This window comes from Momordica charantia (genome assembly GCF_013281855.1).
Source record: "Momordica charantia cultivar OHB3-1 chromosome 9 unlocalized genomic scaffold, Mcharantia_2.0 BLBB01000009.1, whole genome shotgun sequence".
Taxonomy (NCBI): domain Eukaryota; kingdom Viridiplantae; phylum Streptophyta; class Magnoliopsida; order Cucurbitales; family Cucurbitaceae; genus Momordica; species Momordica charantia.
The window spans coordinates 19,586,279-19,658,367 of record NW_028275167.1 but is presented as its reverse complement, the minus strand read 5'-3'; the positions used below and the strand labels follow the sequence as shown (position 1 = coordinate 19,658,367).

At 38.7% G+C, this 72,089-nt stretch overlaps 1 protein-coding gene and 5 non-coding genes across 6 annotated transcripts; 2 read left to right on the top strand and 4 right to left on the bottom strand.

Annotated features, from left to right (window-relative positions):
- Positions 1 to 8,930: 8,930 nt before the first annotated feature.
- LOC148209155 (small nucleolar RNA R71) lies at positions 8,931 to 9,037 on the top strand. The gene has a single exon (XR_015787548.1). It is a non-coding gene; the product is annotated as a small nucleolar RNA R71 (small nucleolar RNA).
- A 13,823-nt stretch (positions 9,038 to 22,860) lies between these two features.
- TRNAD-GUC (transfer RNA aspartic acid (anticodon GUC)) lies at positions 22,861 to 22,932 on the bottom strand. Its single transcript has one exon. It is a non-coding gene; the product is annotated as a tRNA-Asp (tRNA).
- Positions 22,933 to 23,009: 77 nt separating this feature from the next.
- Positions 23,010 to 23,092, bottom strand: LOC148209154 (small nucleolar RNA snoR114). The gene has a single exon (XR_015787506.1). It is a non-coding gene; the product is annotated as a small nucleolar RNA snoR114 (small nucleolar RNA).
- Positions 23,093 to 50,123: 27,031 nt separating this feature from the next.
- LOC148209153 (small nucleolar RNA snoR114) lies at positions 50,124 to 50,210 on the bottom strand. The gene has a single exon (XR_015787507.1). It is a non-coding gene; the product is annotated as a small nucleolar RNA snoR114 (small nucleolar RNA).
- An 11-nt stretch (positions 50,211 to 50,221) lies between these two features.
- On the bottom strand, positions 50,222 to 50,292 carry TRNAG-GCC (transfer RNA glycine (anticodon GCC)). Its single transcript has one exon. It is a non-coding gene; the product is annotated as a tRNA-Gly (tRNA).
- Positions 50,293 to 59,484: 9,192 nt separating this feature from the next.
- LOC148209152 (uncharacterized) lies at positions 59,485 to 60,849 on the top strand. Its single transcript, XM_088117430.1, has 3 exons — positions 59,485 to 59,606; positions 59,655 to 60,236; positions 60,366 to 60,849. The coding sequence occupies exons 1-3, from the start codon at positions 59,485 to 59,487 to the stop codon at positions 60,847 to 60,849; spliced, it is 1,188 nt and encodes a 395-aa protein (XP_087973556.1).
- The last annotated feature ends 11,240 nt before the right edge of the window (positions 60,850 to 72,089 follow it).

Below are 72,089 nucleotides of genomic sequence, written 5' to 3'. Positions count from 1 at the left end.
GAGGGCCTGTACGTCCTCAGAGAGATCCACGAAGAAGTGTGCGGCAATCACTCAGGCGCCCGGTCGCTGTCAGCCGAAGTGATCCGACAAGGATACTATTGGCCGACCCTCAGCCAGGACGCCAAGAAGTTCGTTAGAACTTGCGACAATTGCCAACGCTACGGAACCATAATCCACCAACCTCCCGAGCTGCTCACCCCCATCTCGGCCCCGTGGCCATTCGCGCAGTGGGGGGTGGATATCATTGGCCTTTTCCCTTTGGGCAAGGGCCAGACCAAGTTCGCGGTGGTTGCTGTGGATTACTTCACCAAGTGGGCTGAGGCCGAAGCGCTCTCCCACATAACAGAATCCAGGGTCACGTCCTTCGTATGGACAAGCATCATATGTCGCTTTGGTATACCACAGGCCATAGTGACAAACAATGGCCTTTCCATTTAGAATGGTAGGCTTTGACATCTTTTCCTTGAGACAATTTATGATTGAACATCTTGAGACAATGGCCTTTCTAACACAAGTCTTTTCCCCACTCTTATTTTCTTTGACAAAGACTCTTTTTTACTCTTTTGCAACTTTTGTCTTCTCTTATTTTTTCTTTTTTTTTTTCTTTTTCTTTCTCGGTTTTTAAGCTAAGTGCTTTTCAACACTTTCTTTCTTTCCAACTGACTCTTTTTCAAAAGAAAATAGCATGATTTTTCAAATATAAATAACACTTTATCTTTCTGAAACAACGACTGATACAACGACTGTCCCCCCCAAACTTAAGAGAGACAGTGTCCTCACTGGGAAAAGACTTTTGCATCGGATGAAAAAGGCTTAACAGTAAAAAGGACAAGGACTTCCTATATAGGGGCAAAGAAAAAGCTTAAAGTTTGTAAAGATCAAAAAGACATAAAAGAAAATGAGTTTATCATATAAACAAAGGAAATAGCTCCAAGCTTAGTCAGGCATAGAACAGAAAACTCAACAATCTCTTATAATCATCATCGACATGAAATCACATGCACAGCACAGATGCTTCAAAATAGGCATGTGAAAAGCTAAACTAAGGTTAAGTGAAGGCATACTTTAAGTGATCAGAAGATAAACGACACTAATTTATTCATGCTTCAACTGAGCTCGAAACATAATCAATACAAAAAAAACATGCGTAGTAATGCTAGAATATGCAAACTACGTCATTAACCAAAAGAAAAAAAAAACACAAAAAATAGCAAAGAAGGAACCTCCCCTTCATGAAGTCGGAGGTTGTGGACTAGGATCAGTGTCAGTGCTGGGAGATGGATGACCAAGGATAGCAGCTAGCGCTGGAGGCCATGAAGGTAAAACCGCAAAATCCAATGAAGTCCGTAAGTTGTAGATATGTTGCACCACTTCTCGAACCTGATCTCGCAGCTGTTGGTTCTCCTCTCGAAGACGACGGATCTCCGATGTAGGAGACATCCCAGTACCTTCCCTTCTTTGTAACGCATGGGCGATAATACGCCGAATATTCTTCTCTTCCACAATTGGGGCATCTCTCTTAATTTGATCCTCAGGGAGCTGTACACCTTGTCGCAAGCATAAAGAAGTGACCAAACGTGGGTGATACAGCTTACCACGTGTTCGGTGGGCACACTCATGGATACTAGTATTGATCAATTCTCCATAATTCACATCTATGCCCTTTAGCATGGCATAAACCAGCAGTGCCCTATCCTGAGTGACATGCTCATCATGCTCCGTTGGCAGAATTCTGTTTTTGACTATGTATAACCATCCTGCAGCAGTTAGGGAAACATCCTCGGGTTTTAGTCGTACCTTGCCATGAGTAGTCAAATCCCAAGTGGCAGAGGGCTTCCCAACACATTCTAAAGCCTCATCAAGCTGTGCTAGAGTCGGAGTCACTAACATCTTATTGCCCACAGCATCTCTGATATTCTTAATGTTAAAGGTGTAGTTGATCTGAGTGGCATCAAACCGTATTTCCTTCCCGCGCACTATGGCTATATGTGACTGGGGATGGACAGCAGCATAGAACTCTCTGACTAACTCCAAAGCCTCACATTGTATGGGCTGAATGAGTGGTCTCCACTCTTTGTCTCTAGCGGTCTCCCTCCAATCATCAGGCACATCTCCTAGAGTGAGATCGAATCCCAATTCTGTCATAATCTTACGGGATCTCATTAATGAAGTTCGAGTGGCTAAATTTGCCGCGTTCCATTTCGTCTCGACCTCCTCTCCCTCAGACAAGTCTAATTCAATTGTATCAACTGGCCCAGGTGCCATTACCTTCTTCTTAGCTTCAGCTGCTTTAGCTTTCGCAGCTCTCGTTTTAGGTTCATTCACGGGCACTGTCGGCTTCTTAGCCTGAACTGCACGACGTTTTGAACTCTTTCTCTCCCGCCTCTTGTATTGGAACATTTCCCTTATCGTCTGCGTGTCCTCAAGATCTTCTTCGCTGGTAGGTTCTTGAGTACTATTCTCCCCAACCTTGGATCTACCTGTATCACACCCAAGCGGGTTAACTGTATTAGAAGGAATAGTATGAGCATCCCTTACCCCTGGTAGAGTGGCCATCGGTGTGACATACTCATCCGTTGCCAACGGAGTAGATCCAGTTGCCCCAGTAGGCAACTCTTTGTGACTACAAAACGCTCCTTCTGTAGGTGTATCCAATGGGGAAGGTTCCTGAGTATCTGTTCTCACCACTTCGTTCTCGGTATCCTCTGTTTCCGGCATATTTGAACAATGTCCTCGTGGAACCAGTAGAAAATCATCATTACCATCTTCCGGTGTAATAATCAATGGAAATGAATAAAACTGCTCCTCGTCCCTGTTCTCCATAGATGAATCCTTAGGCGTCAGACGCCTACTACTCCCATCTTCCTCAATTTCTGGGTCTATCATCACCTCCTTGCCCTTCCTCTTTTGCCCTATCGAAACCCCGGGCTCTAGCCTATGGCTATGGCTCTTCTCTTTCTCTCCTCCATGCTCATCTCCTGCATCCATTGGCATATTGGTTGGGGTTGGCATCCTAGGAGGCTCTAAGGGTTTTAGTTGTCCCATGTTGAAGGTACTCGATATGTTAGGGTTCAATTGGGGTGCTTGAGGTCCTCTTTCTAGGAATGGAAGTTGAGGTGGTGGGGAAACTCTAGGTGAAATCATCCCATAATTATGTGGAGGTACCCAATGACCCATTCCATAATAAGGTGGAAGGCTAGGAAATAGAGTAGATGGGTTTGGCATTCCATAAGGATGAACACTAGCTGGAATTTGCATTTGAGACAAGGGAAAATGATAGGAAGGAACCGGGTTAAACATAAACGGTTGGTACATACCCGGATTGATCATTGGAGGAAGTTGTTGAGGATTTTCAGCCCTAAACTAACTGTTTTGAGGTATATTAAAGGTGGGTAGTTGCTGAAAATTAACATAACCATGTGGTGTTGGAAGTTCTCCAATGGTGGAAAAGGAATGCTTGTGGCATTTGGAGCTTGAGTAGAAGAGGTAGGAAGTGAAGTATGTTGAGAAGAAGAAGCCATAGATTTAAGCAAATGCTGGAAATTCCTTCTTCTTTTTGGTAGCTGAAAATCGAAAACAAGGGTGATGAAGGGAGTGGGTTTTGCCGAAAAAACAAGGGGAAGAAGAGAGTTGTGTGGGTTTTGGTGGAGTTGTAAGCTGAGGCAATGAGTCTATTTAAAGCTTTCCCCAAACTAAATCCTAAATGGAAAGGGATTGACATTTAAGTTCAACTAAGTTTCCTAAACCTAAAAGGAAAAGAAAACAAATTTGAATACAAAATAGGATTAGGGAAACAAAATTTGAGTTTGAAGAGAAGTTCTTAAAGCTAAATCATAGAGGATTAATGTTTGACCCAAAATAAAGCCCATGCTATCGAAAATTAAAACCCAAACCGTGAAGGAAAACGAAATTCGAACTGCTGGAAAACAGGGCAGGCGCCAGGCGCCTGCGTGATTTATTTTCGCAAAGGGCAGGCGCCAGGCGCCTGCGTAATTCTTTTTTTTTTTTTTTCAACGTTTTCAAAAACATTCTCTTAATAAGAAAAACTTTATAATGAAACAAAGAGAAAATACAAGATACAAAGACTTCCTTCCTTTACTTTTGTTCTTTCAAAAACGGATAAGAAGGAAAAAACATTTTTCGCAAAAATTTATTTACCTGAAAGTTGAATAGATGTTTTTCCTCTATCCACTGGTTCTCCAAAATACGGCTTAAGTCTCTGCCCATTTACTTTAAAAACATTTCCCTTAGAGTCAACTAGATCCACTGCCCCATATGGGTATACTTTAAAAATTTGAAAGGGACCAGACCATCTAGACTTAAGTTTTCCAGGGAAAAGTTTCAACCTAGAGTTGAATAACAGAACCAGATCACCTTCTTGAAGATTGTTCGGCCGAAGACGCCTATCATGCCACAGTTTAGTTTTTTCCTTAAACAACTTAGCATTCTCATAAGAAAAGTGCCTGTGTTCTTCTAATTCCAACAATTGTAACTTCCTCGCTTCACCTGCAGCCAACAAATCAAAATTTAATTTCTTAGTAGCCCAAAATGCTTTATATTCTAGCTCAAGAGGCAAATGACATGCTTTTCCAAAAACTAGCCTATAGGGGGACATGCCGAGGGGAGTCTTAAATGCTGTCCTATATGCCCAAAGTGAATCATCAAGCTTAAAAGACCAATCCCTACGGTTAAGATTTACAGTTTTTTCTAAAATGTTTTTTATCTCCCTATTAGATATTTCGGCTAACCCATTCGACTGAGGATGATATGCTGTTGCAACCCTATGACGCACATTGTATTTAGTCAGCAACTTTTGCATAGACCTATTCACAAAATGAGCCCCCCCATCGCTCATCAGACAACGCGGGGTTCCATAACGCGTAAAAATGTGCTTTTGCAGAAAACGAATGACAACTTTGGAATCATTGGTAGCAGTTGCAATGGCTTCTATCCATTTCGAAACATAATCTACTGCTAACAATATATAAAGCTTACCATTAGAAGATGGAAATGGACCCATAAAATCTATACCCCACACATCAAATATTTCAATCTCCAGGATCGGGGTTTGAGGCATTTCGTGGCGTTTGGATATATTACCTGTCCGTTGGCATTTGTCACAAACCTGGGCAAACTTATGTGCATCTTTGAACAGAGTGGGCCAAAAGAACCCACTTTGCAAAACTTTGGCTGCGGTTTTGTGTCCTGCAAAATGTCCTCCATATGGAGACATATGACAAGCGTCTAATATCGCCTCGTGCTCTTCTTCTGCGACACACCTGCGTAAGATATTGTCAGGTCCTAGCTTATATAGAAAAGGCTCATCCCAACGATAACATCGAACTTCATTTAGAAATTTCTTTACCTGTTGCTTGTTGAACTCATAAGGAACTATTCGACTTACCAAATAATTTGCTATATCGGCATACCACGGAACTGAATCAACTCGCAAGAGTTGCTCGTCAATAAACTGTTCACGTATAACAGTTCCATCATCACAGAGCGGGGATTCCAATCTAGACAGGTGATCAGCAACTTGGTTTTCAGTACCCTTCCTGTCCCTAACTTCAATATCAAACTCTTGAAGTAACAAAATTCACCGTATCAAACGTGGTTTAGCATCTTTTTTAGCAAATAAATATTTTAAAGCAGAATGGTCAGTAAAAACAATGACTTTTGTGCCTATCAAGTAAGACCTAAACTTATCAAAGGCGAACACAACTGCTAACAGTTCCTTTTCAGTAGTAGTGTAATTGAGTTGTGCACCGGTCAGAGTCTTACTAGCATAATACACAGGATGCAAGATCTTGTTTTTACGTTGTCCTAACATAGCTCCTATTGCATAATCACTAGCATCACACATGAGCTCAAAAGGTAAATCCCAATTAGGTTCGATAATTATAGGAGCTGAACTTAGAGCAACTTTCAACATTTCAAATGATTTTAAACAGTCATCATCAAAAACAAATGGTCTATCATGTTCTAACAATTGACACAAGGGTTTAGAAATTTTTGCAAAGTCTTTTATAAAGCGGCGGTAAAATCCCCCATGCCCTAAAAAACTTTTAATCCTTTTGACATTTGTAGGAGGAGGTAGCTTTGAAATGATGTCTATCTTAGCGTGGTCTACCTCTATTCCTTGCTTGGAAATTTTGTGACCCAAAACAATACCCTCTTGTACCATGAAATGACACTTCTCCCAATTTAGGACTAGGTTTGTTTGTTCACATCTCTCCAATACTCTCTCCAAATTAACTAAACAAGCGTCGAAAGAATTTCCAAAAACAGAAAAGTCATCCATAAAAACTTCTAGAATATTTTCTACCATGTCAGAGAAGATGGCCATCATACACCTCTGAAAAGTCGTGGGTGCATTGCATAGTCCAAAGGGCATTCGCCTAAAAGCGAACGTACCATACGGACACGTAAATGTTGTCTTCTCTTGGTCTTCTGGAGCAATAGTAATTTGATTATAACCCGAATATCCATCTAAAAAACAATAGAAATCCTTACCTGCCAGACGGTCGAGCATCTGGTCAATAAACGGGAGAGGAAAATGGTCTTTCTTTGTTACCTTGTTGAGTTTGCGATAATCAATGCAAACTCTCCACCCGCTCACAGTTCGGGTTGAGATGAGCTCATTCTCCTCGTTGGCCACCACGGTTATACCCCCTTTCTTTGGTACACACTGTACTGGGCTTACCCAGCTGCTGTCGGATATTGGATATATAACACCGGCGTCAAGCCATTTAAGAATTTCTTTCCTTACAACCTCTTTCATCTTCGGGTTCAACCGCCTTTGACTCTCAATAGAGTTCTTAGCATCTTCTTCCAATAGAATTTTGTGCATGCAAAAGGCCGGGCTTATCCCTCGGATATCTGCTATCGTCCATCCAATGGCCTTTTTGTGCTTCTCCAAAATCTGCAATAAAGAATATTCATTAGTAGGTGATAAATTGGAAGCTATAATAACTGGTAAAGTGTCGTTATCCCCTAGATACGCATATTTCAAATGCGACGGCAATGGCTTCTGCTCCAACGTGGGTGGTTCCACTATGGACGGAAGTAACGACTTGCATTCTTCTTTTTGTATTTTTTCAATAGGATTAGCCATATCTTCTGGTCCTTCTGCTATCTTATCAAGCTCTTCTTCAATCTCTGTAACTAATAAGTCATAAAACTCATCAAACATAACAGGATTCAAGCTATTTATAGCAGAGCACTCTTCAAAGTCTCCTGGTAATTTCATGGCGTCTAGAACGTTAAATTTAACTTCTTCATTATTTACCCTCATTGTAATTTCTCCCTTCCTCACATTAAAAACTGTATCCCCAGTGGCTAGAAATGGTCTTCCCAAAATAATGGGAACGTCTAAGTCTGCCTCGCAATCTAGAATGATAAAGTCCGCAGGGAAAATGAATTTGTCCACCTGGACTAAAACATCTTCTATCTTTCCCTCAGGTCTTATGATAGATCTATCTGCTAGTTGGAGGGTAACCGTAGTAGGTCTAGCTTCTCCTATGCCTAAAGATTTGAAAACTGATAATGGCATAAGATTAATGCTAGCGCCTAGATCACATAATGCCCTACCTAAGTTTTTTCGTCCTATGGAACATGGAATGGTAAAACTGCCAGGATCATTACATTTCATGGGTAGCGGGCTGCCTACAGCTTCACTACTACATTTTGTCATGGCTACCAGTTCATGCTCTCCTATTTTTTTCTTCCTAGAAACTATATCTTTCAAAAACTTAGCATAATTTGGCATCTGTTCTAGAGCATCTACTAATGGTATATTTATATGCAGTTGTTTTAAAATATCTAAAAATTTTCTAAACTGGGAATCGTTATTTTTCTTAACTAATCTTTGTGGAAACGGGGGAGTAGGGGTAAAAGAAGGCTGTACCTGTGGAGGAACACTCGGGGTGTCCTCATTACCTTTTCTAATATTTTCTTTTTCTGGTGTTGTTGGATTTTCTGGTATCTTTACAATTGGTTCAGTGGACGGAATCTGTACATCTGTTGTTGGCATTGTTGGTCCATCATATGCCAGTCCACTCCTGAGGGTGACAGCTTTGCACTGTTCTTTCCCTTCTCGTTTTGGTAATTCAGTATGGCCTGGAAAAGAACCTTGTGGTCTATTCTTCAATTCATTGGTGAGCTGTCCCAATTGGGTCTCGAAATTCCTCATTGATGCCGCTTGGGATTGTATCACTGCGTCGGTTCGGGCCATGTACTCCTTCATTATATTCTCAAGATTTGAGTTGTTATTTTGAACTGGTGGAGTCTGTGTTCTCTGATTGTACTGCTGTTGCGGTGGTGGGATGTATTGCTGTGTAGGTGGAACATAGGGCTGCTTGTTCTGCTGGCTCTGCCCTTGATTAAAACCGCTCGAACCTCCTTGTCCTCCCCATGAAAAATTAGGGTGGTGCCTCCAACCTGGGTTGTAGGTGTTCGAATATGGGTTAAAGTTCCTATTGTTCCCATGTCCTACATAAAAAACAGAAGCAGGGTTATGTGGACAATTATCATAAATATGGTTTTCACTGCAAAATGAACAAATGAGATCGTTGACTTGGCAAACAGGGGCAGGAGTGCAATAATCCGACTGCACAGGTTGTATCGGCGTGGCTAATGGATTTTTTATTCCCAATGCCATCTCTTTCAGCCTCTGGTTCATTGTAACCATCTCTTTTTGCATCGAGGTCGCAATGTCCAGAGCCAAAACTCCAGCTGGATCTTGCTTCTTTGGTGCTGCCCTAGATCTTTGCGAACACCATAGTTCGTTGTGTGAAGCTAAGTCATTTAGGATGTCAACTATCTCGTTGAATGTCTTCTTTGTAAAGGCTCCGTTGGCAGCATTGTTTAGCATCATCTTAGTAGGATGATCTAAACCTCTAAAGAAATGTTCTATCTGGATGCATGCCGGCAAGCCATGGTTCGGACATTTCCTGATTAGTTCTTTAAATCTCTCCCACGCCTCGTGAACAGGTTCACGATCATACTGTCTAAAGGAGATGATCTCCTCTCTGATATCAGCGTGGCGAGTAGGTGGGAAGAATTTTGTTAAGAACTTCTCCACTAACGACCCCCATGTGGTGATGGATCCCGGTGGAAATGCATTGAGCCATGCTCTAGCTTGGTCCTTCAAAGAAAATGGAAAAAGTGTTAGTCTCAGAGCATCGTCTGTTATACCAGGTAATCGAAATGCATTTGCAATTTGAATGAATGATTTCAGATGATCATGTGGATCCTCATGTTCCTGCCCTCCAAAATGTCCAATTGTCTGCAACATTTGGAACATCATTGGTTTAAGCTCAAAGTTTGCGTGGGCTGGAATAGGGTTGACTATCCCTGAATCAAAGTTCTGAAAAGCCGTGGCGGCATATTCTCGCATTGCCACGTCTCTGTTGTCCGCCATCTGGATATGGTTGAATTCATCATTTCTCGCATGATCCCTCATATTACCGTTAACAGCAGGTGGATCAACCGGATCACGAGGTGGAATATCTGCCATTGATGTGCTTGTACTCTCTACCTCACTTTCAGGACTGATTTCACCTTCTCTCTCTTTTTGCTTTTCTAGTTGTTTTCGAAGTCTTTGCTCCTTTCGAGTTTTTCGAAGGGTCCGCTCAATCTCAGGGTCAAGGGGTAGAAGAAAAGATCTTGTGCTCATGCACTTTAACTTACCCTTGTGAGATAAACGACCAAAAATATAGAACAAAAACGGTGGATGGAAATTACACCCAACAACAATTCACAAAAATAAAAACTAAAAGAATTTGAAAATAAATTTTAAAACTAAAGTCCCCGGCAACGGCGCCAAAAACTTGACTGGGTGTTTATGCTAAGCGTGGTAACAATTATATAGATGCAAGCGCACACCTGTCAGAGTAATATAAAATGGATGGAGTATCCAAGTATCGATCCTCAAGGACTTCTAAATAATTTACAAACTCTGAAGTTTTAAAGAATAGTGAATGTTGAAATGAGTGATTCTTGTAAAATGGGAAGTGGTCACAAATAATGGTTTTGGATTTGGGATTTGGACTTATAATAATAAAACCTAGCCCGATTTACTTCAAGTTAGCCAACAAAGAATCAAGGACATGCTAAGGATAATATGCATTTTACTTTAGAAACTAACGACTACGCTTCTCACTTTACTTATGTCTAAGCAAGTTCAAAGTCCTAAGACATTCCCTAATATGTCTATTATGAGATATATCTTAGTTTTAGGATGGAAATAGTTGCAACCTTGGGTTAAGGTCCTATGTCTAGGCTACTTAAGCGGAACCCTTATGTCTAAGGCGCTCCTCTCCTCGGTTTAACCACTCAACAATGCAAATAAGCAACCTTTTCAGTATTGACTTGTTAAGACTTACAGTGGCCTTCTCTAAATCCTAACTTTTTGGGAAAACATGTTGAGCAATGAATGGAAAGCAAAAACACTACCTCTTAGCAACCCTTTTTAGACATAAAAGGCTAACTATCCATAACCGGGCTAGAGACGGGAATTTAGAAAGACATATTGAAGAAAATACAGCAAGTAAAACGGTTGAATGTGGAATGCATGTGTGAAAAACAAAAGTTAACTAACGGAGAGTTTTTATCGGGATTGAGAGCTTCGCCCTTCTCTTTCAAGCAAGGGGGAGTGTCACGTGCTCTTTCCTCCAAAAACACAACTCTCTTAACTAAAAATAAAGTAAAGGCAAAGAGAGAATAAGCAAAGTGCTAGATTTTTATATATTTGAATAAGTAGAAAATGACTAAGTACAAATGGAAACAAAACAAAGCTCAATAAAAGAATGTAAAGTACTCGGGATTTAAAAACCAAGAGCAACTAATGAAAGCAACTCAAAAGTACTTAGAAAGCAACAAAGAAACACTAAAAATGATCAAGAGAAGGAAGCAAGGCTTGATGAATTTGGTGGAGAAGTTGCTGGAATTTATAGCTGTGCAGAATTGGTTAAGTAGGTCCTAAAACGATGGTGAATCACCCATTTCCAACTCTTTTGACTGACCAAATCGTGCTCAAACTGATAGTGGAACACTTCTTCTACACGTATGCATCGGTTGGAACCACCAAAACGCATTGGAAGACGCGTTTCATTAAGGGCAAAGTGGGAAGAAAACCAGTTTTTCTGCAGGCTTCCCAGGCGCCTGGCGCCTCCCATGTAGGTTTTTCCGTCTTTTTGCTTCTTTTGATTAATTTGCACTCCCAAATGGTCCTAAAATGTCATAAATACAATATAAGCCAACCACAAACCATAATATATAAATTTTGCATGAATTGGAACTCAAACGACCGAGAAAAATCCGAAACAAAGCTGAAACATTGTAAAAACAGCATCTAAAACCTTCTTTTTACGCATGTAAACATGCGTAATCAGGCCCCGTGGCCATTCGCGCAGTGGGGGGTGGATATCATTGGCCCTTTCCCTTTGGGCAAGGGCCAGACCAAGTTCGCGGTGGTTGCTGTGGATTACTTCACCAAGTGGGCTAAGGCCGAAGCGCTCTCCCACATAACGGAATCCAGGGTCACATCCTTCGTATGGACAAGCATCATATGTCGCTTTGGTATACCACAGGCCATAGTGACAGACAATGGGAAGCAGTTTGACAACGCCAAGTTCAAAGACTTTTGCAGCAAACTTGGCATAAGTCACCTCAGCTCGTCCCCCGCACATCCGCAAGCGAATGGGCAGGTGGAGGCGGTCAACAAGATCATCAAGCGAGGCATCAAACTTAGATTGGACTCCAAGAAAGGCAGGTGGGCCGAGGAGTTACCAGAAGTCCTATGGTCGTACCGACCACCCAACGGGGGTCGACGGGTGAGACCCCATTCTCCCTGGCCTTCGGCTCCGAAGCTGTGGTCCCGGTTGAGATCGGCATGCCATCTGATAGAGTAGAGCGTTACGAGCCTTTGACGAATGAGGAAGAGCTGCTCCTCAACCTCGACTTGTTGGAAGAAAAAAGAGCACTGGCCCAGCTACGCCTGGCGGAATATCAGGGCAGGATGGCCAGACATTACAATGCCCGCGTTCGACCTCGGGACTTTCAGGTCGGCCATCTGGTCTTAAGGAGGGTCCAAACGCATGTGGGGGCCCTCGATCCGGCCTGGGAAGGCCCATTTGAGATCAAGGGCATAGTCTGACCTGGGACGTACGTATTGGCCGATCTGGAAGGAGATGTCCTCGCGCACCCGTGGAACGCGAAACACCTGAAGCGTTATTATCCTTGAAATGCCAAAAGGGTTTTCAATGAATTTGTAACGGCTGTTCCAAAAGCATTATGATCGGAATAAATGTGATGATTTAATTTCGTGCTTCCGAGTTCGACCAGAAATTAAATGGGGGCCACGGACTCCCACGCGATCGCGTTCCAGCAGTTGGTTCAAATTCAATCCTTCGAAGCCTAAGGGTACGAGGTGCGATGCCAAAACCACTAACGAACTTAAAATTCAAACCTTTAAGGCAAAGGGGCGATGTGGAAAGTTCAAGGTGATCAAGCCTCCGAACTTGGGGGTACGAGGAATGATATGAAAAACAGCTACGGACTTAGGATTTTGGCCTTTTTACCTTTTTATGTTAAGGGTGGAATGTTACAATCCAGAGTTGGTGCAATGTGATTAAACATTAAGAGATTCAAACTCAAGCTTTCAAATTATTTTAATTAAAGGTGCGACCTCAAAAGTAAAGAGGTGCGAGGTGACATTAGCTGCAGTTCAAAGGAAAAGCGAAGGAAAAGGTCACTAGCAACAAAGTAGAAGCGAATGGGAGTCTCTTTATTGAATGAAGAGCAGAGCCAAGGCTTATAGACCTTGCAGCTCTGCCCTGACCTTACAAACAAAAAGAAAAAGGGAGGGAGAACAGCGAAAAGCCTCATGAAGGGTGGTCGCCTAAGAGCCTGCTGGGGGAGCGCCCTCCTGAGTGGAGTCGACCTGGTCCTCTTCGGGAACGGAGTAGTCAGAATCCAGATCCCTGACATACCGATCCACCAACGCTTGGGGGCCAGGGGTGCCGCTAGGCCCAGACGCCCACTTCTCGGCATACCTCCTTTTCAGACCACTTAAATCGATCTGAAGGTCGGGCATGTCGGAAGCAATGCCCTTCATGAGGAACTTGAAGCCCGCGTCAGAAAAGTCTTTGGCAAATCCATCGAAGTCAGGATGTTGCCTGAACGATTCCTCCAGCAGGACTCCATTGCTGAGGCGCTCCTTCGCCGTCTCCAGCTCGGCAGTCGCATGCTCCAACTCCTTATCCTTCGCTTCGAGCGCCTGGAGCATGTCGTCCTTCTCCTTCAGGAGCTGGAACTTCTCCCTCTCCAAGCCCCTGGTGATGGCGTGGGCAGCTCGGAGTTGAGCCTTGCGCCTGTCCTCCTCCTTCTTCAGTAGCTCGGCCTGAGACTCCACTTCGGCCTTCAAAGTCTCCACCTCGGAGTGAGCCTTCAGCAGCTCATCCTTCATGGTGGAGGAAGCAGCCTCCAAGGCAGCGGAGAACTCCTCTTTCTCCCTCGCTGCCAAAGCTTCTCTCCCATCCAGCTCGGCCTTTATAACCAGAGCCGATTGAATGGAAGCAACAAACGCCTGAGAAATGGTACAAGGAAACAGTAAGGTCGAACTATCTGTTGGGCGAAATCAAGCAAAAAAAATGGGGCACTAGTCTTACCTCGGCAGCGTAGTCAATGGTCCTCTGCAGAACGGACCCAGGAGCGCTCACAAATTTGGACGCCCTCTTTATGCAGCGGTCCAAACTCGCAGCTGAGATGCGGGTCACCTGCTCCCTCACCCCGAGACTTGACGGCTCAATTCTGAACCGCGCCGTCACATCGGACGTCCCGCCCATCCTGGCCGCAGGATCGTCCACCCGATCAGCCCAACTTGCAGGCAAGACCCTGCAAGCTCCGACCTCCGAGGGAGAGATCGCCTTCTTTTTCTTCCTTCTTCGCTTTAGAGGGGCTTCCTCCCTCGCCTCCTCGCCCAAAGGCGGGGCGTCCGCCGCCTCGGTCTGGGCGTCCACCGCCTCGGCCTGATCCCTGGGGCGCTTCTCCCTCGAGGGACCCCCGGAAGACTCCAGCTCGATCACCGGGGCTGGATCTTCCGAGGCAGGCCCTGCCACGGCAGGGGTGGGCGGTTTCGAACTCTGGGCAGCCTCAAGAGCATGGGCTCGGCCCTTGGACTTGCGCTTCACGCCGCTTGCAAACCCGCAAACCATGGCTACAAGATAAAACAAGGGTCAACACAAGGTTAGAGGAAAAAGGGGGGAGGCAAGTTCGGCATACCGAGTTCAGAGTTCGGCCTAGAGGATTCGATGGGACGAACTGCAGGGTTGTAATCTAGCAGCCCGGACTCGAGCAGCAGTTCGTCAGTCACCAGGGTTCCGACCTTCCTACCCCTCGGAAAGCGCTCCTTGTAGTATTTCAGAGTATCGAAGGAGGCCTGCGTAAGCTCGGGGACTGGTCGGATTGAAACTGCACGAGGACAAAATCCGAGTTAGACCTGAATGACAGAAGAAAATTACGAAAAGTAAGAGCTACTCCGTACCTAGGTTCCCAAACCTAGTGGGGACGTCAAAGAAGGAACGACCTGACTCGTCCTTTGCGAGCCATTCCCCCGAAGCGTAGAACCACTTCCTCACCCATCCCTTGATGGAGGTCGGCCCCTTAACTATACCACCTGCGCCTTTCCTTGCGCACATATAGAACCGACCAGGCTTCTTAGCTATCCTTTTCGCCTCGAAGCACGCGAGGAGCTGGTCTACGTCCAGCAGCTCGGCCTCCTCACTATCCCGAGCTCGAAGCCAAAAGAGGATGGCCAAAGCGAAAATGACACCCCACCCATTGGGGGCCACTTGAGCCGGAGCCAACCCAGTCCGGAAGAGAAATTCTTGGACAAAAGGGTGAAGGGGAAGTTTGAGGCCGTACTCAAACATCTTGAAGTAGAGAGTGACCCATCCCTCTGGAGGATGGTCAGCTCTCTCCCCCTCCTCCGGAAGCCTGAGGAGGATGTTCTCAGGAATAGCGAATCCCCTACGAAGGGATCCGAGGTAGTGCTCAGGTATCCTGGAAGGATATTCCAAACCCTGACCTGAAGTGGAGGCATCGCTATCCTCCCCGTCATCGAAGATTCTGAAGTGTTTTATCTCCTCGAGCTCGGCCTCTAACCTACGAGCTAGATCGGATCCTAGGTTGCTGCTAATAGAGGACGACATGGCAATTATGTTCGAAAGAGAGAGGGAAGAGACCGACCTACCAAGGGTTCGAGCTGCCTTCAGATCGAACTCCAAGAATGCAAGGAACGTAAGGTATGACCTGAAGGATTGGGAGCATTTATAGCCCGTCGGAGGAACTTCCCCACCGTACACGTGTAATCAACGAGTGGCTGGGATCTCCTCTAAGACCCGAAGCGTCGGAATATTTGAATATTCCGACGATAAATCTTCCGCGACGGTTGTATTTTCCCACGAATAGGAAGTCGCCACGTGTCCAAAGCAGGTCGAATGAACTTCTCTGCCAGGTCGAGATCGGACCAGACAGAGAGGGGGCCAATGTTTGGGGAAGGGTATACTCGGGACACGTGGAAGACCCCTATTGGTGCCCCAAGATGACTCATGAATCACGCCCAGCTCGGAAGGCCGAGATGCCCGGCACCAACGCCGACAAATGCCAAGTGTGAGGGCCGAGGTGAGCCCGGCTCAGGTCCGACCCACCGGGGAGCCCGGTATGGGCCGAGATGCGCAACTGTCTGCGGCGTGATTATCGGGCGTAACCGTCGGTCCCGAGATTACCGGATGTAACCGACGGTCCCGAGATTACCGAATGTAACGGTCGCTAGATTAGCGGGACCGCCACCCATAAGTAGGGGACCTCACTCCCCGATCAGCTACGATGATTTCTGGCTTCAAACTAGACTTGGAATCCGACCTATACTGACTCGATCGTCGGAGTGCTCACCTTTTTGTGCAGGTCCGCCCAAGTGGTCAGGTCGGTCCGGAGGCCGGGTTCGAGCTACAACCAGAAACACACTGTTGTGCAAATCTTTGCATAAACAAACGCTAAATTCCTAAATTTGTTTATTCGCCCGTGAAAAATAAAGGCAATAATGAGGAGAAAGAAACCCTAAAAAAAACTCTCTCTAGTTCAATTTGATAAAGTTGGTGGGGCTAACAAATTTATATTTTTGCTATAATTCTGTACAAATATTTCTGATCATAACACATAAATCAAAAGTTTTACTTTCTAAAAATAAATAAATAAAAATAAAACTCATAACTATCCCAATTATCCAACCATGAGAACAATTTTTTCTATCGTATTAACATCTCAACACAATGCAATCTACAATTTGTTTCAATTTGAACAATGATAAATTCCGAAAAAGCTAACTGTTACCATCGACTCAGCCACTGATCCCACCTTGATGTGATTGAGGATTAATTTATTTAGTACATCTCTCTTCACTATCAATTCTTCTCTCGATCATCCATACGTACATTGTAGTTGTCCTTGCCAAAGAAGAAAAATAATCGCCATACTTTCACACGAACTGGAAATATTTTCCTTCTGTTTCATCCACAACCTCTTCATTCTTTTGTTGTCATGAGAAAAGAGAGGACAAATATTTATATAGAAGAAGTATAGAACCAAAGGGAAGTATAGAGGAAGATGAAAGGATTCCGGAAGGACAATATGTCATATGTTTAAATTTATAATTATGTGCAATTAATTTACCCTTACAACTTCCACACATCCATTTGTAACCACAATTAGCTATTATTAGCATATTAAACACGATCTTAGTTGGAGTTAAAAAAAACATTAACTTCTTATCAAAAGTATCAAAGAAAATCAACAGAAAATAAAAGAGGCAAAATGGGGCATATCAAATAAACATTTATTCATAATAATTATAAGAAATTCAATAGTTGCATGTAAAATGACCAATTTGCCTCCAACTTCATATTCAAAAGTATAAGAAATGAAGGGTAAAAATGGCAAAAAAAGTTTCTCCTGAGCCTTTTATATATACTATAGATATATAATAGTGCTTTCTAAGATATTGAAAATTTCAAAATGAAAAAAGAGATCGATAAAAGGAAAATGAAAAAGGAAAAAAAAAACATATTGAATTAAAATAGAAAAAAGAACAAAACTTTTCAATATATAAATTAAAACGAAATTCTCAAATAATATGCACCAGTGATCTAGTGGTTGAATATCCTTACCACGGTATAGACCCGGGTTCGATTTCCGGCTGGTGCTTGTGAGTTGCATCTGAGTCTAGGACGACCTATAATATTTATTATCATTAAAAAATTATTATAATATTTACGACTATTTTAAATGATTAATTCACAATATTTTAAGATATCAAAATAAAATTTTAAAAATTATTGAATTAATTCACTTTTTATATATCAACCGTATGATCATCAAATTAAATGACTAATAAATTTTAAAGAATTAAAAAAATCTAATAGTAAAATAAATAAATATAGTACATTATATTTTTTAGTATAATAAACGTCAAAACGAGGATTTGAACTTTCAAACTCTAGAGAGAAAGTAGAATTGTTAATCTATACTCGTATCATATTTATGGTAAAAAATTATATTCAACTCATGAGTTGAATTAAATTTTCTTAATATGGACTCACAAAACTAATAATGGAAGTAAAGGTCGAAGTTACCTTAAGTGACATACTTTCCAAATAAGATCATTAATCAATTATTGTGGCTGCCATGTTTGTAAATGATATATCTATATATAAATAATATATGTTCTTCAATTACCGATCATCCAATAATCTTTTAATCAGACTGATAAATTTACTACATTGAATTTTCTGAGAGATGGCAAAGTTTTCTTGCTCCCTCTTTTTCTTTGTTGTCCTTTTTTCAGGTTTGTTTTTCTAGATATCTCTATGTTTGGTCTTCATATAAACTTTTTAAAATTTTTAAACCATGGCTCTATGGTTTTTACTAATTATGTCATTAGGTCGGTAAATTATAGTTTTCAAATTTGTTATTAATACTTTAAAATTTTTCAGATGTTTCCCTATATTTTAAATTATTAAATCAAACTTCTATTTAATAGCACCATTTAAATTGAACGGTAAAATGTTTTTTTAGTTGAATGACTATGGAATGATTTTGGATAGGAATAAATGTCTTATCCACTAAAATATGTTTTAATTGACAAGTAATACCTTAATATTAAAAAGAATTTTATTCACGTAAGCATAACTCAATTAGTCACATCTCTTACCTCTCTAAAAGTCAGAGGTTTGAATCTCCTCTCCTTAAAATTATTAAATTTTTTTAAAAGATTATTAAATCCTTGCATTATGCTTTGAAAATCATAATCTTTTTGTTTTTTTTTAATCCAAATATGAGGTGTGAGATTGAATCTTCAACCTCAAAGAAGATAATAGATACCTTATCTACTTCACTATAAACAAATTAACTGAACTGGGTTCCATGAATCGTGGAAGGCGAGGTTTTTATCTTAATTTTTTCAACTTTATTGGTTTAGCAATGTTGTAAAAGTTAAAATTTTGTGAAAAACAACCCTATATTAACCTATGAATTGAAATAATATTGCAATTTTTTTGCAGGTGCATTAATAGTTCCTGAAGTAGTTCATGCAACACAATGTGGAGAGAAGTTGTATGATTATAGCTGCATACCAAAAGCATGTAACCAAAAGTGTCAAGAGAACACCCTAATTCATCATCTGAATGTGTTCGGCTCCCTCCAATGCCATTTAACTATGCTTGCTATTGCACCTATGACTGTGCTTGAAACCAAGTTCTGCTTTTCTTTTCATTCAGCTAATCATATGATGATGTCATAATTCCCCATATTTCCATCAATAGTTGGATGACTTTATTCTTATTAAACATTTTTTGATCTCATGCATTTGAAGTTATTCTCCATTTTCATCTTCAACAAATAAAAATTGAAAAAAAAAATTCATAAATGGAGGCTCTCCCTGCCTTATTTGGAATGGGACCTAATTTTTTTTTTTTTTTACATAACTAGCAATAAATACAATAATAAATTTTCATGGAAATAAGCTAGGATAAGAAGTTCCTAATATGTGATAAGTATTTTGCAAGTTGTGTCAAAATTCATCATGCTCCTTTGATAAAGGGGACATTGAAATAAGGAGGAATTGTAACACGTGGAAAATAGTTGAATATGTATCTAGACTAATATTTTTTAAATATGGTCCAGTTTTGTAGGATAGATGTAATTGACATCTATCAATGAGAGACATCTATCGATGTCAATCAAAGATAAGGTCTATCACATGTCTATTATTGATAAATATCTATCAGTGATAGATTTATCGTACCACGTCCTATCACTAATAGATTCTCTCGTAGGCAGGCAAGGTTGATCTATATCAATGATCTTAATTTATTTTTTTTAATTGTGTCATATTTGGAAATCTTTTTAATTTGTGGTAGAGATTTGCTATTATTTTGAGTCAGATTGTTATATATGCGACCTTTAAAAACACATTCTTCTATTTCAGTGCACATATCAACGTGATATTTTTTAGTAGTGATCCTATCGCAATAAAAATTATCTATTCAGAAAGTTGTAACTAATGATTTGTTGAAACTTGATCATGATAATGTTATTAGAATATCAATAGATCTTCTAATTTATAATTGAATATGATCATAATATTTTGCTTTATCTTTTTATATCAAATATAGTCACGTAACATCACTTCATATGACATATTGTCTTGATTTAATTACTTATGTTATGTTTTTATCTATTTATTTTAAGTTCATCGAGAAGCTATGAGATTTTATTCTCTTATTATTAAAAATGTAAGTAATATCTTGACAAGTTGAATTATATACCCATATTTTTTTAACACCAAGATATACTCATATGAGCATAACTAAATACATTCATTGTGATTTGCATGTTATAATATATTATTAATAGTCTTAACAAAGCTTATATAAAAACAAAAGAGTTTAACAAAGCTTATATAATTATTTTTCAAAATTCAAAAGTTGCTAAATATAATATTTTAAAAAACAATAAAAAATAAAAGCCAAAACATATTATAAGATATTTGCTTCATAATTATAACTTCACTCTATGCAGCACATGACAAATAAAATCGAAAAACTAAGTCAATCGACCAAATTGAAAAACACATATAATGCAACAGATGTAATTCTTGAATGAGATATAATTAGATATCCAAATTTTTGTTTCACAAAAAAAAAAGATATCCAAATAGTTTTTAAATCAGACGAGCTGGTGTTAAATTAAACATCAATGATGTAGTCTAGCTTTAACTATAAACATGATCTATATATCCAAAACATATCCATTACAATATTTTATAATTAAAATATTTGTATATAGATAGAATATTTGTATATAGTCGGTAGTCTAATAGACCTTACAAATTGTTCATGTCTGGACTTAGATATTGAGTGAGTAAATTTATAAGATTGATTTGTAAATAGTCTTAGCACAAAGATTGTTGGAAAAGATAATACAGAGTACTTAGATATCTAAAATAATAGGTTGCACTAATATTTTGATGATAAAGATGATGAAAATTAAATTTTTTATATAGATGATTCATTCAATATAATAGTCAAAGGGAACATATCTTAATGATAATTGGCACTTACCTCCAACTAAGAGATGGTGAGTTCGAAATCCCTCGCGTTGTACTAAAAAAATAATAATATTCAATATAATAAGGATTTATTGTTTAAAAAAAGGTGGAGGTTCTTCAAGTTGCTTTTCCCTAGTTTGGACACTTCAAAGCTTGTTTTCTCTCCATCTTAGTTTTTTATCTTCTTTTCTCATATCAGGTTTATTTCATCTTCATATTAACAAATATTATAGAAGTTCCTTGCGCTGCCGACCATAACCAATCGACTTCTGTGTATCCGATCGGTCGATTTTATGAAGCCCTATAAAATCAATAATCTCAAACCGACAAAAATCGATAGGTAAGGCTTCGATGTCAATTTGTGCCAGAAATGTTGATCACCCCTACCTCATATCATTAAAAAGATGAGTAATATTTTGACAAGTCTAACTATCTTCATGTTAGCATAACTAAATATAGAAGTTCTATGCATCGCAATTTGCATATATAATATACAGGTAGTTTTAGGAAAGCTTATCTAAAAATGGAAGAAAATGGTGTTTAAGAAAGCTTATATATGTTTGTTTCAAAAATCAAAAGTAGCTAAATCTAATATTTCAAAAACAATAAGAAATAAAAAAAACTAAAAAATATTATATTAACTCTCACAGTATCAATGCAACAAATGCCATATTATATTTTATAATAAAAATTTGGAACAATTCACATTAATATGTATGGTAAAGTATGATGAGAGGATATGATTTTGTAAATATGATAATCTTTACATCTATCAACCTAATATAAGACAAAATAAAGTTTTGGTAACCGCCTTACAAGCGTTGTAAAGTATAATACCTCCCTTACCTATAAAATATTTTGAATCTAATAACTTTATTCATGCAAAGCATTCTCTTTCTATAAAAATACTCGACCAGTCATATTCCTAATAATGGTCAGTGACGACTCAAAACTTTTTTTTTTTTTTAATTAAAAGACCGACCTTTGTAGCGGATGAGAAGACAGTAATTGATTGGAGGAGGTATATATTGATGCCCTTCCACTCATCATTGTACTTCTTAGCATTTGTGACAAATATGCCCCCACAAAATATCTCTTCGCAAAATCCATTTGCTCCCATAATATCTTCAATAAAACTTTCCAAACTCTAACACTAGACTCATAATTAGTTTCCAAGCTTAATTTAAAGATATAATAATTTAGCTCTAAATTTATCATTCTAATCAGTAAATTCAGCAAAAATCTTGATAATGTAAAGCCACTGAACAATTTATGATAAAGAATTTAGTACTAAAATACATCTTTCTTATCGTCTCCTATCGAAAATCTTGATTTTAAGCTGTTAAGTAGAAGGAAAATAACTATTTTATTGAGTTATAATTCGTGCTGGGCCTCGAGAAATTAAGAGATATGGCATAACATTTATATATTAATAAGGTTTATTAATACTCATGAGATTCCATCTCAAAATCAATTGGCAATGAGAGGAGTAGTCCATGTCTATTATAAACTTACCTAAGGTCCCTTCTTGAGATCCTTAACATGTCCTCTCAAGATCGTGGATGTTCGTTTGAACGTTTCTGAATTTTTTTACACAATAATTATTTTATATTTATATATGTTCAAATTAAAAATTATATTGTATTTACATTAAATTATTTGTTAAAAGATTAAAAAGAAAAGTAGAATTAATCAAACTTGTTTAAAAACAAAAATTTTATTAATTTTTTTTATCAGACGATCGTGACTGGCCCATGATCACAGACAACACAAATTTCATCACAGCGAGATTTTTAATCTTGAGCTTTCTCCCATTTTTATTTTAAAGTTTTCAATTTAATCTTGAGCTCTCTCTTCATTTTGATTTTAAAATTGTCTAACCTCTTAAAAACAACAATCAATATATAGGGTTAATTTTAATTAACCACCTCAAATATTTTTTACCTTCTTTAAAAGGTGAAGATTCAATTCCGCACTCCTACATTTATATCAAAATTATTATGAAAAATTACATAAACAACAACAAATAGTAAAACATGAAGCGATTAGATTTGGTGGGGGAGAGACTAACTAAGTGGCCATATTTTGAACCATATACGTAGCACCAAGCGACAAATTGAGTGATGAAGGAACAGAGAAAACATACAAGTGACAACAAAGAAAATGTTGATAAAAAAAGATAAAAAATGGAAAATCGCCGTTGCCGGGGATCGAACCCGGGTCACCCGCGTGACAGGCGGGAATACTCACCACTATACTACAACGACTTTCTGTTTATAAAGTGACTTTACACTTTTAACAAATAATAATACTTTCCAAAAAAATGAAAACGAAAAGTAAAATCCAGCTCGGATGCGCCAAATCTTTCATCTAGGATCAGTTGTGATAGACCAACGATCACGTACGGCACAGATTTTTTCATGGCTGGATATCAAATTTCTGCACAAGCCAGGAATCGAACCCGGTCTTTACCGTGGCAGGGTACCATTCTACCACTAGACCACTGGTACGTTGTGTTTCATTTAATTGTTTTTCACAATAAGTTTAATAAAGTTTTGTTGTTTCTATTTTCCCATTTGAGCTCAAAGTTTTTCTTTCCCATTTTCTTTAAATCTTGAGCGGTTGCTATTTTTATTTTGAAATTTTCAATCTGATATGCTTTTCTGGTCCATTTTTATTGTGAAATTTTCAATATCCCAAGTGAATTATATGTCTCATATACTTTATGAATATAAAAGAATTATTCTCCATAGTTTGTGGTCTTTTTTAACAGAATGGGCAATCCTCTCTCCAAGGAAATAGATCACTTGCTTCATCCACAAATAAGAATTCATTTAATGAGTTTCAACCTGAATTTTCAAGGGTTAATGTAAATTTTATTATAGACAATTTTTGGTTATATGTTGGTCCATGAAATAAAGCTGGAATCAAATTTAGTAGTCGGGCAAAATAATGCACATGAAATATATTCATGTATTAAACAATGCACAATGCAATTAATTTCATCGCTAAAAATTATTAAATTTCGTCGTGATTCCTCCATACTCGCCATGTTTTCGTTTCGTCCAAAATTTTGATGGCCAAAATCGCCCATTATTTTGGAGATGAAATATATTCATTTTCAAAGTTGATTTCTCGCAACCAATGGCGGATCCATAAATTTTGTTGAGGGAGGGTTTATACTGGTTTACAAATCAGTAATTCTAATAATTTATAAAAGTAATTTTAAGGCTAATCTTTTTTTTTTTTTTTATATTTGCTCTATAAATTTAGTCTTGAATATTACAATTGAAATACACAATAGACCATAATTTGTCGGTAATTTTTCTAAATTTACTTATGTAAAATATCTATCAGAACAATTATTATTTTTCAAGATTATGACTTGATCGATTTTGTTTCATAGTATCTCTATTTAGATTCTAAATTAAATTTATAAGAATATTAATAAAAGTAAAATAAAAAGTTAAACATATAAAATATGAATGATAATAATTATATTTATTACTTTTTTTTTGAAGCCTGATAATAATTATATTTATAAAAGTAGTTGAAACATGACAATTTTATATTCTTAGTCTAAACTTTTAAAAGGATGTGAAACATGACACTTTTATATTCTAGTCCAAACTTTTACTAACCATTATATTTAAAATAATGTCAAATAGTAAAATTCATAGTATATAAGATGTAAAGTTAATAAAAATGTACCTTAGACAATAAACTTCCAAATTTCCGATTTCTTCACATGGTGCAACATTGAAATTAAAAATTATACAAAATAAGAACAATTGAACATGAAAATGATGATTTAAAGAGGGAAAAAAATATCAGTACAATAATTTATATAAAAAAATCACCTATATACAATGCCAATGTATAAACTGAAAAAAAAAATAAATCTTCATATTAGGTGCAACAAAAAGGTCGTACCAACTTATATATTATCTTCCTTTTCATTTTTTTTAAATCTACATATTTGATTGTAAAAAAGGAAAAAAATTGACATATTTGTATAGAAAATTTGTAATTTTTTCAATTGGTTTAATCTATGATTTCTTTTATTTATTTAAATGTAAAATTGGCTAAAAATTTTTCCTTTTATAAAAATCACAAGAAAAATTGAATTGAGAAAAAGGGAAAATTACAAATTAAAATGAATTACATATGCGAAAATCACGAATTATGAAAAAAAAATTTCAAATTAAAAAAATTTAAAAGCGCCAAAAGCGGGCTTGATCAGAAGTCACGGAAATGAGAATTACATTAAAAGACATAATAATAAAACTAAATTAGATTAGGTTAGATTAGAAAGAAAAAAAAAGCGCACGAACATGAATTACATTAAAAAAGTAAAAAAAAAAAAAAAAAAACAAAAACAAAACAAAACAAAACAAAACAGGCGTGCAAACGAAAGTTCGAACTCAGGCGCGCATCAAATTTGAGGAGGGGCCAAAGAGGGGCTCGAGCCCCGGCCCAACATAAATCCGCCCCTGCTCGTGACAAAATGGAATTTCTATCGCCAAAAAATGAAAATTCTTGTAGTGCTTTGGCGTGAAATTACACGATTGTCGCCAAAAACTAACTCTGCCAACGAATTTCGATTCTGTCGCCATATTTAAGTACATGAAAGTTTTGGTATCAACTTGCAAATGTCGTTGCTAAAGATATGATTGGCTTGAAAATGTACGTGTCGTCGTCAAATGTTTTGAAATAAAAGTGGGATTTTCTACGCCAAAAAGATTTCCAGAAAAATATGCGGAAAACTTTTTGGCGACGCAAATACATAATCATTGTCGAAAAGTACCTCAAGCGACCAATTTCAGTTTCATGGCCATAAAATTTGAGTAATGTTATGGATGACAAAATCTCAATTCCCTTTATTTAAGGGATTCAAGAGTTGTTCTTTTAGATTAATGAGAATATATCCTATATTCAAAAGGAGAAGACCTCCCTAGATTCAGATGACCAGATTTTCTAGATGTATTAATATTCAAATTCCACAATCCCTGCAGGATCAAGATTCAACTTCTATAAATAGTGAAGTAAGTCAAACCCCAAAGGGGGCGACAAATCTCTACTCTTTGCTATGCTCACAACACCCTACACTTTATACTTCAGCGTCGTAGCGCCTGGTACTCGAACATTGGCTCGAGGTATTTTCTCTACCCCTTCTTACCCTGAAAAAGCAGGGGCACCTTGCGTCCTTGAACCGATAACCATCTTTCGGCTAACATAGCCTCCTCTGTCCCTCGGGACCAACAAGGGGTAGTACAGGAATATTCACCTATTGTCCATCGACTACGCCTTTCGGCCTAATCTTAGGCCCTGACTCACCATCCGTGGAGGAACCTTGCGGAGGAACCCTTAGGTTTTCGGGGCATTGGATTCTCACCTATGTTTGCGTTACTCGAGCCATACCGGTCTTTAGTGCTATTCTGTTTTTCAGGCCTAGTCGATCCCTTTTATTCTGGAATATTTGTGTGAATTTGGCGGAATCCTAGAAGGCCAAATTCCTGGATCAACAATTGGCGCCGCCTGTGGGAACGACTCAGATCTAAAAGCTAACAATATGAACTCTGGATCAACAACGTTCAGATGATTGTCATCCGAAGAGGAAGGTAAACCGAGAGTTATTCTTGCTCGGGATGGTTGAAGCTGGTCAAAGAACTCGAACTAGGACAGACTTAAAAAGCAGGCATGCCAAACCAGTCAACGAAACCCAGGGCATAAAATCATTTAGCGAAAACCAAAATAGGTTAGAAACCCAAGGGTGCCAACTAAACTCAGGGTATAAAATCATTAGCAAAAGCCAAATAGGTTAGAAACTCAAGAGTAAATCTAAGGTATAAAACCATGGGCAAAAGCCAAATAGGCTAGAAACCTAAGAGTAAACTCTTGGCTATAAAACGATGGGCAAAAGCCAAATAGGTTAGAAATCCAAAGGAAGTACCACTGGCCCTGCTGAAAGTTAGATCTCAAGGCCAAAATCTAACGGTTAAAACTAACCATATAACAGTGCCTAAGAGACTTGATTGCAGCCAACTACGACAAAAGGGTATGGGGACTATGACAATCAGCCCATAAAAAGCGACAACTGACAACGACAAGTGTTCCAACTACGACAAAAGAGAATGGGGACTATAACAGTCAGCCCATAAAGCGACAATTGACAACGACAAATGCTCTCAGTACTTAGAGACTTGATCATAGCCAACTACAACAAAGAAAATGAAGCTATAGCAGCCAACTCATAGAGACGATAACTAACAACGACAAATACTCTCAATATAGAAGCTCTAGCATGCTCTATGCTTCAATTTTGAGAGTGAGGGCTACTATTATAGGAAGAAAATAGAGATCAGACTAAACAACTAAAAAGAGGAAAGAGAGCGGAAGAAGGAGCGGACCCGTAGAGAGGTAAGTGGGTCAGGACCCAGCGACCTGAGTCGGCCATAGCCGTCCCGAGGTCGACACCATGCAGTGCTCGACACCGATCAGACATTGGTGCCGAGCATGGTCAAGAATCTCTCCGATGAACCTCGACCCCTGTGCAGGCCCAATCCGAATTGATTTGGTCTCGGCCCTGAAATCATACAACATGAGGCCCACTTCGTTTAAGATCTCTTGAGTGCATAAGGATTTGACTAATGTAAATCCTAAAGGGAGGGTTCAACTGATATAAATCGTGAAGGGATTAGAATTTGACTTCTATAAATACGAGGGTAAGCCAGACCCTAAATGCGCGAGCGGCTGAAGGCAAATTCATCGTTTTTCGCACAATACCATATACTTTATACTCAACTACTCCGATTTTGACTTAAGCATCGGAGCCTGTGTGGCAGGAGCCACACCGGTGTTTAATGTTGTTCTGTTTTGTAGGTCTCGTCAATCCCTTTTAGAAGATTGGTGCGAATTTGGTGGAATCCCATAAGGGTAAATTTCTGCATCAACGAGTAATAAATTTTAAACTGTTTTTGGCAACGACTTGAAATTTCGTCGCAATTGAAACTTGTGGTTATGAAATTGAAATTTCGTCGCCAAAGCTATCTTATTGCAATGAAATTAATTCCGTAGCCAAAACTTTCGTCGTCTAAATTGAAAATTCTTGTAATGACGTGAGGTGCTGCACTCAATCCAACTCCAATGGTCAAAATATAACCCATATTTAATAAATGACCTATGTTTTAGTTAATTTCATTTTTGGATTTCAACATTTTAAATTTTTTGTTTATCCCAAATTTACCCTCAATCAATACTATTTGATTTATTGAGTTTATGTTTTATTTAAATAATTAGATTTAATATTTATTTAAAAGTTACATTTCGACCTATTAAATATGATATATCCAAACTTTTAAAATTTATTATCCTATGGTCCATCCAATTTACTCTCGAGTTTTCTTCCATCAATCATAAATTTTAAATCCTTCCATTTATAATAAAAACCCTCAAATTTTCTATTTTCCACCTCGTTGGAAATCGTCATTACTTTTTTTCTATCTTTCTTCACAAGTCACAAATTTATTCAAATTTTCTATTTTCCTCGTCGGAAACCATCGTTACATTTTTTTCTATCTTTCCTCACAAGTCACAAATTTATTCTTTCTTAATTTTCCGACGGGTAATTTTTTATTTTCGAGTCTTTTTGTAATAGTAAGACAGATATACTCCTCAAAAATATTCTTTCCATATTTTGATTATCTTCTTCCCCTCATTATTTTTCTTTTTCCGACTGTATGATAAACATATACTTCTCCAAAAGATTATATAATATATACTTTTTATTGATATATACTAAACTATTGAGATTATATTTTCCATTTTAATGTTTTAATATGGAGTATGATAAACATGTACTCTTACAGAAGGTTATATAATTTATACTTGTCGTTGTTATATATACTAAACTAGAAAGTTATATAATATTTTTTTTATCTAATAATAATATATCTCAATATGGTATATACCATTTTTCTCTATGATGAGATATCTATTTTCTCTTTTATCCTTTGTTTGGCGTCAAGAAAGTTGAAAAAATGATTTTAAATTCTGTTATTTGAAATTCAAGAAATGATTTTAAATTCTTTATCTTGTTTGGAACGAGAATGATTTGAAACGAATTAAATTAGATTTCTTTGTTTGGATGTTGATCGGAAATGAAAAGAAAATAAAAATTGTACTGAATTGGGTTTTTAGTTTAAATTTATTAATTAGAAATTAAAATATGACGAGGTTAAATAGGTAATTTACTTCGAAATTCTAAGAAATAGAACCCTAGGTTTTCTATTCTTTTTGTCTCCCTTTTGAAAGTAGGGCTGAGTCCCTCTTTTACCGATGACACCCAAGCAACGACAAACTTGTGATGGTGCAATCCACCACAAATGACGATTGGCAGCAGTCGGCAACGTGTTTCGAGATTTGAACAGCAGTGGTGGCGACAGCCCTCCACGGCGGTGTGACTCCCTTGCGTCAGTGACGTCCCTCCACGATGTCGAGTTTGCAGTGATAACGACACTCATGCTGCGACAACCTCGCAATTCAAATCTACAATAAAATCAACTGCAAAATCCCCCAAAAATTTAGAGCACAAAAAGGGTTCATTATTGTTGCTGAAAAATGCTAGAATTGCAACAAACTTCTAAATGAAACGTAAGAAAAAAGTGGAAGAAGATGGAAGTTTTTTCCTTCAGTAAGTTATGAGATGTTATAATGAAGTGATTTTAAATTTTGAGATTATTTAGGGACGTGAATTGTCTGCATATTTGATTTGAATGGTCCAAAAAATCAGTTTTTTCCAATTTTAAAATTTATGTTTAATTGTTTATTAAATATATATTCTAAGAGTGCGTAAAAATAATTAAGCCATTTATATAATTTGATTTCCCAAATTGTCTACTCTTTTTTGTCTGTGATTTAGCTCTAACAAACTATATAACATATTATATCAATAGTACATGGATCTAATTGATGCTTAATTTCTGAATAACTTTTTTATAAAATAATTATTTATCTTTTTATATGTTTAAATTACAAATTATATTTTATATACTTTAAATTATTTGTTAAAAGATCAAAAAGAAGGTAGAATTAATGGAACTTGTTTAAAAACAATAATTTTATTATTTTTTTTCCATCAGACGACTGTGACGACCCATGATTTCTGACGACACGGATTCATACTTTTCTTCTTTTAATTTTCTTTCAATCTTGAGCTCTCTCCCATTTCTATTTTGAAAATTTCAATTCAATCTTGAGTTCTCTCTTCATTTTTGTTGTTGCAAAAATCTATTAAGGCATGGAGGGCGACCTATTAGGTTGTCTAGCTTAACTTGGGAGCAATCCAAAGGTACCTACAAGGAGTTAAGCCACTCCGACGCCCAAGTCAGTATAGGATCCGAGCTCAACAAATCAGAATCAGACAGATTTCATACTTGGACTGTTGATGGAGTGGTGTATTTATAGCAGTTGAAGGGTAGATAGCTGTCCCATCGGGGTTTTCTCCTACTCGCACCGGGCTCTCCCGAGCGACCTCCGATCCTGGCTATTGACCGATCCGTTCCTTGCGCTCTAGGTAAGATCTGGCGCTCTGCTCCTCCCACTAAGTTACTAAGATCGACCTATTAGGTCGGCACTTTTGGCTTTGGATGAATAGGTCGGCTGTGCGCAGTTTGACTCCCAACATTGTCCCCCTCTCAGGTCGGGTGATGGGTCACTCACCTGAGAGACGTTGGCGGGAGTGCAGATGACCTGTCTTTGACCTCCTCTCTGAGCTGTTATGGACGTGGACCAATTGGTCGCTCCGACAAGGGTATTCAATAGCCGTCCAAGAGTTTCAAGTTGGACATGACCCTCGAGGCATTCTTGAGCACCTAACCGTTGCTTTGGCTCACGATCTGGACCGTCTATGGAGGGACACATGTACGACAAGAATCGTGTCCCTCGTGTGTTTATATACTCGAGGGCTTCTCCTTCATTTCATGCTTCCAAGATTTTTCCTGCTCCAGTGCCGAGGTTAGTAGCTCATCCCTTATTTGTAAATTCGCTGTAGTTAGTAATGTCAGATAGGTGTAATGGTAGCTCTAGGTCTAGGAGGGCGAGCTCGGAGGAGAGCTTCAAGTCGCCCTTAGGAGAGTCCTCTCTCGTCGCTTCGCCTAGTGGTAGGTCGTTCCTTGAGGGAATAGCCTTGGGTGGCACCTCTAGCTATAGGTCTTCTTCCCATGCCGGTGGGGACGACCTTCCTTAAGGCATGGAGATTCAAGCCTACGTCCCTCCCCCTAGGTCCCCGGACAGACTAGCTGGTAGCCCTTCCGAGCTGAAGGAGGGGTCGCTAACCTTCTTTAGGGATAGATACGAGATTCCTCATTCTATAGGTATGAAGTTTCCTAGGCGGGACAAGACCGTAGATAACCCCCCGCCCCCCTTTGAAGGGCACGTCGCCTTATACGAGAAGATGTTCGACTTCAGGATTCAATTTCCCCTTCACCCTATCGCACAAGAGTTCCTTGCCACCGTGAACCTAGCACTGGCCCAGCTCGCTCCCAATGGGTGGGGGATTCTGCTCGGCTGCTGGATGTTATGGTGAGGGCTCAGCGTGGATACCCTTGTCGTGGAATACCTATCCATCCCTCAATTTCTCTGTTGTTATACTGTCAAACACATTCTCAAAAACCTAGGTCGGTACTACTTAACTGGTCATCAGGGTGCAGGGAAGTTGGTGCGGGGCCCCTCTTCAGTTCACCACTGGAAGGAAAATTGGTTTTACGTCTTTGGCGATTGGTAAGCAAAGGGACCAGAGGGCGAGCTGAGCTGTCGAGTGTCGTGCAGCTTTAGCCGCTTACGTAAAGTCCTTCTTTAGTCGTCGATGACTTTTGCTCCCATCTTTATACCTAACTTTGATTCATGCTTACACAGCTCTTCCCCGACCTGTTCCTAGGCCGAATGAGCTAATGTTTGACTATCTCCAGAGAATTCCCAAGCTGTCTCGGGGCGACCGACATTACTTAGAACTCCTCGTGGACGACAATCTTTATGACTGCAGCCTGAACGTCTTCACGGAAGCCGTCCCAGACCCTCGCACTTCGAGTTATTTGAGGTCGCTTTCATCGCTTCTCTCCCTAGTCAACTCTGAAGGTACGTCATCTTTTTGGTTTAGACTATGACCATGAAGAGAGCTGACTTGTGAGCTTCTTCGTAGATATGCTGCCAGCGTTCCTATTGAGAAAGAAGAGGAGGACAACCGAGTTGGGGAGTAGCTCATCGCCTATTAAGGTTCGCGACGGGAGGTCCCAATGGGGTCGACCCTGCTACTCCACACCCTGACTCCGTGATCGAATCAACTCCTCTCCTGACAGCCCATACCTCGTCAGAGAAGAAGAGAAAGAAGAAGAAGAAGGTGGACAAAGGTTCAAGTCTGAGTCTGCAGACACCCAATAAAGGCGAGAAGGTGGCTGCCTGTGGTGACGGTCGATTCTAGCGGGCTTGTTGCTACCAAGAGGATCGGCTAAGTAAGGGCCCTCGAGTTGCCGTTCAAGACCCACCCGACCTCTGGGAGCATTAATGCTTTGGTGCGCAAAGTGGCAAGGCGAGCGAGTTTGTATCGAGCCATTGGGCGAGCTAGCTCACCCTCTAGGGATGCCTGTGAGACTGTCCAACTCGCCATTGTTCACGCCGCTGAGGTTAGTTTTATTTTCAGCTATATTTCATCCGTTCGTTTATTATCACCTGAACATACTTATTTTCTCAGGTGCACGCACTTATGTGCAAGTCCATGGTATTCGTGGCGGCCGAGCTTTTGGGTCGCGTCGATGGGTAGAGAAAGAGACTGTGGCACACGTTCAGACCTCAGAGGAGAGGGATCATTCCAAGGCCGAGCTCAGGGATACCAAGGTTAAGTTGTTGGAAGCGACCAAGAAGGCGTTCTCCTTTGGCTTAAAGGTTGAGAAACTTGAGGGTGAGCTGGCGGCGAAGGGGAAAGAACTGCACAACACCCAAGCTCGTTTGGAAAGCTTCGATTCTAAGGTCGGCGCTCTGAAGTTGGCCAATCAGAGCTTGCAGGCGGAGGTGGAGAAGCTCCAACGGGCTGAGGCTGCCATGGCTACCAACCTGAAGGATGAGACTTTTCTGGATACCAAGTTTCAAGAGTTGAGAGCTACGTGGAGTTTAGCAAGGCACTGGCAGACGACGACTTCAAGTTCAACCTCGTTTTCTTGGAGAAGCACCACAGCGAGTTGGACCTCGTTCCTCTCAAACGCGCCTACGTTAGGTCGTGGACTGTCTCTGCTGATGGGACCATGGCTTTGGAAGAGGTAATTCGAGCTAGGGTGAATAAGTTGGACGAGCTTGCCCCTGTTGCGCCCGTGGAAAACGATCCTCTGGCTAAGGTTGCTCAGTCCGACCTTTTTGACGCATGACTCTACTGCTTCTTCATCATTTCTTTTTGTTATGACCATATTGTCTTTCCTTAATGTATTACGTTCCGAGGCCTTCTCCTTTTTCTTTCTTCTATTTTTTTTATTCCACGTATTTGCTAGCTCGTACTTTCACACGCTTAAACAATTGACAACACTTTGGCTCTTGAAGAACAAAGCACGTTAGGCCCCCATTTAAATGTAACTCAACTCGTTTATTGGAAAAGAGTTGCAGTTTAGCGATAGTAAATGCGTAAATGTTGTGCGTTCCATGAGTGGGATAGCTGCTTCCCTTCAAGGTTTGTTAGGGTGTACGTCCCAGGTCGCTTTTCGCTCTCCACCTGATATGGGCCCTTCCAGGTTGGTTCTAAGGCCCCTCCTTTTTGGAGGACTTTGCATAGCACAAGGTCGCCAGGTCGGAAGCGACGTGGCTTTACTCTTGTGTCGTAGTGTTGCTTCACTCGCCTCTGATACTCAGCTAGTTCGAGCTGTGAGATCTCTCTTCTTTTCTCAAGGAGGTCGAGACTCAGGCAGAGCTATTCGTCGTTTGACGGTGTGTCGAGGGCTTCGGTCCAAGCTGTTGGCAGACTGACCTCAACCAGAACCATGGCTTCCGAGCCGAAGGCCAAAGTGAACGGGGTTTTTCCTGTGAAGTTTCGAGTGGTCGTCCTATACGACCATAGCACCTCGGGTAGCTCCTCGGCCCACCTACCCTAGCGGTTTTCTAATCTTAGCTTTAGGTTACGTTTAATGATTTTGTTCATGGCTTCTACTTATCCCTTGGCTTGCGAATGAGCTAGGGAGGAGCTAAAATATTTTATTCCGAGCCGTGCACAAAAGTTATTGAACTTGGGGTTATCGAATTGCTTTCCGTTGTCAGATATGGTGGCGTGAGGTATGCTGAATCAGCGGACGAGGTTCGTCCACACGAAGTTCGTGATTTTGGCTTCCGTTATGGTAGCCAATGGCTCGCCCTCCCTCCATTTTGTAAAGTAGTCTACGACCACCACAACGAACTTCGTTTGGCCCTTCCTAGGTGGGAGGGGTCTGATGAGGTTGATTCCCATTATGCGAATGGCTAGGGGCCTGAGATAGGCATGAGGAGCTCGAGCGGCTGATTTATCGATGTTGCACATCTTTGGCATCGATCACATCGGCGAGCGAACTCCATGGCGTCTCGTCCCCTGGTGGGTCAATAGTAGCCTCGCCTGACCAACTCAGCTACCAGAGATCGGCCTCCCACATGATTGCCGCATACCCCTTCATGGACCTCTCTTAGAGTGTAGTTCGCTTCCTCTAGATCCAGACACCTCAACAGCGGAAGTGAGAATCCCTGTTTGTATAACACGTCGTCCTTGAGGACGTACTCTGTCGCCTTGCGTCATATCTTCTTTAGATCGACCTGTTTGGGTAGCTCTCCTCCTTGTAGGAAGGCTTTTATAGGGTCCATCCAGGTTGGACCTATGGTTTCCACATTCATCGCTTCTGGTTCTTAAACAAATGGTGCCTCCAGAATTTCAACTGGGACAGACCTGGGCAGCTCGGTAGGGTAGGAAGATGCGAGCTTTGCTAGGGCGTCGGCGTTGGCATTTTCTGCTCGGGGCACCTACTCTATGGTGTATTCCTACAGCCGAGCTAGCAGCTCATGTGACTTGTGTAAGTACCTCTCCATCTTGCTATCTTTTGCCTGATACTCTTCGGTAATCTGATTGACCACAAGTTGCGAGTCGCTCCTTTGTCTATGCGTGTAGCACCCATGGCTTCAGCCATGCGTAGACCTGTTATCAGCGCCTCATATTCTGCTTCATTTTTCGAGGCTGGGAAGTTGAACCTCACTGCGTACTCAAATTGATCTCCACTGAGTGCCTGGAGAAGGACTCCAGCCCCACTGCCTTTCTCGTTTGAGGACCCGTCGACGTTGAAGACCCATCTACTCTAGCTTTCTTTATCCGAGCTGGTGAAGGGGGTGAGCTCTGCGACGAAATCGACCACCGCTTGCCCTTCATCACGGCTTTTAGCTCGAAAGTTATGTCATACTCACTCAACTCGAGTGCCCCATGAACCTTTCGGAGGTCTCAAGTTTCTGGAAGACCCGTTTCAGGGGAAGTTAATGAGGACCTTCACCTTGTGAGCTTGGAAGTAAAGACGGAGACGTCACTCTGCAACAGTTAGTGTCAGCATTAACTTCACTACTTGTGGATAACAGGTCTCGGCGTCCGTCATAGACTTGCTCGTGTAGTACATCTGGCTCCGCCAGTCACCGTCCTGTCTTACTAGTGCTGAGCTCACCGCGTTTGTCGACACCGAGAGGTATAACGTGAGCTCTTCGCCTGGCAGCTGCTTCGATAGTAGTGCTGCCGAGCTCAGGTAACTTTTGAGCTCATCGAATGCAACTTGACATTCTGAAATCCACTCGAAACGATCTTTCTTACGTAGCACCTTGAAGAATAGCAGACACTTGTCTGTAGATCGTAACCCAAAATGGTTCAGCACGATGATCATTCCGTTGAAACATTGGAGCTACTTTAAATTTTGAGGCGGTTGGATATCTAATACAACTCGGATCTTTTCAGGGGTTGCCTCTATTATGTGCTGGTTGACCATGAACCCCAGGAATTTGCCAGAGGAGACCCCGAACGCGCACTTCTTTGGGTTGAGCTTCATTCGATACTTTCGGAGGACCTCAAAGGTCTCCGTCAGGTCGACAATGTGGGAGGTTGTCTTCTTGCTTTTCACAAGCATATTGTCCATGTACACCACCATGTTCTTGTTTTGTGTGTTGCCCTAAACTCGTAGTTTCTATTTTGTGTAAAAACAATTGTATATTCAATAAAGTTTTATTCAATAAATTTGTTGTTGAATTCATAGCATTACATTGTCCAAAATCCAATAAACTAAACATCCGAGGTTATTTTAGTGTAACCGGGACAGTATATGTACTCGGTATATATTTGATATTCCCCTGATATACGAGGTATATATTTGATATACCCTGATATACAAGTGGATAATGTCCCGTGAATAACCTAAAGGGTCTATAGTATATGGATAAAGCTGGGTACCTTATCCTGGCAACACTATGGATGGCCTACTTTGTAAAGGTTACAGACGACTCGATCCAGGTCGTTCGTGTGGAGACATTCGAGTGGGGGTATCCTATACAATGAGTTTGTATAAGACCGGACCACGAAATAGCCAATCTTTAGATGTAACACCGTTAACTAATAGATTGTTTTTCTAAGGATGACCAGACAACTCATTCTTAATCCTGAGTGAGTTATGGACTTCTGACCGTGAGGGCTCGTCCTTTGATCTGTATGGGTGAGAGTGGCCCGAGTAGCCGACTCAATATTCCTACCATTTTAGGAACGAGATCGAGTGGGGAGCTGGGAACATAACTTCACAAGATGGAATTCACTCATCTCCGATTTTAGGAGAGTAGATGAGTGTTTCCTTAAATGCTGACTTCAGGACTTGAACAAAGGGCCCCACCCTCTCATTGGCCCGAGAAGGACTTCCGGTTAGTGGTCGGACCATAACCGGGTTGTTCATTAGAGGAGCAGTGGTATTTAAGGAGTAAGATGTAACTCAGAGGTAAAACAGTAATTTGACCCAACTTGAGTTACAAGCACTCGTGAATGATTGACTCGTCATTAGTGGTCGTATATTCATGGATACAAAAACATTATGCAGTGAGAAGAGTGCAATTGCGGGTCTGTAGTGGAATGACCCGTAGTTAACGAATCTTGATTAACTCGGTCAATGAGTTTGACCGATTAATCTTGCATCGTTGGAGCTTCTGATCTGTAGGTCCATTAGGTCCCCTTGCTAGCTCATAACAGGTAAAACGAGGATCAAGTTTTTGGAAGAATTTGAATTGTTCAAATTACTTAAGGAATTATATGTATATTGATACATTATAATATATAGTTAATAATAAATTAAAACTATATATTATGAGAGAAATTATTTGAATGAGATTCAAATAAAATTAATATGAATATGATTCATATTAAAACTATAGGTTAAAAATAATGTGCATAAGATGTACATTACAACTATAGGTTATGCGAGAGAAATGTTTTAGAATATGATTCTAATTTTATAATAAATAATTAAGTGTTAATTATTTATTTGATTTATAATATATTTATTAATTAATTATTAATTGAATTAATAATTAATTATATTTATTAATTAATATGATTAATTAATAAATTATATATATATTAATTATTATTATTAATAATAATATTAATATATAATAATTTACTCTCCTGCAATTTTGGAGGGGAGTGGGCAGTTAAGTGACGTGGGGTAACTCCCCACGTCACTGTTTTTGTTCTTCCTTTTTGCAGTTCTGCAAAAACAAAGAGGAACATAACAAAAATACACAGAACTCTCATTCTTCTCGCTCAATCGATCTCTCTAAAAAATCCACCCTTCTTCCAAAAGAAACGCTCCCACAAGCGTGTTCTCGAAACTCAAGAGGATAGCAAGGAAGACTCGGTGGTGGTGTTCGGGTGGAAACCGTTGAAGAAAAGTTCTTCAAAGGTAATGATTTTCCTCTGTGTTTTTCTTTGCATATTGATTTTGTTTCCCAAATTTCACGAACAACGGTCCGCTTCCGCTCCAGGATTCACATCCCTTCAGTTCTGACCTATCTAGTTGGCAAACTATTTATTGACTATGCGCTGGTAGGTCGCACCAGCATTCTTGAATCTGAAAGGCATGACTTTGTAGCAAGAGAGCCCCTGGTCGGTGATGACTGAGGTGTGCTCTTGGTCGGGGGCGTGCATCTTGATTTGATTATACCCTGAGTAGGCATCCATGAAACTTAGAAGCTCGTGCCCTACTATCGCGTCGATCGGCTGGTCGATCTGTGGGAGGGAGAAGCTATCTTTTGGGCATGCTCTATTTAAGTTAGTGAAGTCTACGCGCATCCTCCATTTCGTGTTTGACTTTTTGACTAACACTACATTCGAGAGCCATTCAGGGTACTTAACTTCCTTAATATATTCAGCTTTCAAAAGTTTTTGGACTTCTTCTACAATGGCTGCGCTTCTTTCAACATTTACAGGGCGTCTTTTTTGATTCATAGGTCGCACAGAAGGATCTACATTAAGGTGGTGAACCATGATGTTCGGGTCGATCCCAGACATGTATTCGTGCGACCAGGTGAAGACGTCGGTGTTGCTTTTTAGGAACTGGACGAGCTCTTCTTTCTCGGCGGCCCTCAGCTTGGTGCCGATGCTCGCATACTTCTCTGGGTCGAGCAGTGGGACAAGCTTTAGGTCTTCTGTGGGCTCTCCGCGACTTTGCTCGTCGAGTGGCTTATCTACCTGGAGCTCGGGGCCCCCAGTGATTGTGTTGCAAGTGGGTTTGAGGGCTACCACGTAGCGTTCCCTCGAGGTCTTCTGCTCGCCTCGTATTGTACACATTCCCTTAGGAGTTGAATATTTCATTGCTTGATGTAGTGTAGATGGCACGACTTGTACGTCACGGATAACAGGTCGACCAAATATGGCATTGTATGCCGACCTGGCTTCAACCACCACAAGTTCTGTCATCTTCGAGATTTGGTGCTCCCCTTCCCCAGGGTTATTGGAAGACTTATGCATCCTTCAGGTCTAACCAGTTCCCCTACAAAACCGACCAGCAGAGTGGGGCTCAGCCTGAGTTGACCTCGATCCCATCCCAAAGTAATGTAAGTAGAAAATGACAGAATGTTAATAGAAGCACCTCCGTCGATCAATATGCATCTGACTGTAACATGGTCGATCTGGGTCTCGATGACCAAGGCATCGTTGTGTGGGTTATGCAGGTCCTTCATGTCCTCGTCCGAAAACGTGATCTGGTAGGGGGCGAGCTGCACATAGCTCCCACATACTTCGTGGCAGGCTTCTCGTGCCAGTGCCTTATGCTTGTTCCCCGTCTGGCTTCCACTTGGTTCTTCGAAGATCACGTTGATCACGTCATGTCGATCTGTGCGCTTTAGGGAGATCGCGTCCTCTGCCTTTCCTGTCTTTCTCGTCTCGACCTGCTTACTTCATTTCCTCTTCCGCTAGGAGCTCGCCCCACGTGCTTTTTGTTGGCTTTTTCGAGCTTCAATCATACCATATGTTTTGATGACAACAAACTTAATCTATTGATGATTTTTGTTTTTCAAAGTGTCCATAGTGTAGAGCATAACAAGACAAATCCAATGCAATTTGAATGGCTCAAATTAGAGTTTAAATGAAGAAGTTATGATCGAAACAAGTCGAACGGAAAATACTCGAGAAGATGACATGGACAAATATTATGGCGAGCTGTATTGTTGAAAAAAGAAAGAAACAAACAAAGAGAGAAAAAAAAGAAAGAAAGATTGAAAAAAAAATGAAAATGAAAAAAAAGGTAAAAAGTTACCGTTTGGAAAAGAAAAAAAAGAGAAAAAAAAAATCATAGTTACCGTTACATATATATATTTTATTATATTATACTATTATTATATATTATAATATAGTGTAATCATTACTTTTTAAAATTCAATCTCCACCTTTCGTCTTCAATCATTAAGATCAAAGGACCCAAATTGATTTTAGTTTCAAATCAACTTTACTCACTTTCCTCTCCTATTTAAACCCCTCTTCTCTCCCATTTTAAATATATCAATTTTATTATTTTTAAATCCTCTATAATCCATTGTTGTTCTCCCCAAGCTCTCAATTCTACTTCTAATTTTATTCTTGTGAGAAATTTTCTTGTTGTGAGGATTGATGTATTTGTGAGCTTAAATTTGTAAATCTACTCTATTTGAGAGTTTTAGTGCGTGAAAAATTCTTATTTCTACACTTATTTGGGTTTCGTTCTTGAGCACGGTAAAAGGAACGGAGTGTGGGTTTTAATCTTTGTCCCAAGAAAAAGATTGAGTTTAGTTCTAGATCCCGTAAAAAGAGCGGTTTGTAAGGTTTGGTCTTGATCCCGCAAAAGGACCGAGTTTCCGATCTTGAACCCGTAAAAGGATCGTGCTTAGTGGAAAATCTCGAGAGGTGCTTGGGGAGTGGAGTAGACCGAGGGTTTGCCAAACCACTATAAATCTCTTGCGTGACGTTTTCTCTATACCTTACTTTTTATTTATTGCAATTTATCTTTTAAGTATATTTTCTTTTATTGCAAATATATATTGTGCTTATTTTGAATATTTGTTTCGTGATATTTTGAGTTGCTTTAAATATTGCATAAATTGTTTTTGTTTAAAAAATTTACTTGGTTATTTGATTTATGCTTAAATTCGAAAAATTTTAGTAAATTGATCTTCAACACTATTTACCCCCCACTAGTGTTGCCATACCGATCCAACATTTGGTATCAGAGAGGGTTGCTCTTTTTCGAATCAAAAATATATTTCAAAAACTATTTTGGTTGAGTTTCTCTCCAACAAGTGATTTTGTAGCAAGATTGCTCTTCTTTGAAAATTTTATCTCATAAAATATTTTGAAAATTATTTGAGAAATTTTTGAAATTATCTTTGAAAATATTTTTTTTTGAAAAGTTTGAAAAACTTAATTGTTAGAGCATTATGACAAACTTTTTGGTAAATGGAATTGTTGAAGGTCAATCTCCCTCTAGACCTCCTTTCTTTGATGGCTCAAATTATGCATATTGGAAAGCTAGAATGAAAATCTATTTACAATCTATTGACTTTAATTTATGGTTAAATGTTGCTAAAGGTCCTTTTATTCCCATGAAGAAAATATATGGTAAAGATGTGTCTAAGTTAGAAGATGAGTATGATGAAAATGAAATGAAAAAGTGTTCTTTTAATGCTAAGGCTATGAATTGTTTATATTGTGCTTTATGTAAGGATGAATTTAATAGAATATCTATGTGTACTTCGGCTAAAGAAATTTGGAATATTCTTGAAATCACTCATCAGGGAACAAACCAAGTTAAAGAGTCTAAAATTAGCATGCTTGTTCATAATTATGAATTATTTAAGTGGATGCTAATCAGTCAATTACCGATATGTTTACTCGATTTACTAACATTATAAATTCCTTGAAGGGTCTTGGTAAAGAGTATACAACATCGGAAAATGTTAGGAAAATTCTTAGGTCTCTTCCTAAGACTTGAGAAGCAAAGGTGATGGCAATCCAAGAAGCCAAAGATCTCACCAAACTTCCTTTGGAGGAACTTATTGGCTCACTCACGACTCATGAGATTACCATGAAGGAGCACTTGGAGGATGAGTCCAAAAAGAAGAAAAGTATTGCTTTGAAGTCCACATCCACCCAAAAGGAGTCCAATGATGAGTTTGAGCTCAACGAAGAAGAACTTGCTTATCTCACGAGGAAATTCAAAAACCACTTTAAGAAGAAGCAGTTCTCAAGAAGAAATTCCTACCAAGAATCAAGAGGAGAAAAGAGCAATAAACATGAAGATATTATTTGCTATGAGTGTAAGAAAGTGGGGCATGTGAAGTATGATTGTCCACAACTAAAGTCTTCTTCAAAGAAATCCAAAAGGAAGGTATTTAAAGCTACTTGGGATGACTCCGACGAGAGTAATAACGAAGAAGATGAAGAAATTTCAAATATTTGCTTTATGGCATTTGGAAATGAAGAAGATGACAACAATGAGGTAAGTATTGAAAAACCCTCTTATGATGAGCTTATGGATGCATATGAGGAAATTAGATTTGAATTTGAAAAAGTATGCTCAAAATACATAGCTTTCAAAAAGAAATATTCTAGCATGTCTAATGAGATTAAATCTTCAAAAGATGAAATAAATGCTTTGAATATTGAAAATAATTCTTTGGTTGAAGAAAATGCATGCTTGAAAAATAATGTCAACGATGTTGTGAAGCATGATGTAATTGAAATTTCATGTGATGAGAAGCTTGCTTTATTAGATAAAATTAAACTTCTCGAGCATGATATTTTTGATAAAGATGAACTTGTTAAAGCTCTTAGAGAAAAAGAGTCAAATCTTGTAAATGAGCTTGAATGTGCTAAAGAAAACATTGAGAAGTTGACATGTGCACAAAAATTAGATAAAATTATTGATATTGGCAAATCTTGTAATGATAAAAGAGGATTAGGTTATGTTGATGAGAGTTCCACTTCATCTACTTCAAAAACAATTTTTGTGAAAGCTTCCTCTAATGTGCATAATGAAAATCTGTCTAATGTTGTGCCAAAGTGTGATGTGCATAAGCATGATGTACCTAAATTTGTGCCTAATCTTTTTCATACTAAATCTAAATTGGTGCATAATGCTAAATTTGTGCCTACATGTCATTATTGTGGAGTTAAAGGTCATATTAGACCAAATTGCTATACATTGAAAAATGCTCCTAATTTTTATGGAAAAAGAAATATATCCCATAGACCAAAATATTTTCATGCTTATAGAAAGAATTCTTACATGAAAAAGAATGTGCATAAATTTCTTGTAAGAGAAAAATTGATGCATAATATTTTGTGTTTTTCTTTTGGCAAATTTTGACATAAATCTTACACTTGTTATTTGCCCAATTTGAATGTGATGAAAAATGAAACTAAAAATAAATGGGTTCCAAAAGTTAATTCTACTAACCTACATAGACCCAATAAAGTATGGCTACCAAAATCTTTTTGAAAATCTTTTGTAGGTTGGCTCCAAAATTCAAATTTGAAATGGTTGCTTGGTTAAAAAAGAATATGATCACAAAAGCAATTCTATAACTCTCTTTTGGTGCTTCAAGTGGAACATCACCTTATTTGGTAACTTTGTTATTTCTAAACGAGCATTGATATGTTTTTTTGTGATATTGACAATATTATTGTGATATTTCTTTATGGATATGTTTAATTTTTTTTGTTATTATTGGAGCATAAGTTAAAATTTGAAAATAAAATTATTTTGTTATTGGAGGAGTTTGTTTGATAGTGATGTTTGTAGTGTTAATTTTCTTCATTAATTTTTTTTTGTTATGTTATACGAGGTTGAATATATTATCTGCTTTGCTTGAATCTTTATAAAAAGTTTCAATGTTAAACATTTTTTTTTGATACTTGGAATTAATGGTTGAATTACTTTTTATAGGGGAAATTCTAATAGTTTATTTGTTTCTTGAACTCCTATTGGTTGATTAATGAAACTGTTGTTTTTATTGCTTAAAATTAATATTCTTTTTATCTCAACAAATTTGTTTACTTTTTAGAACAATTGGTATTTTTTTTAACAATTGGTATAATTGGATTGAAATTGATATATCTTTGATTGGAACATTTTGGTATCTTGTTTAGGACATTGTCTTGAGTTTCTATCATTTGGTCTGTCGTTAAAAATTTGTATTTTGGTACAAAGAGCTTAAATTTATTTAAATTTTATCTATTGAAGTTGGTATCTTTGGGTTAATGTCATATTTATTTGAGTTATTAAATGATATTTGCATTTTAGCATTATTATTAAAATCTTGAAACAATCTTGATATATTTTGGAGTATGCTTAATTTTAGGGGGAGTAATGTTTGTTGAAAAAATATGAAGGTTTGATTGTTAGTCTCCATAATTTTTTTTTTAAGGAAATTTCAAGCTTTCTATAGAAACTTTGGTGCTAAATTATTTGAAAATTTAGTCTATCGCCCTTGTGAATCTATTACATGATTCATTTATTTAGGGGGAGTCTCATGTTTTACTTTGTGGTCATGAAATACTTATTGATTTATGTTGATTGCATTTTTTTTTATGGAAAGTGAACTTCTAAATTTATATGTTTTGATGATTTGTGCTTATTACAATTTGTATTAAAATGAAAATATTTCTTTATCCTTTTTTATTGATTCTAAAAGGGGAGAAAGTATGAGAAAAATAAAGTTATATTATTGAATATGTTTCTTATGCCATTTTGAAGATATTTTTTCTTAAGTGGTTTGTCATCATCAAAAAGGGGGAGATTGTTGGCTTTTTCGAGCCTCAATCATACCATATGTTTTGATGATAACAAACTTAATTTATTGATGATTTTTGTGTTTCAGAGTGTCCATAGCGTAGAGCATAACAAGACAAATCCAACTCAATTTGAATGGCTCAAATTAGAGTTTAATTGAAGAAGTTATGATCGAAACAAGTTGAACGGAAAATACTCGAGCAGATGACGTGGACAAATATTATGGCGAGCTGTATTGTTGAAAAAAAAAGGAACAAAGAAAGAAAAAAAAAAGAGAAAGAAAGATTAAAAAAAAGGGTAAAAAGTTACAGTTTGAAAAGAAAAAAAATCATAGTTACCGTTACATATATATATATATATATATATATTATTATTATTATTATATATTATATTATAATATAGTGTAATCATTACTTTTTAAAATTCAATCTCCACCTTTCATCTTCAATCATTAAGATCAAATAGTCCAAATTGATTTTAGTTTCAAATCAACTTTACTCAGCTTCCTCACCTATTTAAACCCTATTCTCTCCCATTTTAAATATACCAATTTTCTTATTTTTAAATCCTCTATAATTCATTGTTCTTCTCTCTAAGCTCTCAATTCTACTTCTATTTTTATTCTTGTGAGAGATTTTCTTGTTGTCAGGATTGATGTATTTGTGAGCTTAAATTTGTAAATCTACTCAATTTGAGAGTTTTAGTGTGTGAAAAATTCTTATTTCCACACTTATTTGGGTTTCGTTCTTGAGCCCGGTAAAAGGAACGGAGCGTGGGTTTTAATCTTTGTCCCAAGAAAAAGATTCAGTTTAGTTCTAGATCCTCTAAAAAAGAGTGGTTTGTAAGGTTTGGTCTTGATCCCGCAAAAGGACTGGGTTTCCGATCTTGAACCCGTAAAAGGATCGTACTTAGTGAAAAATCTCGAGAGGTGCTTGGGGAGTGGAGTAGGTCGAGGGTTTGCCGAACCACTATAAATCTCTTGCATGACGTTTTCTCTATCCCTTACTTTTTATTTATTGCAATTTATCTTTTAAGTATATTTTCTTTTATTGCAAATATATATTGTGCTTATTTTGAATATTTGTTTCATGATATTGTGAGTTGCTTTAAATATTGCATAAATTGTTTTTGTTTAAAAAATTTACTTGGTTATTTGATTTATGCTTAAATTCGAAAAATTTTAGTAAATTGATCTTCAACACTATTCACCCCCCTCTAGTGTTTCCATACCGATCCAACACTTTTTGAAATACCCCTTCTGGATGAGGCCCCCAATTTGCCTCTTCAGGTTGTAACAGTTGGAGGTGCGTGACCTTGGTCCTCATGGAAGTGGCAGAACTTCGACCTGTTGCGCTTCTCAGGGTCTCGACGCATAGGGTTGGGCTCGGTGAGCAGGTCGAGCTTCGAATCTTGTATGTTGATGAGGATTTCTGCACAAGGATGTTCAAAGGTGTGAAACGATCATACCTCTCAAGTCGACCGCGCTTTTAGTCCTGCTTCCGCTGAGGGTTGCGGTCGTACTGTCGCTGGCGTTGCGACGACCTTCTTGAGCTATCATAACCTTTTCTTTCACGGGTTGAGCTAGCTCTTGACAGATCCTCCCTCAACTGGATCAGTTCACTGGCCTGCATTAACTTTCTAGCTAGCTAGATGCTAGCTTTGATGGTGAGCTTGGGCTTCTTGGTAAGTGACCACTTCAGCTGCTCGTGTCGAACTCCTGAGGGGAATTTCGAGCAGGCGAACTCCTCACTACAGGACACCATGATTTGCACGGCAAGGAACCTTCTCACGTTGTTTCTCAAGCTCTCCCCTGACTTTTGCCTTATAGGAAGCAAATACTGGGCTGAATGCTGGGTTTCTTATTGAGCTACGAATTGGGCTATGAAGGCTTTGTGAAGCTGCCTCCAAAAGGAAATGGAATGGGGCAGTAGCTACGAACTAGGCTATGAAGACTTTGCGAAGCTACCTTCAAGAGGAAATGAAGTGGGGTTGTAGCTCCAGTACCATTTCCTCGCAGAGCCCTACAGAGTAACTGAGCACGCCCTGCATTTCATCAGGTCGAGGTAGGTGTGAAAGTCCATCAATTACTCATAGGTTTCTGCATGGTCCATCGGGTCAGTCGACCCGTCGTATTTGTCGAAGCTGAGAAGCTTCCCCTTGCTGGGTGTGTTGCCCTAAACTCGTAGTTTGTATTTTGTAAAAACAAATGTCTATTTAATAAAGTTTTATTCAATAAATTTGTTGTTGAATCGTAGCTTTGCATTGTCCAAAATCCAATAAATTAAACATCCAAGGTTATTTATGATGTAATCGGGACAGTATATATACTGGGTATATAGTTGATATACGGGGTATATATTTGATATACCCCTGATATATGAATGGATAATGTCCCGTGAATAACCTAAAGGGTCCATAGTTTATGGATAAGGCTGGGTACCTTATCCTGACAACATTATGGATACGGCCCACTCTGTAAAGGTTACAGACGACTCGATTCAGGTCGTTCGTGTGGAGACATGCGAGTGGGGATATCCTATACAATGAGTTTGTATAAGACCGGACCGCGAAATATGCAATCTTTAGATGTAACACCGTTAACTAATAGATTGCTATTTCTTAGGATGACCAGACAACTCATTCTCAATCCTGAGTGAGTTATGAACTTCTGCCCGTGAGGGCTCGTCCTTTGATCTGTATGGGTGAGAGTGGCCCGAGTCGCCGACTCAACATTCCTACCATTTTGGAGACGAGACCGAGTGGGGAGCTGGGAACATAACTTCACAAGATGGAATTCACTCCTCCCCAACTTTAGGGACGTAGATGAGAGTTCCCTTAAATGCTGACTCCGGGACTTGAACAAGGGGCCCCACCCTCTCACTGGCCGAGAGGGACTTACAGTTATTGGTTGGACCATAACCGGGTTGTTCATTAGAGGAGCAGTGGTGTTTAAGGAGTAAGATGTAACTCAGGGGTAAAACGGTAATTTGACCCAACATGAGTTACGAACACTCGTGAAGGATTGACTCGTCATTAATGATCGTGTATCCATGGACACGAAAACATTCTGTAGTGAGAAGAGTGCAACTACGGGTCTTTAGTGGAATGACCCGTAGTTAACGAATCTAGATTAACTCGGTCAATGAGTTTGACCGATTAATCTTGCATCGTTAGAGATTCGGATCTGTAGGTCCATTAGGTCCCCTTGCTAGCTCATAACGGGTAAAACGATGATCAAATTTTTTGGAAGAATTTGAATTGTTCAAATTACTTAAGGGATTATATGTATATTGATACATTATAATATATATAGTTAATTGTAAATTAAAACTATATATTATGAGAGATATTATTTGAATGAGATTCAAATAAAATTAATATGAATGAGATTCGTATTAAAACTATAGGTTTAAAATAATGTGCATAAGATGTACATTAAAACTATAGGTTATACGAGAGAAATGTTTTAGAATATGATTCTATTTTTATAATAAATAATTAAGTGTTAATTATTTATGTATGTATATATATATTTATTAATTATTAATTGGATTAATAATTAATTATATTAATTAATTTGATTAATTAATTATATATATATTATTATTATATATATTTTAATTATTATATATATATATATTAATATTAATATTAACTCTCCTCCAAAATTGCAGGGGACTGGGGGGTTGCTGTACCCCACGTCATTGTTCTTCTTCTTCAATGGTTTAAGAAAACATAACAAAACTAAGAAAAAACCCCATTGTTTTTCTCTCAAAGATCAAGCTCTTTCTCTCAATTTTTCCCTCTCGTTCCAAAGGATTGCTCCCACCAGCACGATCCCGAGACCTAAGAGGATAGCGAGGAAGACATAGTGGTGGTGTTTGAGAGAAACTCGTTGAAGAAACGTTCTTCAAAGGTAAAGTTTCCTCTGTATTTTCCCTCTTTCAATTTCTATTTTGAATCCCGAAAATCTGCTTCCGCTCCGGGATTCACATCCCTTCACCCCTTGGATGAGATCAGCGTGGTCAAGATGACCTGGGTGAAGGGCGGTTCGTCGGGCTTGTCGTCATCCAAGACCGGTTTTCCTTGGACCATCTGGAGGTCGCTCTTGAGCTCATTCCGAAGCTGCTCAAACTGCTGCAATAGGTCCTTGTTGTTGACCGTCTCTAACCTCGTTGAGGGGTCTCCCCCTTCGCCCTCGGGGGCGGTCGTTCCCTCCAAGGACGAGTTTTGATGGGTTCGGCCTTACTGATCTCTCCTGGTCGGCCGCAGTGGCCTTTGCCTTTCCCCTTCTGGGGTCCCGTTAGATTTCGAGCTCTAGGAGCAGCACTCATGCCGTCTGCAATGCCTCCATTAGGGCTGCGACCTAGGCCCTCATGGCATCCATTTCTTCTTGGGGATCGAACACTACCTCGACCTGGAGGAGAGACTTCAACTTCTGGGAGTCTGCCCGAGTTTTGTGCTTCCGTCCTGTTGGCGGTTTGGAAGCACCTGCCGAGCTTTCGAGTCTTTCGACTCTCGATTACTTGACGTTTGGGAACCTTCCATCATGACTAGCGGTTGAGCGATCTGTTTGATCTGGTTATGACAGCATTTCCCATAGACGGGGCCAACTATTGATGCGAAAATCTGTCTAGGCACCAAGGGCGACCTGTTAGGTCGTCTGGCTTAACTTGGGAGCAATTCGAAGGTATCCGTAAGGATGTAAGCCACTCAGACGTCCAAGTCAATATAGGATCCGAGTTCAATAGATCAGCATCAGACAGATTTCATACCTGGGCTAGTGATGAAGTGGTGTATTAATAGCCGTTAATGGAGTAGATAGCTATCCCATCGAGGTTTTCCCTTACTTGCACCGGGCTCTCCCGAGCAACCTCTGGTCCTGGCTATTGATCGGTCTGTTCCCTATCGCGCTAGGTAAGATCTAGCGCTCTGCTCCTCCCACTAAGTTACTAAGGTTGACCTGTTAGCTCGGCACTTTTGGCTTTGGCTAAACAGGTCGACTGTGTGTAGTTTGACTCCCAACAATTTTGATTTTTAAATTTTCAACCTCTTAAAAACAATAATTAAATATTAGCGCAATTGAATTAAATTAATGTTGTGAATGACAAAAAGTATTGACAAAAGGTAAAATTAAATATCTCTTTTATGGTTTTGAAAAAACGTTTTATTTATTTTTAATTATTTGAACGTTATTGAATTAATTATTTAACGTTTTAATTAAGTAATTAATTTTATTTTGTAACTTTTTAATTAATTAAGTTAAAACGTTTTTTTTCTTTTCCCTTTTTAAACTTAATCGAGTTTCGTTATGCACGAGAAAGGTTATGAACTTTTGACAAAATATCTGAATGTGTTCTTTGATTCCATTAGGCTTTGGCGAGTGCACGCCTAAGTTCCGAGTTGTGTTAACTTTGAGGAGCAACTAGCATATATATGATTTAGCACCATGGTCGTGCTAAAATTGCTTTCAAGCATTGGTTCAACCACTACACAACAACCGTTTTCATGGATTAGAGTTTTGAAAATCTATGGAGCCAACATTTACAAAAAAATGTCCTTGACTTTCCTTCTTTCATTATTTAATAATAATTAAATTTATTTCTATATATTTTTGTATTGTATAAGCTGAATAGATTAATATGATGACTTTCCTTCTTTCATTATTTATATTTATGTATTATATAAGCTCAATAGATTAATATGATTATTTATGGAAAATATTAGAGTTAGGGTTTTTTAAGACACTCATACGAAAAATATATTGATAAATATATACTAAAATGTTTTCGAAATATTAAAAATTATGCATTATAAAATGATGTCAAAATCCCAAAAAAAAAATTATCAAAGCTTTACATGCTTGCTTTATAATTAAGTATTTTGCTCATATTATTTGTTAAGTATTAGGAGAAATAATAGTTATAACAATAACAACATTGAAGAAAATGTTGATAAATAAAATAAAAACGCCGTTGCCGGGGATCGGACCCGGGTCACGCCGTTGCGGGTTCGATTCGCGTGACAGGCGGGAATACTCACCACTATACTACAACGACTTTTTGTTTGAATTAGCATTATTTAATAACAAATTATAAATAATTCAAGAAAATTAAAAAGAAAAGAAAGTACAGCTCAGATGAGCCAAGTATTTCGTCTGGAATCAAACGGTTGTGATCGATCCATAATCACGAACGGCACAGATTTCATAGTAGCAAGATAAAAAATATGCACCAGCCGGGAATCGAACCCGGGTCTGTACCGTGGCAGGGTACTATTCTACCACTAGACCACTGGTGCTTTGCTTCTCTAACGATTATTTTACAAAGTAAGTTAATACATGCTTGTTGTTGAACTTAAAATGGTCTTTCATTTTATTTTATTTTTTTAAATTTTCTTTCCATCTTGAGTGTTATCTCTATTTTCTTTCTATCCTTAAGATTCTCGATGTTTCATCCACACAAATGGATCACTTATTTCATCCACAAATAGCCACATATATAATTTGCCATTTTAATTACTCCCATTTAAGAATTCATTTAATGAGTTTCTAACAGGGATTTTTAAGACTTAGTGTAAATTTTGTGATAGATAATTTTACTCTATGAAATAACGTTGGATACAAATTTAGTAGTCCATGGAAAAAAATGCACATGAACAAGAGTGTTAAAAAATCTAGTGACCCGAACAACCTATGATTTGGGTTGGGTTAAAAAAATTCGATTTGGATTGGGTTAATTTTTTGAAGAACCAAAAATTTGGTTCAGTTGACAGGTTGGTTAGTTTTTTGGCTGGTTCAACCCAAAAGAAATGAACTCAACATTAAATTTAAAAAGAAAAAACAAAACGTATATATAGTAGCTATTAGGGCTTTTTTTTCTCTTCTGCCACCGTTTCTCCCTCACGTCCCTCGTCCTCCCGTATCTCCCTTCCCCCTTTCTCTCACACCTCTCTCCCCATTGTCCCTCCCCTATGTATCTCATCTCCCCTTCTCTCACCTTTCTCCCCTCTTTCTTCAATATTCCATCTCTCTCCCTCCGTTTTCCTTTCCCTCTATATCTCCATCTCCCTCACCTCCCAAGTCGTTCAGAGGAGTTGAGGCCGCCACGAAAGTTTTGAATCAACTTCGGTAGGGCAGCTACATGAGGTAGGCGGTTAGGCGTTTTACAGTGATGATTTCTCTGATGATACGTGTCTAATTGATATTTCCTTTCAACAATGGTTTAATTTTTTGCTCACTTCCAAATATTGCGAAAAAGTTCTTAAGAAACCCTCCCATTTCTCGTCTCTGCAAAAAAAAATCATTTATTAGCAACCTGAAAACCCAACCCAACTCGAAAATATAATGGTTGGGTTGCAAATATAATTTGGTTCCATCGGCTCTCGAAAATTCTTGGTCCACAAAACACCCCTAACCCAACCCAACCCAACCCGTGAATACTCCTACCCATAAATATGAAAAGAACTTGTGAAGAAATCCATGAAGAAAGAATAAAGAACTCTTCACATTTCTCTCTGTTTCCTTGACATTATATCGTGTTCTTGCACCTATTTGGTTCTCAATTTCACATCACCAAGTGTTTTTTGTTCTTCAATTTTACAACATGTTATTAGCACGAGCTTCTGCTATTTTTTATCGGCCAAAGATAGATCCTAAAGATATGTTATTTATTTTTCTATTTATTATGATCAATAAGTTAAGCCTTGCTTTTGCATGTTTCACATATATTAAATTTCTTATATAGATGCATTTCGATGGGAAAGTTTTACCATGACAAAGATAGTTATAACTTTTAATATTAATTTTCAAAATAATTATCGTAGATGAAATCTATGTGAATGTCATGAATAATCCTGAAAATTCATATTGGATATATATATTTGACTTATTTTTTGACAAAGTTTGAAAAATATAAGAGTTTAATTAATATGCACCTGAAGTTAATAATTTCAAATTCATTTGAATGCACCCGAAGTTGCATAACTTTAAATCAACAAGTGACTTTAAATTAACGAGCATATGACAGCCACCAAGGGGCCGCAACCCAGCAAGAGTTTAGTATCTTTTGATCATAAAAAACAAATTTTAGCAATTAATTTCATCAATTTATGATAAATAAAATTAATTGCAAGAATTAAATAGTAAAAGGTTAGGGAAAATGACACCAGAAATTTTATAATGGTTCGGAAAAACACCTACACCACCCCCAAGCTCCTCTTGTTGGATCGGTATGACAACCCTAGAGGGAGGTGAATAGGGTTTAATTAAACTTTATAAACTTTTTACTACGATGGACCCAAATTTAAGGAAATAAGTAAACTTTTTAGGAACAATTAATTTTATCACAATTTAAACAATAAATTAGAAATACAAACACCTAATTAATTTCACCACCCACATAATTCAAATATAAACATTGAGCATAAATATGAATAACAAATTCGAACAATTAATTTTATGCAATTTGTAATAAAGAAAATTAATTGCAAAAATTAAATAGAGTAGGGTTAGAGAAAATGACACTCGAAATTTTATAGTGGTTCGACAACAACCGGCCTACTCCACTCCCCAAGCGCCTCTTGGGTATTCGATTAAGAAACTTTGACGCTTTCCACGGTAGGAGTCAAACCGGTATAAAACCTTCTTTTTCCGGGAGCAAGAAGAAACCCGATCCTTTCCACGGTTACAAATGCTCTTTTTAGGGCTTAAGAGCAACCCTTACAAAGGATATGAAATTTGAGAACGAACTTACAAACTCTCTCAAAGAGTGGGTATACAAATATTTGCTCACAAATTTGTAAGAAAAAATTCTTACAAATAAAAGTCCTCAAATTTGCTAAAAGAAATAAAATTGGAAGCTCAAATATCTCTCAAATAAAAAATCTCCCTCAAGAATATAGAACAAAAATTGAATCTATGAAGAGAGTTTAACAATGTAGAAATTGGAGAGAAAATTGGGAGAGAATTAGTTGTGTAAAATGTTGAAGGAAGCGAGGTTTAAATAGGTGAGGAAAAGTTGAAAATAAATTTGAAATCGAAATTGAATTTGGGTCATTAGATCTTTAATGATTGAAAATCAGAGGTTGAGATTTAATTGAATAAAATAATAATAATAATAAAATATTATATATGGATGTGTCAAACGGCTATATATATATAATATAATATAATATAATATATATATATTTTTAAAACAAATATGCATTTAATGTGATCTGACATATATATATATATATTTTTACTTTTTATTATTTTTTCTTTCTTTTAAGTTACCCTCAACGGTAACTTTGTTTTTTTTTCTTTTTTTTAACACCATGCCACATGTCAACATTTTGTTGGACCACTTAGTTGATTCAGCCGCCACGTCATCCATCTTGGATAATTTTTCTTCCAACTTCTTTCGATCATAATTTTTTCGTTTGAGCTCCGATTTGGGTAATTCAAAATTTGTTGGAATCATCGTATCGAGCTCTACGCTGTGGACACTTTAAAACACTAAAATTATCAATAAACAAAATATGTATTATCAGTAAATCATATAATATTATTGAAGCTCATAATAAATTTATGTTTTATAACAATAATTCTTACACCCCAAAAACAATTAATACTAAGTGTGTTTGTTATCATCAAAACATTAATTAATTAAATTAATTAACCGAGATTAAGGGTCAAAAAGCCAACACCTCTCGGGTATTCAATTGAAGAACCAACTCTTTCCATGGCTTAGAGTCCAACTGGTATAACGTTTTTTTTTTCGGGAGCGAAAACATATACGATTCTTTCCACAGTTCAGGTTTAAATCATTACACTGCTCTTTTTATGGGTTCAAGAGCAACCCTTACAAGGATTTAAAATTTGAACACAATACCAGATACTCTCTTGAAGAATAGATATAAAAATTTTTGCTCACAAATTTGTAATAAAAATTCTTACCAAATAAATTCCTCAAATGACTAAGAAAAATAAAATTGGAAGCACAATATCTCTCAAAATAAAATCTCTTTCAAGAATTAGAACAAATATTGAAGCTTTGAAGAGATATGATCTTAAACGAATTGGAGAGAAAATTTCCATGTCTGCCTGCCACTTCGGCCTGATATATTTCTTTTTTAATTAAAAGTACGCAACGGTAATTTTTGTATTTTTTTCCATTTTTTCTTTTTCTTTTTTTTTTCAATAAATACATCTCGCCACGTGTCAGCATATGGTTTGCCCACGATCCTCTCAGTATTTTTCCTTTGAGTCTTTTTTAATCATAACTTCTTTGTTTGAGTCCCCATTTAGGTAATTAAAAAATCGTTCGAATCGGTGTATCGAGCTTTACATTGTGGACACTTTAAAACATTAAAATTGTCAATAAACAAAACTAGGTTTGTTATCATCAAAACATTATATTAAGAAACCCTTGAGAGTTGGATCTAAGAACCTTGCTAACGAACATGACCCATAGAACTCAATACCAAAAATCCCGAAAACAAGTATGGAATCAACCCAAGGAAGAGTTTAAGAACGGATTACCTTGATGATCAATATCAAGAGTAGAGAAAACTCGTTTCTAAACTCGTGACTCGTATCACTCCACAAGATGTATGATCAACACCGCTTGAATGATCCTAACATGCAAATTCTAAAGACATAAGAATTTGCACAAGAAATGGGAGATAAAGCTCTCAACCAAGCTAATGAGAAAACTCACTGCTCATTAAACTTCAAATTGTGTTTACAACAAGACATCTCAAGGCTATATATAGTCATCCTAGCAAGCCATATGAAAGGTCTTAAGAAAATGGTAAGACTCATAACTTACAAAAAAATGAAAAGATATGTAAATGTAAAGACATAACCTACAAGAAATGAAAAGACTTGCAAATGAAAAGTCATAACTTAAATAAATTAAAAGTCAAGCAAATGAAAAGGTTAAAAACATGGAAAGCCAGCCAAAATAAGTGCAATCCCGTCCATAATGAGGGATGTGAGTGTTTGACTTCGTTTTTGAATTGAATGAGTTGACTTTGACTTGTCTTATGGAGTTGACTTTGACCTTGACCAAGTTGACTTTAACTTACCTTAAAAACAGTTAGAAATGTGAATTTTTGAAGTTTGCTAGCTCTTGATCTTGTAATCGGTCGATGAGCATGACAAAGGGAGCTCCTCGGTTCATATCACATTAATTAAATTGAGATTAAGGACAAAAAAAAAAAAACTCTAGTGTGTGCTTAATACCAAAAACTCTTGATGTATCTTGGGTCCGGGCCTTGGGTCAAGCACAAGTGTCCCTGGATATAGGAGAGCAAAGCTCCGACTCCCGATTATCAAAAAAAAAAAATTAATTAGCATACGACAGAGAAGATATCAATATATGGTACATGATTATGCAATAGCAATAACAATATCAAGAAATATGATATGAAATGTATATTATGAGTTAAGTATCATATTTTCTTGAGATTGGACACAACAATGACTTTTTTCATGAAAAGTCATTAATCTCACCAAACTATCATTCCATAAAGTGAATATGGTAATAATTGATAATCGTGGTAAATCTTGAGATTACGAAAGTATTGAAGAATCATTTCTTGAAGTGAATGATATACAAAGACATTAGTCTTGTAACGGTTGTACATTCAAGTTTTTAGTTGAACTTTTCAAAGCCTCATTAAGGGACAAAGGAAGAATGTTTGGAAGCAAACTTTGCGGTACATATATCAAGATATAATAAGTCTTTTGATCCCCTATAATTATATTACGTTGATTGTCATTTTAATGAGATAAATTTTCCAACATTAGGGGAGGAATCATGAATTTGGAAAAATAAATTACATGGATGAACTCATTTAGATCCCCGTACAGAGCAATGTGAACTTGAAGCTTAGAAGATAATTCATATGCAAAATATATCAAATGATCAATTACCAGATGCATTTATAGATGCTAGAAAAGTGACCAAATCATATATACCAACTGCAAATGCTGCATTGAAAACTGATATCTCAATACAACAAGTTGTCATTAATGAGTTTGCAACACACGAGAAGCGTGGTAATCACAACATATTTATATTGATCTCTTGATAATGATATTTATATGAATTTAAGGTACCCAAAACATATAATCCAAGTCTTGAGAATTGTATTCAATGAAGTTATAAAGATCATTATAGATTAAAACAATCACGACGAATGTGGTACAATCGCTTGAGTGGATATTTGTTGGAAAAAGGATATCAAAATAATCCAATTCATTTGTGTGTTTTTATAAAGAAATCACAATCAAGATTCGTTATTATAACGGTATATGTCGATGACTTAAACATAATTGGAACTCCAGAAGATTTTTCAAAGACAATATAATATCTTAAGAAAGAAATTGATGAAAGATCTCAAGAAAAAAAATTTTGCATTGATTTGCAAATTGAACATTAGCAAATAAGATATTTGTCCATTAGTTAATTTATACAAAGAAGGTAAAGAATAGCATATTTACTGAAGGTGAGCTAACTAAGAACAAATTAATGAAGTCAAGAGAGGAAGAAACACGAGATTATAGTTGTTTAGATACCGATTTGGTATCCTACATCCACTGTCCAACAACAAATATCTATTGTATTCATAATATATTCACCAAGATTACAAAGTCGATTCAAGGGCATACAAAATCAATTTGTTTTCCCGAAAATCAGTCTTCTCTCTCAAATCTGTTATTTCCTCCAACTAACTCACATGGCCTTTTGCTGAGCTAGATTACACAGTGAGTAATTAGACTGTTACACGTGTCCGTACTAGAAGAGTTAGAACTTCTTGGTTGATGGAATTCCTATCTGACTACTTCTTCATTGAAACTGGATGAAAGTTAGTGACTTTGATCTTGGTCAACTGTTACTTTAATTTTGTTGCAGTCATAATCTTGGTTGTAATATCTGTTGGGTTATCTAGTGTGTGAATCTTTTCTGTTGGGATTGGTGGAGTCAAAATGACATCCGAACGAGCTAAGGAAGAGTTGGGATCAAGCTGGGACACGTCGGGACGAAGCAGGGATGAAAATAGGTGAAGCGGGGCGTTACAGGCCAGGAGGGCCGAGGAAGCAGCGCTGCAGTGCTGCTGCAGGATGCCACGGTGCTAGGGGACAGCGCCGTGGCACTGTCTTGATGGGCGCCGGGCGGAGTTTGTTTCCGTTCGTAGCGCCATGGCACTGGGGACACCGCCATGGTGCTGTAACTACGATTATAAATACGCAACAGTTCCGTTTTAGGTTTTCTTGAGCCGTCATAATATAGTAGTGTAGGGTTTTTTGCAGCAGCCAACTCTAGGGTGTTTGATAGCTGGCTTCTGGTAGCGGACTCGAGTATTGGCAGCACAGATAGATGAGATCAAGATCATCATGTTATGGGTATTGTATCTTGATTATTCTGTGAGAGTTTTCATTCCTGTACCTAAGTATAGTGTTTATAATACTTAGAAGCTAGATGACTTTTGTTAGGACCTTTAAAGGGGGACAAATATTGGGGTGAGATATTTTGAGTGCTTTGTATCCAATCTCAATTATAGTGGAACTCACATCTGAGCGGAAGACTGGACGTAGCCCATAAACTGTTGGGGTGAACCAGTATAAATCTTGTGTCGTTTGTTACTTTTCCTATTTTTCTCTTGCGGTGTGTGATTTGTTTAGGTAACTGGATATAACTGTGGAAGGGGAAATTATTTAGAGCCATCAATTTCCCAACATTTTCAATTCTTATTTTTCCTAATTTCTGTAATGAAATGGAACTTTATGTCAAAATGTTTTGTTCTCTTGTGATACATCCTATTCTTTGTGAAGTGCATCGCGCTTCGATTATCACAAAATACATTGATTTCATCTTGATTCACCCCTAGTTCTTTTACCATTCCCCGTATCAACACTTATTTTTTTACTGCCTTTGTGATAGCTATATATTCTATTTTTGTCGATGATAGAGCCACCACTGGTTGTAAAGTCGATTTCAAGCTAACCGTGTTTCCAGTCAATATAAAGAGATATCCTATCGAAGATCTCCTCTTGTCCAAATCACCTCCAAAATCTTAGCAACATATCCAGTAAAGGGTTCTTGCTCTATTTTTTTTTTATTGTTGAAAGAGTAATCCAATTTCCTGGGTGTTTTTTAGGTATCTCATTAGACATTTTGATGCATTCCAATGCTCTTTTTATGGATTAGCCATGTATCTAATAATCATGCTTAGTGAATATGATAAATCTGGTATTTAACATACCATATAGTATATTGTTGGAGGTGAATTTGGACCTGCCACATGTCATGATCAGAGAAGTAAGCCGAATTGACGTGTGGATGAAGTTAGGATTTTTCCTAAGGTTGTTCAGGTCCGCGGTTATGGACCGAGCTAAAAGAACGAGCCGACTTTAAACGGAGTCCATAAACGTGTTTCTTCCGAACCCGACAACACGCCGTATTTTTAGGGTGTGTCAGGATTTCTGTCGGGCCCAGTTTCTATAAATAGAAACCTTAGCCTTAAATGCAAGGTACGCAATCCTAGATAGACTCGGCAAGTTTTCTCGGACTAGAACTGACTTGCTCGTCGGTGTGCTAACTTTGTTTTGCAAGTCTCAAGAGTGTTTTAGGAAGGTGTTAGACCGTTGACTGTAGTTCATCCTGCACACTCCGATCTACGTGATATTCGAGCTCAGCAATTTCGAGCTCCAACATCTGGCGCCGTCTGTGGGGACGACACATCTAGGAGTCCGAAACTTCCATCTCACCTCAGATTAGTTTCCGCCGCTACTGCTTCAGAGGAACGGGTTGCCGCCCCGCGAACCTCGTCTTTGTGGCTGGGGGAACACAGGTGCGGGCTCCGGGGCAAGTGCTGATGTGGGTGTGGACCCCGTCATGGTAGATAACGTGATCGCCGAGCTTACGGAAGTCAAGGCGAGGCTCGAAGCGGTCGAGAGAGGCAACGGGATGTCCGGCTCCTCCGTCTCCAGGGATCCCATTCGAGGAAAACAGTCGATGCATCCGACCAAAAGAATAGAGTATTAATTCCGACCTCACAAGGAGGCTCGAGCTGGAGTACCCTCACGAAGGCCACAACGGGTGGAGACAGGCGGTGCCCTGGAAGTGCAAGTACGTAACCACCCTCAGCAGAACAATCAGGTAGAGGACCGACGCCCGAGGGTCCGACTAATTCAGACTCCCTTAGTATCGTTTGATAGCTGTAACGCTCGTCAGGGTCGAGGTGAAGGGCCAAGATCGGGAGTACTGGACCAACGACAAGGACGGAAGCCTGGAGGTCGACGATCGAGAGAGGTTTTCCCAGGGTGATCATTCGTTTCGGTCCGAAGTGGACCTCCTCCGAGACCAATTTCAGAAGGAGATAGAAAATCTCAAGCAGTAGTGCAGGCCTGTAGATCCGTATCGCGTGGCCGAGCAAGAGGAGCCGCCTTTCTCCCAAGCAATCTTGGACGCACCTATCCCACCGAGGTTCAAAGCTTCGGTCATGAGCTCCTACGACGGGTCTAGAGATCCGATCTCTTACGTGGAGGTGTTCGAGGGGAAGATGGATTTCCTGGCCGCGAGCGACGCCATGAAGTGCAGAGCATTTCAGATAGCCTTGGAAGGGTCGGCAAGGTTGTGGTACCGACAGTTGAAGCCCTGATCCATCGATAGTTATCAACAACTGAGGAGGTTGTTCATCAACCAGTTCTATGCTCGACAGTTGTTGAAGTTGCCGCTCTGTCACCTCGGAACAGTGAAGCAACGGGACAATGAGTCCCTGACAGAGTACATCGCTTGGTTCATGGACGAGCATGTCAAGGTGGTAAGCTGCACTGACGACATCGCCATGATGTATTTCACAACTGGGTTAAATGACAGAAACCTGACGATCGAGTTCGGAAGTCGGCCGCCGACCTCACTGAACGAAATGCTCGCCCGAGCTCGGCAGTACATTGATGACTTGGAGCTGTGGAAGGCCAACGGAGCCAGGCGGAGCAGCCGCGGTAAAGATCGGGACCGGAAGTCCCCTCCTCCCAAGAAGCAACGTGCTGATGATCGGAGCTCGTCTACGCGGGTAGACGACAACAAGAACAAAGAACGTCGTAGTGAGAGAGCCCCTTCAGACCGTCGGGGGCCGAAGTTTGACAGGTTCACTCTGCTGAACGCCTCAATCGCGGAGATCTACGCGGCAGCTGAAGATACCGACCTGGAGGCGCTGTTCGCAACCCGAGAAAAGCCCTGTCGACCTTCAGGGTAACGGGACAAGCGGCTTTACTGCGGATTCCACAAGGATCACGGCCATGACACCTCTCGTTGCTTTCACTTGAAGTAGCAAGTCGAGGATCTGATCAGAAAAGGATATTTGAAGAAGTAAGTTGGCAGTAGAGAAAGAGTCGAGTCGGAGAGGACAGCTCGAGAGGAGAAGCGAGAGGAAACCCTGCCACCCAGACGGAAGGAAGGCCGTCCTACAGTAATAAATACCATCCATGGGGGCCTGAGTGGGGGACAGTCAGGGCAGAAGAGAAAAGCTCTGGCTCGGGAGGCAGCACACGAGGTCTGTACCTCGTACCCCAAGGAGCCTGTGATGCTGATCTTGTTTGATGAACAGGACAGCGAAGTAGTGCACCTGCCTAATAACGACGCTCTGGTAATCGCCCCACTAATAGACCATGTGAAGGTCAGAAGAGTGCTTGTGGATGGCGAAGCGTCGGCTAATATACTATCCTTCTCGGCCTACACGACCCTAGGATTGGAGAGGAGACATTTGAAGCGTAGCCCGACGCCTTTGGTCGGCTTTGCCGGGGAGACAATTAGCACGGAAGGATGCATTACACTCCCTGTCACTGTCGGCGAAGGAGATCAGTAGGTGACCAAAGTTGCAGAGTTTGTTGTGATAGACCGAAGCTTGGCGTACAACGCCATACTTTGCCGACCTCTAATTCACGACCTCAAAGCGGTCCCGTCTACTTACCACCAAGTGTTGAAGTACCCAACCTCGGCTGGAGTCGCCACAATCTGAGAAGAGCAAAAAACGTTGAGAGAATGCTACACGACTGCGATGAAGAGGACCAACACTTGCGCGACAGTCATGGAGCTAAATGCAACCGCACAACCACGCGCCGACGAAGCTGAGCCCAACCGAGGCACCCCAGCTGAAGAGCTAGAACTTGTCCCCTTGTTGGAGCCGGATAAGCAGGTCAGCGTCGGTAGCAGGCTGGGGGCTGAGGTAAAGAAAGAGCTCATCGGTTTTTTGAAGGAGAATTTCGACGTGTTCGCATGGTCCCATGACGACATGCCAAGCATAGACCCAAGTATAATGGTGCATAGGCTTAATGTAGACCCTAGCTATAGGCCTGTGAGGCAAAAACGTCGGCCTGTCGACACCGAGCGAAGTAATGTAATTTGTAAAGAAGTCGAGCAGTTGCTACGAGCTAATTTCATAAGAGAAGTTCACTACCCTGCGTGGTTGTCTAATGTCGTTTTAGTTAAAAAGTCTAACGGCAAGTGGCGTGTCTGATCGACTTTACTAGCCTCAACAAGGCGTGCCCTAAACACAGTTTCCCTTACCTCGAATAAATCAGCTCGTCGACGCAACGACAGGGCACGAGCTCCTCTCCTTCATGGACGCCTACTCCGGATACAATAAAATTCAGATGCATGCACTAGACCAAGAGCACATCACGTTCGTTACTGACCAAGGGCTGTATTGCTACAACGTCATGCCTTTCGATCTGAAGAACGCTGAGGCGACCTACCAACGGATGGTCAGCATGATGTTCACCGGACAGATCGGACGCAACATGGAGGTGTATGTGGACGACATGTTGGTGAAAAGCAAACAAACGAGCTCTCATTTGGCCGACCTGGCAGAGGCCTTCAACGTACTTCTGAAGTATCGGATGAAGCTCAATCCGAGCAAGTGTGCCTTTGGGGTCCATTAGGAAAGTTCCTCGAGTTCATGGTCCACGCACGCGAAATTGAGGCGAATCCGGATAAGATAAAAGCAGTCCTAGAGATGGAGGCATCGAGGAATATTAAGCAGCTACAGAGGTTGAATGGTCGTTTGGCGGCCTTGAATCGCTTCGTATCTCGCTCCACTGACAAGTGCCACCCTTTCTTCCAAACGCTAAGGAAAAAGCGTCGGTTCGAATGGACCGACGATTGCAAAGCACCACCTCAGCAGTTGAAGCAGTACCTCAGCTCTGTCCGTTGTTGTCCAAGCCGCTACCTGGCGACGTTCTCTATTTGTACTTGGCCTTGTCGGAAAATGCAGTGAGCACAGTACTTATCAGAGAGGCAGAAGGACGATAGAACCCTGTTTACTACACAAGCAAATCATTGATCGACGTCGAGGCCCTTTACCCCTGTGTTGAGAAGCTGGCTCTAGCCTTGGTAACTTCGGCGCGGCGACTACGACCATACTTCCAGGCGCACAAGATAATCATTCCGACAAACTTCCCCTTGAGGCAGATTTTCTACAAGCCCGAAACGTCGGGTCGACTAATGAAGTGGGCCCTGAAGCTCAGTGAGCATGACATCGCCTTCGAGCCCAGAACAACGTTGAAAGGTCAGGCAGCCGCAGACTTTGTTGCCGAGTTGACCCCACCCAGGCAAGGAAGTGATGTCCGTGACTAGTGGACACTCTACATGGATGGTTCGTCCAATGAGAAGGGTTGTGGCGCAGGCATGCTACTCCTCAGCCCCGGTGGTCTTCGGTTCAAGTACGCACTCCGATTCAGTTTCTGAGCTCCAACAATGAAGCCGAGTACGAGGCATTGATAAATGGACTGAAGGTTGCCAGTTTGAAGATTATGTAATTCAACAGGTGCCGAGGTCCGAAAACTCCAACGCCAATGCACTAGCTCGCCTAGTCGCCGAGTCGTCCATCGAATTTGGACCTGCCACGTGTCATGATTAGAGAAGTAAGCCGAATTGACGTGTGGATGAAGTTAGAATTTTCCTAAGGTTGTTCAGGTCGGTGGTTACGGACCGAGCTAAAAGAACGAGTCGACCTTAAACAGAGTCTGTAAACGTGTTTCTTCCGAACCTGACAACATGCCATATTTTTAGGATGTGTCAGGGTTCCTGTCGGGCCTAGTTTCTATAAATAGAAACCTTAGCCTTAAATGCAAGGTACACAATCCTAGATAGACTCGGCAAGTTTGCTCGGAATAGAACTGAGTTGCTCGTCGGAGTGCTAATTTTGTTTTGCAGGTCTCAGGAGTGTTCTGGTAAGGTGTTAGACCGTTGGCCGTAGTTCATCCAGTACGCTCCGATCTACGTGAAATCCGAGCTCAGCAATTTCGAGCTCCAACATATATTATACTTCCTACTAAATTTTCTGAGGGAGTTTCTCCATTTCAGCTTGTTCAGCTTCATTCTTGGTAGAGAGATCAGAAGATAATTTAAAATGAGTTCCCAAAGGTACACTAACACGCATAACTCATTTGAAACTTAGTCAAAATCTTATTTATATATGTCCCCTGGTCTAAAAATACGTTTCCAGCTTTCTGTTTGTTTGTATATTTATCCCTTGGATTTTCTTAGCTTCCTCGAGGTGTTTCATTTCAAATTCAAGATCCAACTTCTGCTTTAAATTCTCAATCTCTTCCCACATGATGCTACAAGCATATCATCTACATATAACAACAAATATGTGCCTTGTTTCCGTCGTGCTCTCTTGAAGTATACACAAGAATCATGCTCACTTTCAGAGTATTCATTCTTCAACATTAATTCATCAAATTTACAATACCATTGCCTAGATGACTCTTTTAAACCTAAACTTATTTTTTTTTTCAAGAGACATGCCTTATTTTCAAGCCATTTTTTGAGAAACCTTCCGGTTGTTCCATTAGAATTCTTTCCTCCAAGTTTTCATGCAAAAAGGTTGTTGCATCAAAATTCTCCAACTCCATATGTTGGTATTGTGTGACTATGGAGAGAACATCAATTTGTATAGATGTGTGCTTCACCACAAGGGAGTTATATTTCATTGAAATCTATACCCTCTTTCTATGTATACCTTTTTGTCACAAGCCTAGTTTTTTATTTCCATCCTTTATCAATCTGGAGGAGTTCCTTTGTTTTGAAGATCTATTTATTACCTACTAGTTTTTACCCTTAGGTTTATCAACTAGTATCTATCACTACAAGAATTTTATTTTTTGGCGATGAAGAAAAATTTCGTCACCACAAGATACTTTTGGGGACGAAAATTACATTTTGTTGCCCTTCTATTCGTGGCCACAAGTTTCGTCTAATTTGAAATTTTTTAGACAAAACTACTGGTGGCGAATAGAAATTACGTCGTCATAGGGTACACGGGTACAATGAAATTTCTATTCGTCACCAACAGTTTTTAATGAAATTAGATTTTTTATTCAAAATTTATGGCAACAAAACCTTATTTCGTCGCCATTGGGTACTTTTGGCGACTCAAATTACATTTGGTTGCCATACCCTATGGCGACGAAATTTTTATTCGTCACCAACAGTTTTGAATGAAATGAGATTTTTTTATTCAAAACTTCTGACGACGCCATACATTTCGTCGTCAAAAATTTTGAGAAATGAGTGGGAATTTCACGGCCAAACTTTTTAGTGAAAATTAATGCAACAAAGCTTACGACGATGAAAGCTATGTTTCGTCGCTATAGGATACTTTTGGTGACGAAATGTAATTTTTGTTACCAAAAGTTTTGAGAAAAAAAGTGGAAATTTCACTGCCAAATTTTTTAAATGAAAATTTAGGCGACGAAATTAGAGGTTTTGGCGACAAAATATTTTGTCGCCATAGGTCACGATTAAACCTAACCCTCTCTCTTTCTCTTTCATTTATGCATCATTTTGCTTTCTCCCTCTCCCTCCCGTTGTTGCCACCATTCCCTCTCCCCTCTATTCACTCTTCTCCTCCGTCCCTCCATTCGCTTCTCTCCCTCACTTTGTTGGTCCGTCATGATTGTTCGTCCACTATCGCTCTTCTTATTTTGAGGTAATATAGTCATCTATAAATCACAAGGTGTCCATGCTTATTTGTCGGCATCGTCGTCACTGCCGCATTTCTCTACTATTCTTTGTAGGTATAATTTCAAACTTTTTTTTTGCTTTGAACCTATATTGTTATGGACTTGAAATCAAATTAATGTTGTTTTTTAATGGTAGATTTTTGAAATTTGAATTTGGTTGTTGAAGTATTATTATAGAGAGTTGAGAAAATTGATTTATTTATTTTTTTTTTGTTGTTTGTGCCTAGCTTTTGGTTTTGATAAATTCTTTAGGAGCTACTTACCTAGAGTTGTCTTCTTTTAGAATGGTTTTCAATTCTTCAAGGCAGTGAGTTTTAGCAAGTGAATTAGGTACGTTTGTGCCTTAGTTCCTAAAGAGTGAGTCAATTAAATACTTTTAGTTCTCTTAGTCAAGTTTTAGCTAGTCCAACGCCCATAGTGTTAGTTAATTTAGAAGGGTTTATGAGTGAAACGTTTAGTTCCATTTAGTCAAGTGTTAGCTAGTTTGACATACATTTTAGGATTGCTTGAGATTATATTTAGATGTATTAGAACAAGTTTATTTAAATTTTATTTGCTCTAGTATAATGGTTATGGACTTAAACTATGCAATTGAATTAAATTTTTGTATTATACTTGTCTGTCTATAATTGCTAATAGTTTGTCCATGTTTTTTTAATTAGATTTGTTTTGATCTTACAGTGGCAAACACATAAGAGATCCCTTCGAATTAACTAGGTCTGTATGATTTATTTAATGTTATAAAACCATATTGAAACTTATTGTATTTGACATGTTTGGTTCTATGTTGTAATGTATTTTACGTTTAATTATTAGCTTGTATAACTATCTAGCATTTATTTGTTGGTTTTTGATTTAATGTCATGGTATGATTTATCATTTTTTTTTGTTGCTAAAGTGTACGTAACATAATATGAATTTTTTTTCATTTGAATTCTTAGTTTGGCGAGTTTATGACATGTGGAGTGAGTTAGACATTTATTTGTGAATTATGTTGGATGTGGAATATAGATTAAGCTATGAACGTAGGTACTTGGCAACAAAAAAAAATCCATATTATGTTGGATATGAATCATTCATTCCTTGTATATTTCAAGTACATTTTGGAAACTTTGTAAACTATTTTAACTACGACTACGTTAAAAGGGGATGAGTTTGTGATATTGTATCACATTGTTGCCACTAAAATACCAATTCAAGTTATTTAAGTTCAATTGGAGTAAGTTGTGTGTTTTGAGATCATTTTGGATTATTTGGCACCACTTAGGCACTATCCTTCAAGAAGAAGAAGAATAAGAAGAAGCCGCCTAAGAAGAAGCCTAAGAAGATTTTAGACAAAATTGAACCTTTGATGACGAAATTTGAATTTTCGTCGCCATAGAGCTTTCGCGACGGAGCTTTAGCGACGATGATGGCGACGAAAAAATTTCGTCGCTAAAACCTTTTGCGGACGATTTTTTGACCTTCGTTGATGACAAATCTGAAAATTCTTGTATGTCACATTTTTCATCATAGAATTCATTTCACTCTCCATAGTTTCTATTCAATAATTTCTTTCTTTACTATTTACAAATTCTTTAAATCCTAGATTCATGTTCTTCTCCATCTTCTGTCATGGTTAATGCATAAGAAATTAAGTCAGTATAGCCATACCTTATTGGTGGTTTGATGTTTCTTCTTCCCATATCTCTTGTAATTAAGTTGTACGAACTTGAGTCATCTGTTGAAATAATTTTGCTCTTTTGATTCTAAGTCTATTCAAGCAAGGAAGTTCTATACTTTCTCCCATTTCCAAATCTCTTTGCCCAGGGTGCTCCACCTTTAAATCAACATCACTGTTTTGGTTTTTGATTCCTTCATGACTTGTTTCACTTAAATCATGAGATGCAACTTTCCTGTACATTTCATTTTATCTAAAAGTTACCTCTCTACTTATAATGCATTTGGAAAAGTTCTTCTCCTCTATTAAAATTTTGTACCCTTTCATGCATGCCTCTGGGTATTCTAGAAACTATCCCTTTTACTACCCTTGGATCAAGCTTTCCTTATTTAGCGTGTGCATATACAACACATACAAAAACTCTAAAATGATCTAGGTTTGGTCAATAGATCTTTTAATGTTTGAAGGTCAATGACCTTTAGAAGATGATGAGATTAATTTGTTCTAAGAAACATCAGTTTGCTGTTTTGGTTTTTGATTCCTTCATGACTTGTTTCACTTAAATCATGAGATGCAACTTTCCTGTACATTTCATTTTATCTAAAAGTTACCTCTCTACTTATAATGCATTTGGAAAAGTTCTTCTCCTCTATTAAAATTTTGTACCCTTTCATGCATGCCTCTGGGTATTCTAGAAACTATCCCTTTTACTACCCTTGGATCAAGCTTTCCTTATTTAGCGTGTGCATATACAACACATACAAAAACTCTAAAATGATCTAGGTTTGGTCAATAGATCTTTTAATGTTTGAAGGTCAATGACCTTTAGAAGATGATGAGATTAATTTGTTCTAAGAAACATCAGTTTGCACGAGGTGCAAGCTTCTGACGTAGCTGGACATCATTCAAGTAAATACAAATTGTGATTGTAGAAACATGAGCTTGTGATATAGCTATGTACCTAATTCCAAACCAGTTAATGCACCAGGGGAAGGAGCGAAGCTGCTTTATCGAGTTTACGAGGGGAAGGGGAAGAGTTTCTGCCCCCTCTCCCCCCCCCCCCCCTCCGAACAAAGCTCCACCCCTTTGACGCAGGCATCTTAGCGTGCACAGTTTGCTTACATCCTGCTTTCGGCACATCTCTCTTTTTTAGTTTCACGCTGGCTTAAGTCTGTCATTAAAATAAAGAGGTTAAAATATCATTTTGGTCCTTAAAACAATCAAAGATGTCGGGTATCTACTCTTATACTTCTCGCATGCTAAGAAAACTTCCTACCATTTACTTTAAGAAAGAAAGTTAAAAAAAATTGGAGATGCGGGGTATCGATCCCCATTCCTCTCGCATGCTAAGCAAGCGCTCTACCATCTGAACTACATCCCCCATGTTTTGGTGTATTTATAACACATTTATTTATTCATAAACGTTTTCTTTGTCTACTTGTGCATCAACCAGATAACAATTGGATTTGTTAATCCTTCCACCAAGGATCTTTCCAAGATGGTTCTAGTCTCCATCACATTTTTCAATAAACACTAAAATTTTTTATAGTTACACATTTATTATTTTCCAATAAACATTAAATTCCTAGGTTCATGTCGCATAAGAAATTAAATCAACATAGGCATACCTTATTGGTGGTTCGATGTTTCTTCTTTCTCCTATCTCTTGTAAGTTGGTAAGAACTTGACTCATCTGTTGGAATATCATTTTGCTCTTTTGATTGTAAGTCTGTTTGAGAAAGTTCTATAATATCTCTCATTTCCAAATATTTTGTCCAGTGTGCTCCACCTCAAAATCAACATCACTGTTTGGATTTTTTATTTCTTCATGACTTGTTTCACTTAAATCATGAGAGGTAGCTTTCTTATACATTTCATTTTCTCTAAAAGTTACATCTCTACTTACAATGCATTTGGAAGAGTTCTTCTTTCTATTAAAATTTTGTACCCTATCACACCTTCTGGGCATCCTAGAAATATCCTCTTTACTACCCTTGGATCAATCTTTCCTTCTTTAATTTGTGCATATACAACACATCCAAAAACTCTAAAATGATCTAGCTTTGGTGGATTCTTTATCCATACATCTTTCGATATTTGAAGGTCAATGGCAGTTGATGGAGATGTATTGATGAGATACGCTGCTGTTGTTACAGCTTTAGCCTAGAATTTCTTATGCAAATTTGCACTAAGTAACATACACCTTACCATTTCCAAGAGCATTCTATTTATCCTCTTAACAAGTCCATTCTACTGTAGTGTTCTAGCTACTATTTTATGCCTCACTATTCCTTTTCTTGAGAAAAACTATTGAATTTGTCATTTAAAATACTCCATCATCTGTTCTCAACTTGCCTGACATTAGGCCTATTACTTTTATATATAATAATAAAAAAAGATAAATAGTTTTGTACTAATTTTGATCTTCCTCACTTGCGATAATCTACAGTGCCTCTCTCACAGTCCCACCGTACACTCACACCAAGTGGCGCCGCCCTAAATCTGTAGTTTTCTCGTCCCCATTTCCTTCGATACTATATATTTTCTTATCTTTCAATTTCAATTTCTTTGTCTTGTGATTTATTATTTGGGAAATTACTCAATTCTTCTAACTTGTTCTGTTTGGGAGAGGAAATTGTCGAGTCATGTGGAGGACATTGATTCGCCCGAAGAAGAATTATTCAAACTGGCAGCTCCACCTCAAACCTGCCGAGGTGAGGGGGTTAGTCGCTTTCTCGACTTGTACGCTTGTTCGATGGTTTGATCTACACGGGTTCGATTTGAATGACCCGACGGTTCGACCTGCAACACGACAAGAATAACTGTCGGTCGTGAGGTCTGTCGAACCCTGAGTCTATAAATAGAGGGCCTCATTCTTAGCCCAGGTATCGAAATTCTCCTCGAACTTGTTATTAAGTCTGAACTGCTTACTGACTTAAGCGTCGGAGATTTTGCCCTCTTGTGCAGGTTAGTCCAAAGTAGTTCGAGATTACTGACATCCGAATTCGACCTTGACTAGGTCAAACCTTGTGCAAATTCTTGCATAAACAATTCGCGCCGTCTATGGGAAAGGACACTCTAAGTCATCCCTATCACAAGATAATCCGAGATGGTTAAACCAGCTGTTCCAGTTAATTCTATAGCTCGTCGAGGTCGATTTGACTATAGGGGCTCGGATTCGAAGTATAAGGATAAGGGGTGGTTTTCCCAGCCCTCCCAAGGTCAATTTGACTATAGGGGCTCGGATTCGAGCCTTAACCGAACTCGATCTTATGAGCGGTACAAGATCTCGGAGATCTTGACTAACATCGAAAAGACCGGGATGGAGAAGCTCCTCAAGCGCCCTGGAAAGCTCAAAGTGTTGGGTTTTATGTCCTAAAACTCATAGTTTGAAAATGACAGATATACTTTTATCATTCAATAAAGTTGTTATTGAAGGTTTTAATCAATAAGTAGTTATTGATCCAATAAAATGTTCTTACTATATCTAAATCCAATAAAATAAAGGATCCTAGACTATTACCTGAAACTCAAACTCTATGTAAGAGACATAAATATGGATCAAGTTTGAGTTAACAGTCTAAATGGTCTATAGTATAGGAATAAGGTTGGGCGCCTTATTCTGTGGACACTATGGATGCGGCCCACTTTGTAGCTAGTACAAACGATGTGATCCTAATTCGTTTATGTGAAGACATGCGAGTGGGGGTGTCCCGTGCAAAGAGTTTGCATAAGACCGGACCATGAGATAGTCACTTTTACTTTATAACACCGTTTACTGTTTGAAACTGACTATCTCAACTTTGATGGCCTAGGTAACTCGATCTTAATCCTGAGCTAACTATGAACTTCTGTTTACTCGGGATTATCCTTAGATTTGCATGGGTGAGAGCAGCTCAACAGCGCTGGCTCAATAAGCCTCCCATTTCAGGGGTAAGACCCGGTAGATAGCTAGGGACATAGGGTGCAAGAAGGAATTCACTTCTACCCAATTTTGGGATAGTAGAGAGGTTGTTCTCTTAAGGGCTGAATCCAGGTCCTGAACAATTGGCGCCACCCTCATCAAAAGGTTTGAGAGGATTTTTTGATTTGATAGTTGGACTACAAATCATTGTTCATCAGAGGATTAGTGGGACTTAGGAACAAGAGGTAATTACAGGGGTAAAGCGGTATTTTGACCCATCTGTAATTACGAACAACCTGTGAAGGGTCGACTTACCGATCATGGTTATATCAAATGGACATAATATATCTACAGTGAGGAGAGTGCAGCTACGGGCTTTAGTGGAGTGACCGCGTAGTTAACGATTGTTGGTTAACTAGGTTAAAGAGTTTAACCGGTTAATCTCGGATCGTTGGAGCTCATGATCTGTAGGTCCATAAGGTCCCCTGGCTAGCTCATATAGGAATAAAGTTGGAATAATTTGAAGGAATAATTCAAATCGTACGAATTAGGTTAATCATATGAGATATGATTAAGTAATTGATATATGATATCAATTTGAGAAATTTGGACAAAATATTTAAATAGGATTTAAATATTAAAATTATGAATGCGGATTCATAATCGGAGGCATGGATTTCATCAAACATCGGATTTTGGAAAAAGTCAAATAGTTGACTTTGACCAGAGAAAGTCAAAGGTTGACTAAAGTAGATTAAAATAATGTTTTTAACCAAGTTGGTGGAAAATTTCACTAACTTGTTGAGTGGAACATTTAAATAATCTCAAAAATCCACTTTTTGACACATAGCCGTGCCATGCATGAGTGGAATGTGTGTTGTAAGCTTTTGGTGAACTTAGACATGCATTTTGACACTTAGTCATGCCATGCATGAGTGGAATATGTGTTGTAAGCTTTTGGTGAACTTTGACATGCAAGAGTTGCATGTAATTTGCCTATTTAAGAAGGCTTTTGTTCAAACATCAAGATCTCTTGGAACCTTTGGCCATTTGATGTGTTTTCAAAAAGCTTACATAACTCATTTTAGCTCCACTTTTCTCTAATTTTTTGCTTCTCTAAAAAGAGTCCCACCACTCTATTCCAAGCCTTGAGAATAGCTAGGAAGATCTCTTGGTGGTCCTTCATTGGAGCTATTTGAAGATTTTTGAAAAGCTACAAAGATTTGTATTTTTCTCTACTTATCTCTAAGCATCATAATGTATGATCATGCATGTTTAATCCTAGGTTGTATTATGCATCTAGATTGTTATTTCAATTCTTGCTCACTTCCGCTGCGCATGTATGTATTTTCTCCATCATGTGGTATCAGAGCATCTAGAATAACATTCATTTGCATATGGTGGGTACAAATTCATTTGATGAATGTTGTGGTTGAATTAAATTGGATATATTACGGTTTTGGCAATCCTCTTAATTTTGGCTTGTAATTATGTCCTTTTATTTATTATTATTT

Bases quoted from the DNA above. Each gene is read 5' to 3' on its own strand.
- LOC148209152 (XM_088117430.1), top strand. From the start codon at position 59,485: ATGAGCTCCTACGACGGGTCTAGAGATCCGATCTCTTACGTGGAGGTG. The intron at 59,607-59,654 runs GTCGGCAAGGTT...ATCCATCGATAG, and splicing joins TTTCAGATAGCCTTGGAAGG to TTATCAACAACTGAGGAGGT. The intron at 60,237-60,365 runs GTAACGGGACAA...GTAAGTTGGCAG, and splicing joins AAGCCCTGTCGACCTTCAGG to TAGAGAAAGAGTCGAGTCGG.